This window comes from Triturus cristatus, chromosome 11 (assembly GCF_964204655.1).
Source record: "Triturus cristatus chromosome 11, aTriCri1.1, whole genome shotgun sequence".
In the NCBI taxonomy this organism is placed as follows: Eukaryota; Metazoa; Chordata; class Amphibia; order Caudata; family Salamandridae; genus Triturus; species Triturus cristatus.
The window spans coordinates 630,463,291-630,535,379 of NC_140594.1; positions in this window are offsets into that span (position 1 = coordinate 630,463,291).

Here is a 72,089-nt window from a genome sequence, read left to right on the forward strand (position 1 = left end):
AAAGATCTCATTGCTAGCCAAGTGACAGCATACCCTGGTCACTGCAATTCTATTAGCTTATGGTACACCAATAACCATTAAGTGATCTGATAGGTTTAAGGAGGAAGGTTTATGCTACAGTTAGTGGTAATGAGAAACTATGAACAACAGATTCCGACATCTTCATTCTTGCACATCCCTATCAGTTTACCTATAGAGAACCTGAGAATACTATGATCACCAACACCTTCAAACAAATGAATAAGTCTCGAATAATGCCCTCATTTGTTTAAACTCACTATCTTTGCCATCAGCTGGGAGTCTTGTCTAGTCTGCTAACCATTTCAATACCACAATAAATGTATCCTATTGCTTGCACTCATGTCAGATGACATCCTGCTGTAGCTTTATGATGTCAGGGCACCACTTGCCCAATCGGCATGGGTGACAATTACACAGAAGAATGAGGCATTAGAAATTCTGCACTAGGTAAAAATCTGTAATTATGTCTGCATGGCAAGTAGAAGGTGTAGTGGGAAAGGACTCTGCAACATTGAAGGCATTGTGCTCCCCTTTTGAAAAGGGGCTGGAGGTACAAGAACAAGGTTATCCTAAAGAGCAATCCTTCTAGAGTATAAGGGTCCCACGTTCAGAGTGAAGGGAGGAAGGTTAAATTAGCTTCCCTCCATGTGAAAGTAAGTCATTTGTTCTAACATGAGACACCTCATTGCAGCCTCAAAGACACAAACTTCCTCTGATGTTATATTGCTAGCACAATTATCTAAAGTAGGATTGTCAGCCTTGTAGACAGTCAGCATCTTTGAGAAGCTTTCATGATGCTCCTAGCGTCACCCTGATCGCTTCAGTCTTGACAAATAATATTTATGCGAAAGACCCCACTAAAAGGTGCTGAGAGCAGTCAGATGCTATGAACTTCTTTTAAGGACAAGCAAAATGATAAATTGAGAGTTTGACTCACCATGTAAATTGGTAAATCAAGCCGACGGCTGCTGAACTTTTTTTTTTTTGTTCTCTGCAACTCCGAGAAATTTTCGTCTGCAGCACTGCCCCTGCTGGTCATTGAATATAACCTGCAAATGGAAAAGTCCACTGTTAGTCTATTGCAAACTAATGCAACACAACAACAAACAGATTTTGATAAAGGGTTAATAATCAGTACTTTGACGTCTGTGATATTGTGAAAATCCACAGCTCAAAAAGAATTTAAATCTCAATTTTATTTTCAACCTTGCATACTTCTCTCAATCCGAAGCCTCCTTTGCTACCAATCTCTACACAACTCTAGCACCTATATTAGAATGTATATAAAAATATCTCATTGCTAGCCAAGTAACAGCGTACCCTGCTCACTGCAATTCTTTGAGCTTATGGTACACCAATAACCATTAAGTGATCTGATAGGTTTATGGAGGAAGGTTTATGCTACAGTTATTAGTAATGAGAAAAACTATGAAAAACAGATTCTGACATCTTCATTCTTGCACATCCCTATCAGTTAACCTATAGAGAACCTGAGAATATTATGATCACCAACACCTTTAAACAAATGAATAAGTCTCAAATAATGCCCTCGTTTCTTTTATCTCACCATCTTTGCCATTAGCTGGGAGTCTTGTCTAGCCTGCTATCCATTTCAATACCACGATAAATGTATCCTATTGCTTGCACTCATGTCAGATGACATCCTGCTGTAGCTTTATGATGTCAGGGCACCACTTGACCAATTGCCATGGGTGACAATTACACAGAAGAATGAGGCATTAGAAATTCCGCACTAGGTAACAATCTGTAATTATATCTGCATGGCAAGTAGAAGGTGTAGTGGGAAAGGACTCTGCAACATTGAAGGCATTGTGCTCCCCTTTTGAAAGGGGGCAGGAGGTACAAGAACAAGGTTATCCTAAAGAGCAATCCTTCTTGAGTATAAGAGTCCCACGTTCAGAGTGAAGGGAGGAAGGTTAAATTAGCTTCCCTCCATGTGAAAGTAAGTCATTTGCTCTAACATGAGACACCTCATTCCATCCTCAAAGACACAAACTTCCTCTGAAGACATATTGCTAACACAAGTATCTAAAGTAGGATTGTCAGCCTTGTAGACAGTCAGCATCTTTGAGAAGCTTTCATGCTGCTCATAGCGTCATCCTGATCACTTCAGTCTTGACAAATAAAATTCATGCGAAAGACCCCAATAAAAGGTGCTGAGAGCAGTCAGATGCTATTAACTTCTTTTAAGGACAAGCAAAATGATAAATTGAGAGTTTGACTCACCATGTAAATTGGTAAATCAAGCCGACGGCTGCTGAACTTTTTTTTTTTTGTTCTCAGCAACTCCGAGAAGTTTTCGTCTGCAGCACTGCCCCTGCTGGTCATTGAATATATTCTGCAAATGTAAAAGTCCACTGTTAGTCTATTCCAAACTAATGCAACACAACAACAAACAGATTTTGATAAAGGGTTAATAATCAGTACTTTGACGTCTGTGATATTGTGAAAATCCACAGCTCAAAAATAATTTAAATCTCAATTTTATTTTCAACCTTGCATACTTCTCTCAATCCGAAGCCTCCTTTGCTACCAATCTCTACACAACTCTAGCACCTATATTAGAATGTATATAAAAATATCTCATTGCTAGCCAAGTGACAGCGTACCCTGCTCACTGCAATTCTTTTAGCTTATGGTACACCAATAACCATTAAGTGATCTGATAGGTTTAAGGAGGAAGGTTTATGCTACAGTTAGTGGTAATGAGAAACTATGAACAACAGATTCCGACATCTTCATTCTTGCACATCCCTATCAGTTAACCTATAGAGAACCTGAGAATACTATGATCACCAACACCTTCAAACAAATGAATAAGTCTCGAATAATGCCCTCATTTGTTTAAACTCACTATCTTTGCCATCAGCTGGGAGTCTTGTCTAGTCTGCTAACCATTTCAATACCACAATAAATGTATCCTATTGCTTGCACTCATGTCAGATGACATCCTGCTGTAGCTTTATGATGTCAGGGCACCACTTGCCCAATCGGCATGGGTGACAATTACACAGAAGAATGAGGCATTAGAAATTCTGCACTAGGTAACAATCTGTAATTATGTCTGCATGGCAAGTAGAAGGTGTAGTGGGAAAGGACTCTGCAACATTGAAGGCATTGTGCTCCCCTTTTGAAAAGGGGCTGGAGGTACAAGAACAAGGTTATCCTAAAGAGCAATCCTTCTAGAGTATAAGGGTCCCACGTTCAGAGTGAAGGGAGGAAGGTTAAATTAGCTTCCCTCCATGTGAAAGTAAGTCATTTGCTCTAACATGAGGCACCTCATTCCAGCCTTAAAGACACAAACTTCCTCTGATGTTATATTGCTAGCACAAGTATCTAAAGTAGGATTGTCAGCCTTGTAGACAGTCAGAATCTTTGAGAAGCTTTCATGATGCTCATAGCGTCATCCTGATCGCTTCAGTCTTGACAAATAATATTCATGCGAAAGACCCCAATAAAAGGTGCAGAGAGCAGTCAGATGCTATTAACTTCTTTTAAGGACAAGCAAAATTATAAATTGAGAGTTTGACTCACCATGTAAATTGGTAAATCAAGCCGACGGCTGCTGAACTTTTTTTTTTTTGTTCTCAGCAACTCCGAGAAGTTTTCGTCTGCAGCACTGCCCCTGCTGGTCATTGAATATATTCTGCAATGGAAAAGTCCACTGTTAGTCTATTCCAAACTAATGCAACACAACAACAAACAGATTTTGATAAAGGGTTAATAATCAGTACTTTGACGTCTGTGATATTGTGAAAATCCACAGCTCAAAAAGAATTTAAATCTCAATTTTATTTTCAACCTTGCATACTTCTCTCAATCCGAAGCCTCCTTTGCTACCAATCTCTACACAGCTCTAGCACCTATATTAGTATGTATATAAAAAGATCTCATTGCTAGCCAAGTAAAAGCGTACCCTGCTCACTGCAATTCTTTGAGCTTATGGTACACCAATAACCATTAAGTGATCTGATAGGTTTATGGAGGAAGGTTTATGCTACAGTTATTAGTAATGAGAAAAACTATGAAAAACAGATTCTGACATCTTCATTCTTGCACATCCCTATCAGTTAACCTATAGAGAACCTGAGAATATTATGATCACCAACACCTTTAAACAAATGAATAAGTCTCAAATAATGCCCTCGTTTCTTTTATCTCACTATCTTTGCCATCAGCTGGGAGTCTTGTCTAGCCTGCTATCCATTTCAATACCACGATAAATGTATCCTATTGCTTGCACTCATGTCAGATGACATCCTGCTGTAGCTTTATGATGTCAGGGCACCACTTGACCAATTGCCATGGGTGACAATTACACAGAAGAATGAGGCATTAGAAATTCCGCACTAGGTAACAATCTGTAATTATATCTGCATGGCAAGTAGAAGGTGTAGTGGGAAAGGACTCTGCAACATTGAAGGCATTGTGCTCCCCTTTTGAAAGGGGGCAGGAGGTACAAGAACAAGGTTATCCTAAAGAGCAATCCTTCTTGAGTATAAGAGTCCCACGTTCAGAGTGAAGGGAGGAAGGTTAAATTAGCTTCCCTCCATGTGAAAGTAAGTCATTTGCTCTAACATGAGGCACCTCATTCCAGCCTTAAAGACACAAACTTCCTCTGATGTTATATTGCTAGCACAAGTATCTAAAGTAGGATTGTCAGCCTTGTAGACAGTCAGAATCTTTGAGAAGCTTTCATGATGCTCATAGCGTCATCCTGATCGCTTCAGTCTTGACAAATAATATTCATGCGAAAGACCCCAATAAAAGGTGCAGAGAGCAGTCAGATGCTATTAACTTCTTTTAAGGACAAGCAAAATGATAAATTGAGAGTTTGACTCACCATGTAAATTGGTAAATCAAGCCGACGGCTGCTGAACTTTTTTTTTTTTGTTCTCAGCAACTCCGAGAAGTTTTCGTCTGCAGCACTGCCCCTGCTGGTCATTGAATATATTCTGCAAATGGAAAAGTCCACTGTTAGTCTATTCCAAACTAATGCAACACAACAACAAACAGATTTTGATAAAGGGTTAATAATCAGTACTTTGACGTCTGTGATATTGTGAAAATCCACAGCTCAAAAATAATTTAAATCTCAATTTTATTTTCAACCTTGCATACTTCTCTCAATCCGAAGCCTCCTTTGCTACCAATCTCTACACAACTCTAGCACCTATATTAGAATGTATATAAAAATATCTCATTGCTAGCCAAGTGACAGCGTACCCTGCTCACTGCAATTCTTTTAGCTTATGGTAAACCAATAACCATTAAGTGATCTGATAGGTTTAAGGAGGAAGGTTTATGCTACAGTTAGTGGTAATGAGAAAAACTATGAACAACAGATTCCGACATCTTCATTCTTGCACATCCCTATCAGTTAACCTATAGAGAACCTGAGAATACTATGATCACCAACACCTTCAAACAAATGAATAAGTCTTGAATAATGCCCTCGTTTGTTTGAACTCACTATCTTTTCCATCAGCTGGGAGTCTTGTCTAGCCTGCTACCCATTTCAATACCACGATAAATGTATCCTATTGCTTGCACTCATGTCAGAAGACATCCTGCTGTAGCTTTATGATGTCAGGGCACCACTTGACCAATCGCCATAGGTGACAATTACACAGAAGAATGAGGCATTAGAAATTCCGCACTAGGTAACAATCTGTAATTATGTCTGCATGGCAAGTAGAAGGTGTAGTGGGAAAGGACTCTGCAACATTGAAGGCATTGTGCTCCCCTTTTGAAAGGGGGCAGGAGGTACAAGAACAAGGTTATCCTAAAGAGCAATCCTTCTTGAGTATAAGAGTCCCACGTTCAGAGTGAAGGGAGGAAGGTTAAACTAGCTTCCCTCCATGTGAAAGTAAGTCATTTGCTCTAACATGAGACACCTCATTCCATCCTCAAAGACACAAACTTCCTCTGATGACATATTGCTAACACAAGTATCTAAAGTAGGATTGTCAGCCTTGTAGACAGTCAGCATCTTTGAGAAGCTTTCATGCTGCTCATAGCGTCATCCTGATCGCTTCAGTCTTGACAAATAAAATTCATGCGAAAGACCCCAATAAAAGGTGCAGAGAGCAGTCAGATGCTATTAACTTCTTTTAAGGACAAGCAAAATGATAAATTGAGAGTTTGACTCACCATGTAAATTGGTAAATCAAGCCGACGGCTGCTGAACTTTTTTTTTTTTGTTCTCAGCAACTCCGAGAAGTTTTCGTCTGCAGCACTGCCCCTGCTGGTCATTGAATATATTCTGCAAATGGAAAAGTCCACTGTTAGTCTATTCCAAACTAATGCAACACAACAACAAACAGATTTTGATAAAGGGTTAATAATCAGTACTTTGACGTCTGTGATATTGTGAAAATCCACAGCTCAAAAAGAATTTAAATCTCAATTTTATTTTCAACCTTGCATACTTCTCTCAATCCGAAGCCTCCTTTGCTACCAATCTCTACACAACTCTAGCACCTATATTAGAATGTATATAAAAATATCTCATTGCTAGCCAAGTAACAGCGTACCCTGCTCACTGCAATTCTTTGAGCTTATGGTACACCAATAACCATTAAGTGATCTGATAGGTTTATGGAGGAAGGTTTATGCTACAGTTATTAGTAATGAGAAAAACTATGAAAAACAGATTCTGACATCTTCATTCTTGCACATCCCTATCAGTTAACCTATAGAGAACCTGAGAATATTATGATCACCAACACCTTTAAACAAATGAATAAGTCTCAAATAATGCCCTCGTTTCTTGTATCTCACTATCTTTGCCATCAGCTGGGAGTCTTGTCTAGCCTGCTATCCATTTCAATACCACGATAAATGTATCCTATTGCTTGCACTCATGTCAGATGACATCCTGCTGTAGCTTTATGATGTCAGGGCACCACTTGACCAATTGCCATGGGTGACAATTACACAGAAGAATGAGGCATTAGAAATTCCGCACTAGGTAACAATCTGTAATTATATCTGCATGGCAAGTAGAAGGTGTAGTGGGAAAGGACTCTGCAACATTGAAGGCATTGTGCTCCCCTTTTGAAAGGGGGCAGGAGGTACAAGAACAAGGTTATCCTAAAGAGCAATCCTTCTTGAGTATAAGAGTCCCACGTTCAGAGTGAAGGTAGGAAGGTTAAATTAGCTTCCCTCCATGTGAAAGTAAGTCATTTGCTCTAACATGAGGCACCTCATTCCAGCCTTAAAGACACAAACTTCCTCTGATGTTATATTGCTAGCACAAGTATCTAAAGTAGGATTGTCAGCCTTGTAGACAGTCAGAATCTTTGAGAAGCTTTCATGATGCTCATAGCGTCATCCTGATCGCTTCAGTCTTGACAAATAATATTCATGCGAAAGACCCCAATAAAAGGTGCAGAGAGCAGTCAGATGCTATTAACTTCTTTTAAGGACAAGCAAAATGATAAATTGAGAGTTTGACTCACCATGTAAATTGGTAAATCAAGCCGACGGCTACTGAACTTTTTTTTTTTTGTTCTCTGCAACTCCGAGAAGTTTTCGTCTGCAGCACTGCCCCTGCTGGTCATTGAATATATTCTGCAAATGGAAAAGTCCACTGTTAGTCTATTCCAAACTAATGCAACACAACAACAAACAGATTTTGATAAAGGGTTAATAATCAGTACTTTGACGTCTGTGATATTGTGAAAATCCACAGCTCAAAAAGAAATTAAATCTCAATTTTATTTTCAACCTTGCATACTTCTCTCAATCCGAAGCCTCCTTTGCTACCAATCTCTACACAGCTCTAGCACCTATATTAGTATGTATATATAAAGATCTCATTGCTAGCCAAGTGACAGCATACCCTGGTCACTGCAATTCTATTAGCTTATGGTACACCAATAACCATTAAGTGATCTGATAGGTTTAAGGAGGAAGGTTTATGCTACAGTTAGTGGTAATGAGAAACTATGAACAACAGATTCCGACATCTTCATTCTTGCACATCCCTATCAGTTAACCTATAGAGAACCTGAGAATACTATGATCACCAACACCTTCAAACAAATGAATAAGTCTTGAATAATGCCCTCGTTTGTTTGAACTCACTATCTTTTCCATCAGCTGGGAGTCTTGTCTAGTCTGCTAACCATTTCAATACCACAATAAATGTATCCTATTGCTTGCACTCATGTCAGATGACATCCTGCTGTAGCTTTATGATGTCAGGGCACCACTTGCCCAATCGGCATGGGTGACAATTACACAGAAGAATGAGGCATTAGAAATTCTGCACTAGGTAACAATCTGTAATTATGTCTGCATGGCAAGTAGAAGGTGTAGTGGGAAAGGACTCTGCAACATTGAAGGCATTGTGCTCCCCTTTTGAAAAGGGGCTGGAGGTACAAGAACAAGGTTATCCTAAAGAGCAATCCTTCTAGAGTATAAGGGTCCCACGTTCAGAGTGAAGGGAGGAAGGTTAAATTAGCTTCCCTCCATGTGAAAGTAAGTCATTTGTTCTAACATGAGACACCTCATTGCAGCCTCAAAGACACAAACTTCCTCTGATGTTATATTGCTAGCACAATTATCTAAAGTAGGATTGTCAGCCTTGTAGACAGTCAGCATCTTTGAGAAGCTTTCATGATGCTCCTAGCGTCACCCTGATCGCTTCAGTCTTGACAAATAATATTCATGCGAAAGACCCCACTAAAAGGTGCTGAGAGCAGTCAGATGCTATGAACTTCTTTTAAGGACAAGCAAAATGATAAATTGAGAGTTTGACTCACCATGTAAATTGGTAAATCAAGCCGACGGCTGCTGAACTTTTTTTTTTTTGTTCTCTGCAACTCCGAGAAATTTTCGTCTGCAGCACTGCCCCTGCTGGTCATTGAATATATTCTGAAAATGGAAAAGTCCACTGTTAGTCTAATCCAAAATAATGCAACACAACAACAAACAGATTTTGATAAAGGGTTAATAATCAGTACTTTGACGTCTGTGATATTGTGAAAATCCACACCTCAAAAATAATTTAAATCTCAATTTTATTTTCAACCTTGCATACTTCTCTCAATCCGAAGCCTCCTTTGCTACCAATCTCTACACAACTCTAGCACCTATATTAGAATTATATAAAAAGATCTCATTGCTAGCCAAGTGACAGCGTACCCTACTCACTGCAATTCTTTGAGTTTATGGTACACCAATAACCAGTAGGTGATCTGATAGGTTTATGGAGGAAGGTTTATGCTACAGTTATTAGTAATGAGAAAAACTATGAAAAACAGATTCTGACATCTTCATTCTTGCACATCCCTATCAGTTAACCTATAGAGAACCTGAGAATATTATGATCACCAACACCTTTAAACAAATGAATAAGTCTCAAATAATGCCCTCGTTTCTTTTATCTCACTATCTTTGCCATCAGCTGGGAGTCTTGTCTAGCCTGCTATCCATTTCAATACCACGATAAATGTATCCTATTGCTTGCACTCATGTCAGATGACATCCTGCTGTAGCTTTATGATGTCAGGGCACCACTTGCCCAATCGGCATGGGTGACAATTACACAGAAGAATGAGGCATTAGAAATTCTGCACTAGGTAACAATCTGTAATTATGTCTGCATGGCAAGTAGAAGGTGTAGTGGGAAAGGACTCTGCAACATTGAAGGCATTGTGCTCCCCTTTTGAAAAGGGGCTGGAGGTACAAGAACAAGGTTATCCTAAAGAGCAATCCTTCTAGAGTATAAGGGTCCCACGTTCAGAGTGAAGGGAGGAAGGTTAAATTAGCTTCCCTCCATGTGAAAGTAAGTCATTTGTTCTAACATGAGGCACCTCATTCCAGCCTTAAAGACACAAACTTCCTCTGATGTTATATTGCTAGCACAATTATCTAAAGTAGGATTGTCAGCCTTGTAGACAGTCAGCATCTTTGAGAAGCTTTCATGATGCTCCTAGCGTCACCCTGATCGCTTCAGTCTTGACAAATAATATTCATGCGAAAGACCCCACTAAAAGGTGCTGAGAGCAGTCAGATGCTATGAACTTCTTTTAAGGACAAGCAAAATGATAAATTGAGAGTTTGACTCACCATGTAAATTGGTAAATCAAGCCGACGGCTGCTGAACTTTTTTTTTTTTGTTCTCTGCAACTCCGAGAAATTTTCGTCTGCAGCACTGCCCCTGCTGGTCATTGAATATATTCTGCAAATGGAAAAGTCCACTGTTAGTCTAATCCAAAATAATGCAACACAACAACAAACAGATTTTGATAAAGGGTTAATAATCAGTACTTTGACGTCTGTGATATTGTGAAAATCCACAGCTCAAAAATAATTTAAATCTCAATTTTATTTTCAACCTTGCATACTTCTCTCAATCCGAAGCCTCCTTTGCTACCAATCTCTACACAACTCTAGCACCTATATTAGAATGTATATAAAAAGATCTCATTGCTAGCCAAGTGACAGCGTACCCTGCTCACTGCAATTCTTTGAGTTTATGGTACACCAATAACCATTAGGTGATCTGATAGGTTTATGGAGGAAGGTTTATGCTACAGTTATTAGTAATGAGAAAAACTATGAAAAACAGATTCTGACATCTTCATTCTTGCACATCCCTATCAGTTAACCTATAGAGAACCTGAGAATACTATGATCACCAACACCTTCAAACAAATGAATAAGTCTTGAATAATGCCCTCGTTTGTTTGAACTCACTATCTTTTCCATCAGCTGGGAGTCTTGTCTAGCCTGCTACCCATTTCAATACCACGATAAATGTATCCTATTGCTTGCACTCATGTCAGAAGACATCCTGCTGTAGCTTTATGATGTCAGGGCACCACTTGACCAATCGCCATAGGTGACAATTACACAGAAGAATGAGGCATTAGAAATTCCGCACTAGGTAACAATCTGTAATTATGTCTGCATGGCAAGTAGAAGGTGTAGTGGGAAAGGACTCTGCAACATTGAAGGCATTGTGCTCCCCTTTTGAAAGGGGGCAGGAGGTACAAGAACAAGGTTATCCTAAAGAGCAATCCTTCTTGAGTATAAGAGTCCCACGTTCAGAGTGAAGGGAGGAAGGTTAAATTAGCTTCCCTCCATGTGAAAGTAAGTCATTTGCTCTAACATGAGACACCTCATTCCATCCTCAAAGACACAAACTTCCTCTGATGACATATTGCTAACACAAGTATCTAAAGTAGGATTGTCAGCCTTGTAGACAGTCAGCATCTTTGAGAAGCTTTCATGCTGCTCATAGCGTCATCCTGATCGCTTCAGTCTTGACAAATAAAATTCATGCGAAAGACCCCAATAAAAGGTGCAGAGAGCAGTCAGATGCTATTAACTTCTTTTAAGGACAAGCAAAATGATAAATTGAGAGTTTGACTCACCATGTAAATTGGTAAATCAAGCCGACGGCTGCTGAACTTTTTTTTTTTTGTTCTCAGCAACTCCGAGAGGTTTTCGTCTGCAGCACTGCCCCTGCTGGTCATTGAATATATTCTGCAAATGGAAAAGTCCACTGTTAGTCTATTCCAAACTAATGCAACACAACAACAAACAGATTTTGATAAAGGGTTAATAATCAGTACTTTGACGTCTGTGATATTGTGAAAATCCACAGCTCAAAAAGAATTTAAATCTCAATTTTATTTTCAACCTTGCATACTTCTCTCAATCCGAAGCCTCCTTTGCTACCAATCTCTACACAGCTCTAGCACCTATATTAGTATGTATATAAAAAGATCTCATTGCTAGCCAAGTGACAGCATACCCTGGTCACTGCAATTCTATTAGCTTATGGTACACCAATAACCATTAAGTGATCTGATAGGTTTAAGGAGGAAGGTTTATGCTACAGTTAGTGGTAATGAGAAACTATGAACAACAGATTCCGACATCTTCATTCTTGCACATCCCTATCAGTTAACCTATAGAGAACCTGAGAATACTATGATCACCAACACCTTCAAACAAATGAATAAGTCTCGAATAATGCCCTCATTTGTTTAAACTCACTATCTTTGCCATCAGCTGGGAGTCTTGTCTAGTCTGCTAACCATTTCAATACCACAATAAATGTATCCTATTGCTTGCACTCATGTCAGATGACATCCTGCTGTAGCTTTATGATGTCAGGGCACCACTTGCCCAATCGGCATGGGTGACAATTACACAGAAGAATAAGGCATTAGAAATTCTGCACTAGGTAACAATCTGTAATTATGTCTGCATGGCAAGTAGAAGGTGTAGTGGGAAAGGACTCTGCAACATTGAAGGCATTGTGCTCCCCTTTTGAAAAGGGGCTGGAGGTACAAGAACAAGGTTATCCTAAAGAGCAATCCTTCTAGAGTATAAGGGTCCCACGTTCAGAGTGAAGGGAGGAAGGTTAAATTAGCTTCCCTCCATGTGAAAGTAAGTCATTTGTTCTAACATGAGACACCTCATTGCAGCCTCAAAGACACAAACTTCCTCTGATGTTATATTGCTAGCACAATTATCTAAAGTAGGATTGTCAGCCTTGTAGACAGTCAGCATCTTTGAGAAGCTTTCATGATGCTCCTAGCGTCACCCTGATCGCTACAGTCTTGACAAATAATATTCATGCGAAAGACCCCACTAAAAGGTGCTGAGAGCAGTCAGATGCTATGAACTTCTTTTAAGGACAAGCAAAATGATAAATTGAGAGTTTGACTCACCATGTAAATTGGTAAATCAAGCCGACGGCTGCTGAACTTTTTTTTTTTTGTTCTCTGCAACTCCGAGAAATTTTCGTCTGCAGCACTGCCCCTGCTGGTCATTGAATATATTCTGCAAATGGAAAAGTCCACTGTTAGTCTATTCCAAAATAATGCAACACAACAACAAACAGATTTTGATAAAGGGTTAATAATCAGTACTTTGACGTCTGTGATATTGTGAAAATCCACAGCTCAAAAAGAATTTAAATCTCAATTTTATTTTCAACCTTGCATACTTCTCTCAATCCGAAGCCTCCTTTGCTACCAATCTCTACACAACTCTAGCACCTATATTAGAATGTATATAAAAATATCTCATTGCTAGCCAAGTAACAGCGTACCCTGCTCACTGCAATTCTTTGAGCTTATGGTACACCAATAACCATTAAGTGATCTGATAGGTTTATGGAGGAAGGTTTATGCTACAGTTATTAGTAATGAGAAAAACTATGAAAAACAGATTCTGACATCTTCATTCTTGCACATCCCTATCAGTTAACCTATAGAGAACCTGAGAATATTATGATCACCAACACCTTTAAACAAATGAATAAGTCTCAAATAATGCCCTCGTTTCTTTTATCTCACTATCTTTGCCATCAGCTGGGAGTCTTGTCTAGCCTGCTATCCATTTCAATACCACGATAAATGTATCCTATTGCTTGCACTCATGTCAGATGACATCCTGCTGTAGCTTTATGATGTCAGGGCACCACTTGACCAATTGCCATGGGTGACAATTACACAGAAGAATGAGGCATTAGAAATTCCGCACTAGGTAACAATCTGTAATTATATCTGCATGGCAAGTAGAAGGTGTAGTGGGAAAGGACTCTGCAACATTGAAGGCATTGTGCTCCCCTTTTGAAAGGGGGCAGGAGGTACAAGAACAAGGTTATCCTAAAGAGCAATCCTTCTTGAGTATACGAGTCCCACGTTCAGAGTGAAGGGAGGAAGGTTAAATTAGCTTCCCTCCATGTGAAAGTAAGTCATTTGCTCTAACATGAGGCACCTCATTCCAGCCTTAAAGACACAAACTTCCTCTGATGTTATATTGCTAGCACAAGTATCTAAAGTAGGATTGTCAGCCTTGTAGACAGTCAGAATCTTTGAGAAGCTTTCATGATGCTCATAGCGTCATCCTGATCGCTTCAGTCTTGACAAATAATATTCATGCGAAAGACCCCAATAAAAGGTGCAGAGAGCAGTCAGATGCTATTAACTTCTTTTAAGGACAAGCAAAATGATAAATTGAGAGTTTGACTCACCATGTAAATTGGTAAATCAAGCCGACGGCTGCTGAACTTTTTTTTTTTTGTTCTCTGCAACTCCGAGAAGTTTTCGTCTGCAGCACTGCCCCTGCTGGTCATTGAATATATTCTGCAAATGGAAAAGTCCACTGTTAGTCTATTCCAAACTAATGCAACACAACAACAAACAGATTTTGATAAAGGGTTAATAATCAGTACTTTGACGTCTGTGATATTGTGAAAATCCACAGCTCAAAAAGAATTTAAATCTCAATTTTATTTTCAACCTTGCATACTTCTCTCAATCCGAAGCCTCCTTTGCTACCAATCTCTACACAGCTCTAGCACCTATATTAGTATGTATATAAAAAGATCTCATTGCTAGCCAAGTGACAGCATACCCTGGTCACTGCAATTCTATTAGCTTATGGTACACCAATAACCATTAAGTGATCTGATAGGTTTAAGGAGGAAGGTTTATGCTACAGTTAGTGGTAATGAGAAACTATGAACAACAGATTCCGACATCTTCATTCTTGCACATCCCTATCAGTTAACCTATAGAGAACCTGAGAATACTATGATCACCAACACCTTCAAACAAATGAATAAGTCTCGAATAATGCCCTCATTTGTTTAAACTCACTATCTTTGCCATCAGCTGGGAGTCTTGTCTAGTCTGCTAACCATTTCAATACCACAATAAATGTATCCTATTGCGTGCACTCATGTCAGATGACATCCTGCTGTAGCTTTATGATGTCAGGGCACCACTTGACCAATTGCCATGGGTGACAATTACACAGAAGAATGAGGCATTAGAAATTCCGCACTAGGTAACAATCTGTAATTATATCTGCATGGCAAGTAGAAGGTGTAGTGGGAAAGGACTCTGCAACATTGAAGGCATTGTGCTCCCCTTTTGAAAGGGGGCAGGAGGTACAAGAACAAGGTTATCCTAAAGAGCAATCCTTCTTGAGTATAAGAGTCCCACGTTCAGAGTGAAGGGAGGAAGGTTAAATTAGCTTCCCTCCATGTGAAAGTAAGTCATTTGCTCTAACATGAGACACCTCATTCCATCCTCAAAGACACAAACTTCCTCTGATGACATATTGCTAACACAAGTATCTAAAGTAGGATTGTCAGCCTTGTAGACAGTCAGCATCTTTGAGAAGCTTTCATGCTGCTCATAGCGTCATCCTGATCGCTTCAGTCTTGACAAATAAAATTCATGCGAAAGACCCCAATAAAAGGTGCAGAGAGCAGTCAGATGCTATTAACTTCTTTTAAAGACAAGCAAAATGATAAATTGAGAGTTTGACTCACCATGTAAATTGGTAAATCAAGCCGACGGCTGCTGAACTTTTTTTTTTTTGTTCTCAGCAACTCCGAGAAGTTTTCGTCTGCAGCACTGCCCCTGCTGGTCATTGAATATATTCTGCAAATGGAAAAGTCCACTGTTAGTCTATTCCAAACTAATGCAACACAACAACAAACAGATTTTGATAAAGGGTTAATAATCAGTACTTTGACGTCTGTGATATTGTGAAAATCCACAGCTCAAAAATAATTTAAATCTCAATTTTATTTTCAACCTTGCATACTTCTCTCAATCCGAAGCCTCCTTTGCTACCAATCTCTACACAACTCTAGCACCTATATTAGAATGTATATAAAAATATCTCATTGCTAGCCAAGTGACAGCGTACCCTGCTCACTGCAATTCTTTTAGCTTATGGTACACCAATAACCATTAAGTGATCTGATAGGTTTAAGGAGGAAGGTTTATGCTACAGTTAGTGGTAATGAGAAAAACTATGAACAACAGATTCCGACATCTTCATTCTTGCACATCCCTATCAGTTAACCTATAGAGAACCTGAGAATACTATGATCACCAACACCTTCAAACAAATGAATAAGTCTTGAATAATGCCCTCGTTTGTTTGAACTCACTATCTTTTCCATCAGCTGGGAGTCTTGTCTAGCCTGCTACCCATTTCAATACCACGATAAATGTATCCTATTGCTTGCACTCATGTCAGAAGACATCCTGCTGTAGCTTTATGATGTCAGGGCACCACTTGACCAATCGCCATAGGTGACAATTACACAGAAGAATGAGGCATTAGAAATTCCGCACTAGGTAACAATCTGTAATTATGTCTGCATGGCAAGTAGAAGGTGTAGTGGGAAAGGACTCTGCAACATTGAAGGCATTGTGCTCCCCTTTTGAAAGGGGGCAGGAGGTACAAGAACAAGGTTATCCTAAAGAGCAATCCTTCTTGAGTATAAGAGTCCCACGTTCAGAGTGAAGGGAGGAAGGTTAAATTAGCTTCCCTCCATGTGAAAGTAAGTCATTTGCTCTAACATGAGACACCTCATTCCATCATCAAAGACACAAACTTCCTCTGATGACATATTGCTAACACAAGTATCTAAAGTAGGATTGTCAGCCTTGTAGACAGTCAGCATCTTTGAGAAGCTTTCATGCTGCTCATAGCGTCATCCTGATCGCTTCAGTCTTGACAAATAAAATTCATGCGAAAGACCCCAATAAAAGGTGCAGAGAGCAGTCAGATGCTGTTAACTTCTTTTAAGGACAAGCAAAATGATAAATTGAGAGTTTGACTCACCATGTAAATTGGTAAATCAAGCCGACGGCTGCTGAACTTTTTTTTTTTTGTTCTCAGCAACTCCGAGAAGTTTTCGTCTGCAGCACTGCCCCTGCTGGTCATTGAATATATTCTGCAAATGGAAAAGTCCACTGTTAGTCTATTCCAAACTAATGCAACACAACAACAAACAGATTTTGATAAAGGGTTAATAATCAGTACTTTGACGTCTGTGATATTGTGAAAATCCACAGCTCAAAAAGAATTTAAATCTCAATTTTATTTTCAACCTTGCATACTTCTCTCAATCCGAAGCCTCCTTTGCTACCAATCTCTACACAGCTCTAGCACCTATATTAGTATGTATATAAAAAGATCTCATTGCTAGCCAAGTGACAGCATACCCTGGTCACTGCAATTCTATTAGCTTATGGTACACCAATAACCATTAAGTGATCTGATAGGTTTAAGGAGGAAGGTTTATGCTACAGTTAGTGGTAATGAGAAACTATGAACAACAGATTCCGACATCTTCATTCTTGCACATCCCTATCAGTTTACCTATAGAGAACCTGAGAATACTATGATCACCAACACCTTCAAACAAATGAATAAGTCTCGAATAATGCCCTCATTTGTTTAAACTCACTATCTTTGCCATCAGCTGGGAGTCTTGTCTAGTCTGCTAACCATTTCAATACCACAATAAATGTATCCTATTGCTTGCACTCATGTCAGATGACATCCTGCTGTAGCTTTATGATGTCAGGGCACCACTTGCCCAATCGGCATGGGTGACAATTACACAGAAGAATGAGGCATTAGAAATTCTGCACTAGGTAACAATCTGTAATTATGTCTGCATGGCAAGTAGAAGGTGTAGTGGGAAAGGACTCTGCAACATTGAAGGCATTGTGCTCCCCTTTTGAAAAGGGGCTGGAGGTACAAGAACAAGGTTATCCTAAAGAGCAATCCTTCTAGAGTATAAGGGTCCCACGTTCAGAGTGAAGGGAGGAAGGTTAAATTAGCTTCCCTCCATGTGAAAGTAAGTCATTTGTTCTAACATGAGACACCTCATTGCAGCCTCAAAGACACAAACTTCCTCTGATGTTATATTGCTAGCACAATTATCTAAAGTAGGATTGTCAGCCTTGTAGACAGTCAGCATCTTTGAGAAGCTTTCATGATGCTCCTAGCGTCACCCTGATCGCTTCAGTCTTGACAAATAATATTCATGCGAAAGACCCCACTAAAAGGTGCTGAGAGCAGTCAGATGCTATGAACTTCTTTTAAGGACAAGCAAAATGATAAATTGAGAGTTTGACTCACCATGTAAATTGGTAAATCAAGCCGACGGCTGCTGAACTTTTTTTTTTTTGTTCTCTGCAACTCCGAGAAATTTTCGTCTGCAGCACTGCCCCTGCTGGTCATTGAATATATTCTGCAAATGGAAAAGTCCACTGTTAGTCTATTCCAAAATAATGCAACACAACAACAAACAGATTTTGATAAAGGGTTAATAATCAGTACTTTGACGTCTGTGATATTGTGAAAATCCACAGCTCAAAAAGAATTTAAATCTCAATTTTATTTTCAACCTTGCATACTTCTCTCAATCCGAAGCCTCCTTTGCTACCAATCTCTACACAACTCTAGCACCTATATTAGAATGTATATAAAAATATCTCATTGCTAGCCAAGTAACAGCGTACCCTGCTCACTGCAATTCTTTGAGCTTATGGTACACCAATAACCATTAAGTGATCTGATAGGTTTATGGAGGAAGGTTTATGCTACAGTTATTAGTAATGAGAAAAACTATGAAAAACAGATTCTGACATCTTCATTCTTGCACATCCCTATCAGTTAACCTATAGAGAACCTGAGAATATTATGATCACCAACACCTTTAAACAAATGAATAAGTCTCAAATAATGCCCTCGTTTCTTTTATCTCACTATCTTTGCCATCAGCTGGGAGTCTTGTCTAGCCTGCTATCCATTTCAATACCACAATAAATGTATCCTATTGCTTGCACTCATGTCAGATGACATCCTGCTGTAGCTTTATGATGTCAGGGCACCACTTGACCAATTGCCATGGGTGACAATTACACAGAAGAATGAGGCATTAGAAATTCCGCACTAGGTAACAATCTGTAATTATATCTGCATGGCAAGTAGAAGGTGTAGTGAAAAGGACTCTGCAACATTGAAGGCATTGTGCTCCCCTTTTGAAAGGGGGCAGGAGGTACAAGAACAAGGTTATCCTAAAGAGCAATCCTTCTTGAGTATAAGAGTCCCACGTTCAGAGTGAAGGGAGGAAGGTTAAATTAGCTTCCCTCCATGTGAAAGTAAGTCATTTGCTCTAACATGAGGCACCTCATTCCAGCCTTAAAGACACAAACTTCCTCTGATGTTATATTGCTAGCACAAGTATCTAAAGTAGGATTGTCAGCCTTGTAGACAGTCAGAATCTTTGAGAAGCTTTCATGATGCTCATAGCGTCATCCTGATCGCTTCAGTCTTGACAAATAATATTCATGCGAAAGACCCCAATAAAAGGTGCAGAGAGCAGTCAGATGCTATTAACTTCTTTTAAGGACAAGCAAAATGATAAATTGAGAGTTTGACTCACCATGTAAATTGGTAAATCAAGCCGACGGCTGCTGAACTTTTTTTTTTTTGTTCTCTGCAACTCCGAGAAGTTTTCGTCTGCAGCACTGCCCCTGCTGGTCATTGAATATATTCTGCAAATGGAAAAGTCCACTGTTAGTCTATTCCAAACTAATGCAACACAACAACAAACAGATTTTGATAAAGGGTTAATAATCAGTACTTTGACGTCTGTGATATTGTGAAAATCCACAGCTCAAAAAGAATTTAAATCTCAATTTTATTTTCAACCTTGCATACTTCTCTCAATCCGAAGCCTCCTTTGCTACCAATCTGTACACAGCTCTAGCACCTATATTAGTATGTATATAAAAAGATCTCATTGCTAGCCAAGTGACAGCATACCCTGGTCACTGCAATTCTATTAGCTTATGGTACACCAATAACCATTAAGTGATCTGATAGGTTTAAGGAGGAAGGTTTATGCTACAGTTAGTGGTAATGAGAAACTATGAACAACAGATTCCGACATCTTCATTCTTGCACATCCCTATCAGTTAACCTATAGAGAACCTGAGAATACTATGATCACCAACACCTTCAAACAAATGAATAAGTCTCGAATAATGCCCTCATTTGTTTAAACTCACTATCTTTGCCATCAGCTGGGAGTCTTGTCTAGTCTGCTAACCATTTCAATACCACAATAAATGTATCCTATTGCTTGCACTCATGTCAGATGACATCCTGCTGTAGCTTTATGATGTCAGGGCACCACTTGCCCAATCGGCATGGGTGACAATTACACAGAAGAATGAGGCATTAGAAATTCTGCACTAGGTAACAATCTGTAATTATGTCTGCATGGCAAGTAGAAGGTGTAGTGGGAAAGGACTCTGCAACATTGAAGGCATTGTGCTCCCCTTTTGAAAAGGGGCTGGAGGTACAAGAACAAGGTTATCCTAAAGAGCAATCCTTCTAGAGTATAAGGGTCCCACGTTCAGAGTGAAGGGAGGAAGGTTAAATTAGCTTCCCTCCATGTGAAAGTAAGTCATTTGTTCTAACATGAGACACCTCATTGCAGCCTCAAAGACACAAACTTCCTCTGATGTTATATTGCTAGCACAATTATCTAAAGTAGGATTGTCAGCCTTGTAGACAGTCAGCATCTTTGAGAAGCTTTCATGATGCTCCTAGCGTCACCCTGATCGCTTCAGTCTTGACAAATAATATTCATGCGAAAGACCCCACTAAAAGGTGCTGAGAGCAGTCAGATGCTATGAACTTCTTTTAAGGACAAGCAAAATGATAAATTGAGAGTTTGACTCACCATGTAAATTGGTAAATCAAGCCGACGGCTGCTGAACTTTTTTTTTTTTGTTCTCAGCAACTCCGAGAAGTTTTCGTCTGCAGCACTGCCCCTGCTGGTCATTGAATATATTCTGCAAATGGAAAAGTCCACTGTTAGTCTATTCCAAACTAATGCAACACAACAACAAACAGATTTTGATAAACGGTTAATAATCAGTACTTTGACGTCTGTGATATTGTGAAAATCCACAGCTCAAAAATAATTTAAATCTCAATTTTATTTTCAACCTTGCATACTTCTCTCAATCCGAAGCCTCCTTTGCTACCAATCTCTACACAACTCTAGCACCTATATTAGAATGTATATAAAAAGATCTCATTGCTAGCCAAGTGACAGCGTACCCTGCTCACTGCAATTCTTTTAGCTTATGGTACACCAATAACCATTAAGTGATCTGATAGGTTTAAGGAGGAAGGTTTATGCTACAGTTAGTGGTAATGAGAAAAACTATGAACAACAGATTCCGACATCTTCATTCTTGCACATCCCTATCAGTTAACCTATAGAGAACCTGAGAATACTATGATCACCAACACCTTCAAACAAATGAATAAGTCTTGAATAATGCCCTCGTTTGTTTGAACTCACTATCTTTTCCATCAGCTGGGAGTCTTGTCTAGCCTGCTACCCATTTCAATACCAAGATAAATGTATCCTATTGCTTGCACTCATGTCAGAAGACATCCTGCTGTAGCTTTATGATGTCAGGGCACCACTTGACCAATCGCCATAGGTGACAATTACACAGAAGAATGAGGCATTAGAAATTCCGCACTAGGTAACAATCTGTAATTATGTCTGCATGGCAAGTAGAAGGTGTAGTGGGAAAGGACTCTGCGACATTGAAGGCATTGTGCTCCCCTTTTGAAAGGGGGCAGGAGGTACAAGAACAAGGTTATCCTAAAGAGCAATCCTTCTTGAGTATAAGAGTCCCACGTTCAGAGTGAAGGGAGGAAGGTTAAAATGGCTTCCCTCCATGTGAAAGTAAGTCATTTGCTCTAACATGAGGCACTTCATTCCAGCCTTAAAGACACAAACTTCCTCTGATGTTATATTGCTAGCACAAGTATCTAAAGTAGGATTGTCAGCCTTGTAGACAGTCAGAATCTTTGAGAAGCTTTCATGATGCTCATAGCGTCATCCTGATCGCTTCAGTCTTGACAAATAATATTCATGCGAAAGACCCCAATAAAAGGTGCAGAGAGCAGTCAGATGCTATTAACTTCTTTTAAGGACAAGCAAAATGATACATTGAGAGTTTGACTCACCATGTAAATTGGTAAATCAAGCAGACGGCTGCTGAACCTTTTTTTTTTTGTACTCAGCAACTCCGAGAAGTTTTCGTCTGCAGCACTGCCCCTGCTGGTCATTGAATATATTCTGCAAATGGAAAAGTCCACTGTTAGTCTATTCCAAACTAATGCAACACAACAACAAACAGATTTTGATAAAGGGTTAATAATCAGTACTTTGACGTCTGTGATATTGTGAAAATCCACAGCTCAAAAAGAATTTAAATCTCAATTTTATTTTCAACCTTGCATACTTCTCTCAATCCGAAGCCTCCTTTGCTACCAATCTCTACACAACTCTAGCACCTATATTAGAATGTATATAAAAATATCTCGTTGCTAGCCAAGTAACAGCGTACCCTGCTCACTGCAATTCTTTGAGCTTATGGTACACCAATAACCATTAAGTGATCTGATAGGTTTATGGAGGAAGGTTTATGCTACAGTTATTAGTAATGAGAAAAACTATGAAAAACAGATTCTGACATCTTCATTCTTGCACATCCCTATCAGTTAACCTATAGAGAACCTGAGAATATTATGATCACCAACACCTTTAAACAAATGAATAAGTCTCAAATAATGCCCTCGTTTCTTTTATCTCACTATCTTTGCCATCAGCTGGGAGTCTTGTCTAGCCTGCTATCCATTTCAATACCACGATAAATGTATCCTATTGCTTGCACTCATGTCAGATGACATCCTGCTGTAGCTTTATGATGTCAGGGCACCACTTGCTCAATCGGCATGGGTGACAATTACACAGAAGAATGAGGCATTAGAAATTCTGCACTAGGTAACAATCTGTAATTATGTCTGCATGGCAAGTAGAAGGTGTAGTGGGAAAGGACTCTGCAACATTGAAGGCATTGTGCTCCCCTTTTGAAAAGGGGCTGGAGGTACAAGAACAAGGTTATCCTAAAGAGCAATCCTTCTAGAGTATAAGGGTCCCACGTTCAGAGTGAAGGGAGGAAGGTTAAATTAGCTTCCCTCCATGTGAAAGTAAGTCATTTGTTCTAACATGAGACACCTCATTGCAGCCTCAAAGACACAAACTTCCTCTGATGTTATATTGCTAGCACAATTATCTAAAGTAGGATTGTCAGCCTTGTAGACAGTCAGCATCTTTGAGAAGCTTTCATGATGCTCCTAGCGTCACCCTGATCGCTTCAGTCTTGACAAATAATATTCATGCGAAAGACCCCACTAAAAGGTGCTGAGAGCAGTCAGATGCTATGAACTTCTTTTAAGGACAAGCAAAATGATAAATTGAGAGTTTGACTCACCATGTAAATTGGTAAATCAAGCCGACGGCTGCTGAACTTTTTTTTTTTTGTTCTCTGCAACTCCGAGAAATTTTCGTCTGCAGCACTGCCCCTGCTGGTCATTGAATATATTCTGAAAATGGAAAAGTCCACTGTTAGTCTAATCCAAAATAATGCAACACAACAACAAACAGATTTTGATAAAGGGTTAATAATCAGTACTTTGACGTCTGTGATATTGTGAAAATCCACAGCTCAAAAATAATTTAAATCTCAATTTTATTTTCAACCTTGCATACTTCTCTCAATCCGAAGCCTCCTTTGCTACCAATCTCTACACAACTCTAGCACCTATATTAGAATGTATATAAAAAGATCTCATTGCTAGCCAAGTGACAGCGTACCCTACTCACTGCAATTCTTTGAGTTTATGGTACACCAATAACCAGTAGGTGATCTGATAGGTTTATGGAGGAAGGTTTATGCTACAGTTATTAGTAATGAGAAAAACTATGAAAAACAGATTCTGACATCTTCATTCTTGCACATCCCTATCAGTTAACCTATAGAGAACCTGAGAATATTATGATCACCAACACCTTTAAACAAATGAATAAGTCTCAAATAATGCCCTCGTTTCTTTTATCTCACTATCTTTGCCATCAGCTGGGAGTCTTGTCTAGCCTGCTATCCATTTCAATACCACGATAAATGTATCCTATTGCTTGCACTCATGTCAGATGACATCCTGCTGTAGCTTTATGATGTCAGGGCACCACTTGCTCAATCGGCATGGGTGACAATTACACAGAAGAATGAGGCATTAGAAATTCTGCACTAGGTAACAATCTGTAATTATGTCTGCATGGCAAGTAGAAGGTGTAGTGGGAAAGGACTCTGCAACATTGAAGGCATTGTGCTCCCCTTTTGAAAAGGGGCTGGAGGTACAAGAACAAGGTTATCCTAAAGAGCAATCCTTCTAGAGTATAAGGGTCCCACGTTCAGAGTGAAGGGAGGAAGGTTAAATTAGCTTCCCTCCATGTGAAAGTAAGTCATTTGTTCTAACATGAGACACCTCATTGCAGCCTCAAAGACACAAACTTCCTCTGATGTTATATTGCTAGCACAATTATCTAAAGTAGGATTGTCAGCCTTGTAGACAGTCAGCATCTTTGAGAAGCTTTCATGATGCTCCTAGCGTCACCCTGATCGCTTCAGTCTTGACAAATAATATTCATGCGAAAGACCCCACTAAAAGGTGCTGAGAGCAGTCAGATGCTATGAACTTCTTTTAAGGACAAGCAAAATGATAAATTGAGAGTTTGACTCACCATGTAAATTGGTAAATCAAGCCGACGGCTGCTGAACTTTTTTTTTTTTGTTCTCTGCAACTCCGAGAAATTTTCGTCTGCAGCACTGCCCCTGCTGGTCATTGAATATATTCTGAAAATGGAAAAGTCCACTGTTAGTCTAATCCAAAATAATGCAACACAACAACAAACAGATTTTGATAAAGGGTTAATAATCAGTACTTTGACGTCTGTGATATTGTGAAAATCCACAGCTCAAAAATAATTTAAATCTCAATTTTATTTTCAACCTTGCATACTTCTCTCAATCCGAAGCCTCCTTTGCTACCAATCTCTACACAACTCTAGCACCTATATTAGAATGTATATAAAAAGATCTCATTGCTAGCCAAGTGACAGCGTACCCTACTCACTGCAATTCTTTGAGTTTATGGTACACCAATAACCAGTAGGTGATCTGATAGGTTTATGGAGGAAGGTTTATGCTACAGTTATTAGTAATGAGAAAAACTATGAAAAACAGATTCTGACATCTTCATTCTTGCACATCCCTATCAGTTAACCTATAGAGAACCTGAGAATATTATGATCACCAACACCTTTAAACAAATGAATAAGTCTCAAATAATGCCCTCGTTTCTTTTATCTCACTATCTTTGCCATCAGCTGGGAGTCTTGTCTAGCCTGCTATCCATTTCAATACCACGATAAATGTATCCTATTGCTTGCACTCATGTCAGATGACATCCTGCTGTAGCTTTATGATGTCAGGGCACCACTTGCCCAATCGGCATGGGTGACAATTACACAGAAGAATGAGGCATTAGAAATTCTGCACTAGGTAACAATCTGTAATTATGTCTGCATGGCAAGTAGAAGGTGTAGTGGGAAAGGACTCTGCAACATTGAAGGCATTGTGCTCCCCTTTTGAAAAGGGGCTGGAGGTACAAGAACAAGGTTATCCTAAAGAGCAATCCTTCTAGAGTATAAGGGTCCCACGTTCAGAGTGAAGGGAGGAAGGTTAAATTAGCTTCCCTCCATGTGAAAGTAAGTCATTTGTTCTAACATGAGACACCTCATTGCAGCCTCAAAGACACAAACTTCCTCTGATGTTATATTGCTAGCACAATTATCTAAAGTAGGATTGTCAGCCTTGTAGACAGTCAGCATCTTTGAGAAGCTTTCATGATGCTCCTAGCGTCACCCTGATCGCTTCAGTCTTGACAAATAATATTCATGCGAAAGACCCCACTAAAAGGTGCTGAGAGCAGTCAGATGCTATGAACTTCTTTTAAGGACAAGCAAAATGATAAATTGAGAGTTTGACTCACCATGTAAATTGGTAAATCAAGCCGACGGCTGCTGAACTTTTTTTTTTTTGTTCTCTGCAACTCCGAGAAATTTTCGTCTGCAGCACTGCCCCTGCTGGTCATTGAATATATTCTGAAAATGGAAAAGTCCACTGTTAGTCTAATCCAAAATAATGCAACACAACAACAAACAGATTTTGATAAAGGGTTAATAATCAGTACTTTGACGTCTGTGATATTGTGAAAATCCACAGCTCAAAAATAATTTAAATCTCAATTTTATTTTCAACCTTGCATACTTCTCTCAATCCGAAGCCTCCTTTGCTACCAATCTCTACACAACTCTAGCACCTATATTAGAATGTATATAAAAATATCTCATTGCTAGCCAAGTGACAGCGTACCCTGCTCACTGCAATTCTTTTAGCTTATGGTACACCAATAACCATTAAGTGATCTGATAGGTTTAAGGAGGAAGGTTTATGCTACAGTTAGTGGTAATGAGAAAAACTATGAACAACAGATTCCGACATCTTCATTCTTGCACATCCCTATCAGTTAACCTATAGAGAACCTGAGAATACTATGATCACCAACACCTTCAAACAAATGAATAAGTCTTGAATAATGCCCTCGTTTGTTTGAACTCACTATCTTTTCCATCAGCTGGGAGTCTTGTCTAGTCTGCTAACCATTTCAATACCACAATAAATGTATCCTATTGCTTGCACTCATGTCAGATGACATCCTGCTGTAGCTTTATGATGTCAGGGCACCACTTGCCCAATCGGCATGGGTGACAATTACACAGAAGAATGAGGCATTAGAAATTCTGCACTAGGTAACAATCTGTAATTATGTCTGCATGGCAAGTAGAAGGTGTAGTGGGAAAGGACTCTGCAACATTGAAGGCATTGTGCTCCCCTTTTGAAAAGGGGCTGGAGGTACAAGAACAAGGTTATCCTAAAGAGCAATCCTTCTAGAGTATAAGGGTCCCACGTTCAGAGTGAAGGGAGGAAGGTTAAATTAGCTTCCCTCCATGTGAAAGTAAGTCATTTGTTCTAACATGAGACACCTCATTGCAGCCTCAAAGACACAAACTTCCTCTGATGTTATATTGCTAGCACAATTATCTAAAGTAGGATTGTCAGCCTTGTAGACAGTCAGCATCTTTGAGAAGCTTTCATGATGCTCCTAGCGTCACCCTGATCGCTTCAGTCTTGACAAATAATATTCATGCGAAAGACCCCACTAAAAGGTGCTGAGAGCAGTCAGATGCTATGAACTTCTTTTAAGGACAAGCAAAATGATAAATTGAGAGTTTGACTCACCATGTAAATTGGTAAATCAAGCCGACGGCTGCTGAACTTTTTTTTTTTTGTTCTCTGCAACTCCGAGAAATTTTCGTCTGCAGCACTGCCCCTGCTGGTCATTGAATATATTCTGAAAATGGAAAAGTCCACTGTTAGTCTAATCCAAAATAATGCAACACAACAACAAACAGATTTTGATAAAGGGTTAATAATCAGTACTTTGACGTCTGTGATATTGTGAAAATCCACACCTCAAAAATAATTTAAATCTCAATTTTATTTTCAACCTTGCATACTTCTCTCAATCCGAAGCCTCCTTTGCTACCAATCTCTACACAACTCTAGCACCTATATTAGAATGTATATAAAAAGATCTCATTGCTAGCCAAGTGACAGCGTACCCTACTCACTGCAATTCTTTGAGTTTATGGTACACCAATAACCAGTAGGTGATCTGATAGGTTTATGGAGGAAGGTTTATGCTACAGTTATTAGTAATGAGAAAAACTATGAAAAACAGATTCTGACATCTTCATTCTTGCACATCCCTATCAGTTAACCTATAGAGAACCTGAGAATATTATGATCACCAACACCTTTAAACAAATGAATAAGTCTCAAATAATGCCCTCGTTTCTTTTATCTCACTATCTTTGCCATCAGCTGGGAGTCTTGTCTAGCCTGCTATCCATTTCAATACCACGATAAATGTATCCTATTGCTTGCACTCATGTCAGATGACATCCTGCTGTAGCTTTATGATGTCAGGGCACCACTTGCCCAATCGGCATGGGTGACAATTACACAGAAGAATGAGGCATTAGAAATTCTGCACTAGGTAACAATCTGTAATTATGTCTGCATGGCAAGTAGAAGGTGTAGTGGGAAAGGACTCTGCAACATTGAAGGCATTGTGCTCCCCTTTTGAAAAGGGGCTGGAGGTACAAGAACAAGGTTATCCTAAAGAGCAATCCTTCTAGAGTATAAGGGTCCCACGTTCAGAGTGAAGGGAGGAAGGTTAAATTAGCTTCCCTCCATGTGAAAGTAAGTCATTTGTTCTAACATGAGGCACCTCATTCCAGCCTTAAAGACACAAACTTCCTCTGATGTTATATTGCTAGCACAATTATCTAAAGTAGGATTGTCAGCCTTGTAGACAGTCAGCATCTTTGAGAAGCTTTCATGATGCTCCTAGCGTCACCCTGATCGCTTCAGTCTTGACAAATAATATTCATGCGAAAGACCCCACTAAAAGGTGCTGAGAGCAGTCAGATGCTATGAACTTCTTTTAAGGACAAGCAAAATGATAAATTGAGAGTTTGACTCACCATGTAAATTGGTAAATCAAGCCGACGGCTGCTGAACTTTTTTTTTTTTGTTCTCTGCAACTCCGAGAAATTTTCGTCTGCAGCACTGCCCCTGCTGGTCATTGAATATATTCTGCAAATGGAAAAGTCCACTGTTAGTCTAATCCAAAATAATGCAACACAACAACAAACAGATTTTGATAAAGGGTTAATAATCAGTACTTTGACGTCTGTGATATTGTGAAAATCCACAGCTCAAAAATAATTTAAATCTCAATTTTATTTTCAACCTTGCATACTTCTCTCAATCCGAAGCCTCCTTTGCTACCAATCTCTACACAACTCTAGCACCTATATTAGAATGTATATAAAAAGATCTCATTGCTAGCCAAGTGACAGCGTACCCTGCTCACTGCAATTCTTTGAGTTTATGGTACACCAATAACCATTAGGTGATCTGATAGGTTTATGGAGGAAGGTTTATGCTACAGTTATTAGTAATGAGAAAAACTATGAAAAACAGATTCTGACATCTTCATTCTTGCACATCCCTATCAGTTAACCTATAGAGAACCTGAGAATACTATGATCACCAACACCTTCAAACAAATGAATAAGTCTTGAATAATGCCCTCGTTTGTTTGAACTCACTATCTTTTCCATCAGCTGGGAGTCTTGTCTAGCCTGCTACCCATTTCAATACCACGATAAATGTATCCTATTGCTTGCACTCATGTCAGAAGACATCCTGCTGTAGCTTTATGATGTCAGGGCACCACTTGACCAATCGCCATAGGTGACAATTACACAGAAGAATGAGGCATTAGAAATTCCGCACTAGGTAACAATCTGTAATTATGTCTGCATGGCAAGTAGAAGGTGTAGTGGGAAAGGACTCTGCAACATTGAAGGCATTGTGCTCCCCTTTTGAAAGGGGGCAGGAGGTACAAGAACAAGGTTATCCTAAAGAGCAATCCTTCTTGAGTATAAGAGTCCCACGTTCAGAGTGAAGGGAGGAAGGTTAAATTAGCTTCCCTCCATGTGAAAGTAAGTCATTTGCTCTAACATGAGACACCTCATTCCATCCTCAAAGACACAAACTTCCTCTGATGACATATTGCTAACACAAGTATCTAAAGTAGGATTGTCAGCCTTGTAGACAGTCAGCATCTTTGAGAAGCTTTCATGCTGCTCATAGCGTCATCCTGATCGCTTCAGTCTTGACAAATAAAATTCATGCGAAAGACCCCAATAAAAGGTGCAGAGAGCAGTCAGATGCTATTAACTTCTTTTAAGGACAAGCAAAATGATAAATTGAGAGTTTGACTCACCATGTAAATTGGTAAATCAAGCCGACGGCTGCTGAACTTTTTTTTTTTTGTTCTCAGCAACTCCGAGAGGTTTTCGTCTGCAGCACTGCCCCTGCTGGTCATTGAATATATTCTGCAAATGGAAAAGTCCACTGTTAGTCTATTCCAAACTAATGCAACACAACAACAAACAGATTTTGATAAAGGGTTAATAATCAGTACTTTGACGTCTGTGATATTGTGAAAATCCACAGCTCAAAAAGAATTTAAATCTCAATTTTATTTTCAACCTTGCATACTTCTCTCAATCCGAAGCCTCCTTTGCTACCAATCTCTACACAGCTCTAGCACCTATATTAGTATGTATATAAAAAGATCTCATTGCTAGCCAAGTGACAGCATACCCTGGTCACTGCAATTCTATTAGCTTATGGTACACCAATAACCATTAAGTGATCTGATAGGTTTAAGGAGGAAGGTTTATGCTACAGTTAGTGGTAATGAGAAACTATGAACAACAGATTCCGACATCTTCATTCTTGCACATCCCTATCAGTTAACCTATAGAGAACCTGAGAATACTATGATCACCAACACCTTCAAACAAATGAATAAGTCTCGAATAATGCCCTCATTTGTTTAAACTCACTATCTTTGCCATCAGCTGGGAGTCTTGTCTAGTCTGCTAACCATTTCAATACCACAATAAATGTATCCTATTGCTTGCACTCATGTCAGATGACATCCTGCTGTAGCTTTATGATGTCAGGGCACCACTTGCCCAATCGGCATGGGTGACAATTACACAGAAGAATGAGGCATTAGAAATTCTGCACTAGGTAACAATCTGTAATTATGTCTGCATGGCAAGTAGAAGGTGTAGTGGGAAAGGACTCTGCAACATTGAAGGCATTGTGCTCCCCTTTTGAAAAGGGGCTGGAGGTACAAGAACAAGGTTATCCTAAAGAGCAATCCTTCTAGAGTATAAGGGTCCCACGTTCAGAGTGAAGGGAGGAAGGTTAAATTAGCTTCCCTCCATGTGAAAGTAAGTCATTTGTTCTAACATGAGACACCTCATTGCAGCCTCAAAGACACAAACTTCCTCTGATGTTATATTGCTAGCACAATTATCTAAAGTAGGATTGTCAGCCTTGTAGACAGTCAGCATCTTTGAGAAGCTTTCATGATGCTCCTAGCGTCACCCTGATCGCTTCAGTCTTGACAAATAATATTCATGCGAAAGACCCCACTAAAAGGTGCTGAGAGCAGTCAGATGCTATGAACTTCTTTTAAGGACAAGCAAAATGATAAATTGAGAGTTTGACTCACCATGTAAATTGGTAAATCAAGCCGACGGCTGCTGAACTTTTTTTTTTTTGTTCTCTGCAACTCCGAGAAATTTTCGTCTGCAGCACTGCCCCTGCTGGTCATTGAATATATTCTGCAAATGGAAAAGTCCACTGTTAGTCTATTCCAAAATAATGCAACACAACAACAAACAGATTTTGATAAAGGGTTAATAATCAGTACTTTGACGTCTGTGATATTGTGAAAATCCACAGCTCAAAAAGAATTTAAATCTCAATTTTATTTTCAACCTTGCATACTTCTCTCAATCCGAAGCCTCCTTTGCTACCAATCTCTACACAACTCTAGCACCTATATTAGAATGTATATAAAAATATCTCATTGCTAGCCAAGTAACAGCGTACCCTGCTCACTGCAATTCTTTGAGCTTATGGTACACCAATAACCATTAAGTGATCTGATAGGTTTATGGAGGAAGGTTTATGCTACAGTTATTAGTAATGAGAAAAACTATGAAAAACAGATTCTGACATCTTCATTCTTGCACATCCCTATCAGTTAACCTATAGAGAACCTGAGAATATTATGATCACCAACACCTTTAAACAAATGAATAAGTCTCAAATAATGCCCTCGTTTCTTTTATCTCACTATCTTTGCCATCAGCTGGGAGTCTTGTCTAGCCTGCTATCCATTTCAATACCACGATAAATGTATCCTATTGCTTGCACTCATGTCAGATGACATCCTGCTGTAGCTTTATGATGTCAGGGCACCACTTGACCAATTGCCATGGGTGACAATTACACAGAAGAATGAGGCATTAGAAATTCCGCACTAGGTAACAATCTGTAATTATATCTGCATGGCAAGTAGAAGGTGTAGTGAAAAGGACTCTGCAACATTGAAGGCATTGTGCTCCCCTTTTGAAAGGGGGCAGGAGGTACAAGAACAAGGTTATCCTAAAGAGCAATCCTTCTTGAGTATAAGAGTCCCACGTTCAGAGTGAAGGGAGGAAGGTTAAATTAGCTTCCCTCCATGTGAAAGTAAGTCATTTGCTCTAACATGAGGCACCTCATTCCAGCCTTAAAGACACAAACTTCCTCTGATGTTATATTGCTAGCACAAGTATCTAAAGTAGGATTGTCAGCCTTGTAGACAGTCAGAATCTTTGAGAAGCTTTCATGATGCTCATAGCGTCATCCTGATCGCTTCAGTCTTGACAAATAATATTCATGCGAAAGACCCCAATAAAAGGTGCAGAGAGCAGTCAGATGCTATTAACTTCTTTTAAGGACAAGCAAAATGATAAATTGAGAGTTTGACTCACCATGTAAATTGGTAAATCAAGCCGACGGCTGCTGAACTTTTTTTTTTTTGTTCTCTGCAACTCCGAGAAGTTTTCGTCTGCAGCACTGCCCCTGCTGGTCATTGAATATATTCTGCAAATGGAAAAGTCCACTGTTAGTCTATTCCAAACTAATGCAACACAACAACAAACAGATTTTGATAAAGGGTTAATAATCAGTACTTTGACGTCTGTGATATTGTGAAAATCCACAGCTCAAAAAGAATTTAAATCTCAATTTTATTTTCAACCTTGCATACTTCTCTCAATCCGAAGCCTCCTTTGCTACCAATCTCTACACAACTCTAGCACCTATATTAGAATGTATATAAAAATATCTCATTGCTAGCCAAGTAACAGCGTACCCTGCTCACTGCAATTCTTTGAGCTTATGGTACACCAATAACCATTAAGTGATCTGATAGGTTTATGGAGGAAGGTTTATGCTACAGTTATTAGTAATGAGAAAAACTATGAAAAACAGATTCTGACATCTTCATTCTTGCACATCCCTATCAGTTAACCTATAGAGAACCTGAGAATATTATGATCACCAACACCTTTAAACAAATGAATAAGTCTCAAATAATGCCCTCGTTTCTTTTATCTCACTATCTTTGCCATCAGCTGGGAGTCTTGTCTAGCCTGCTATCCATTTCAATACCACGATAAATGTATCCTATTGCTTGCACTCATGTCAGATGACATCCTGCTGTAGCTTTATGATGTCAGGGCACCACTTGACCAATTGCCATGGGTGACAATTACACAGAAGAATGAGGCATTAGAAATTCCGCACTAGGTAACAATCTGTAATTATATCTGCATGGCAAGTAGAAGGTGTAGTGAAAAGGACTCTGCAACATTGAAGGCATTGTGCTCCCCTTTTGAAAGGGGGCAGGAGGTACAAGAACAAGGTTATCCTAAAGAGCAATCCTTCTTGAGTATAAGAGTCCCACGTTCAGAGTGAAGGGAGGAAGGTTAAATTAGCTTCCCTCCATGTGAAAGTAAGTCATTTGCTCTAACATGAGGCACCTCATTCCAGCCTTAAAGACACAAACTTCCTCTGATGTTATATTGCTAGCACAAGTATCTAAAGTAGGATTGTCAGCCTTGTAGACAGTCAGAATCTTTGAGAAGCTTTCATGATGCTCATAGCGTCATCCTGATCGCTTCAGTCTTGACAAATAATATTCATGCGAAAGACCCCAATAAAAGGTGCAGAGAGCAGTCAGATGCTATTAACTTCTTTTAAGGACAAGCAAAATGATAAATTGAGAGTTTGACTCACCATGTAAATTGGTAAATCAAGCCGACGGCTGCTGAACTTTTTTTTTTTTGTTCTCTGCAACTCCGAGAAGTTTTCGTCTGCAGCACTGCCCCTGCTGGTCATTGAATATATTCTGCAAATGGAAAAGTCCACTGTTAGTCTATTCCAAACTAATGCAACACAACAACAAACAGATTTTGATAAAGGGTTAATAATCAGTACTTTGACGTCTGTGATATTGTGAAAATCCACAGCTCAAAAAGAATTTAAATCTCAATTTTATTTTCAACCTTGCATACTTCTCTCAATCCGAAGCCTCCTTTGCTACCAATCTCTACACAGCTCTAGCACCTATATTAGTATGTATATAAAAAGATCTCATTGCTAGCCAAGTGACAGCATACCCTGGTCACTGCAATTCTATTAGCTTATGGTACACCAATAACCATTAAGTGATCTGATAGGTTTAAGGAGGAAGGTTTATGCTACAGTTAGTGGTAATGAGAAACTATGAACAACAGATTCCGACATCTTCATTCTTGCACATCCCTATCAGTTAACCTATAGAGAACCTGAGAATACTATGATCACCAACACCTTCAAACAAATGAATAAGTCTCGAATAATGCCCTCATTTGTTAAAACTCACTATCTTTGCCATCAGCTGGGAGTCTTGTCTAGTCTGCTAACCATTTCAATACCACAATAAATGTATCCTATTGCGTGCACTCATGTCAGATGACATCCTGCTGTAGCTTTATGATGTCAGGGCACCACTTGACCAATTGCCATGGGTGACAATTACACAGAAGAATGAGGCATTAGAAATTCCGCACTAGGTAACAATCTGTAATTATATCTGCATGGCAAGTAGAAGGTGTAGTGGGAAAGGACTCTGCAACATTGAAGGCATTGTGCTCCCCTTTTGAAAGGGGGCAGGAGGTACAAGAACAAGGTTATCCTAAAGAGCAATCCTTCTTGAGTATAAGAGTCCCACGTTCAGAGTGAAGGGAGGAAGGTTAAATTAGCTTCCCTCCATGTGAAAGTAAGTCATTTGCTCTAACATGAGACACCTCATTCCATCCTCAAAGACACAAACTTCCTCTGATGACATATTGCTAACACAAGTATCTAAAGTAGGATTGTCAGCCTTGTAGACAGTCAGCATCTTTGAGAAGCTTTCATGCTGCTCATAGCGTCATCCTGATCGCTTCAGTCTTGACAAATAAAATTCATGCGAAAGACCCCAATAAAAGGTGCAGAGAGCAGTCAGATGCTATTAACTTCTTTTAAAGACAAGCAAAATGATAAATTGAGAGTTTGACTCACCATGTAAATTGGTAAATCAAGCCGACGGCTGCTGAACTTTTTTTTTTTTGTTCTCAGCAACTCCGAGAAGTTTTCGTCTGCAGCACTGCCCCTGCTGGTCATTGAATATATTCTGCAAATGGAAAAGTCCACTGTTAGTCTATTCCAAACTAATGCAACACAACAACAAACAGATTTTGATAAAGGGTTAATAATCAGTACTTTGACGTCTGTGATATTGTGAAAATCCACAGCTCAAAAATAATTTAAATCTCAATTTTATTTTCAACCTTGCATACTTCTCTCAATCCGAAGCCTCCTTTGCTACCAATCTCTACACAACTCTAGCACCTATATTAGAATGTATATAAAAATATCTCATTGCTAGCCAAGTGACAGCGTACCCTGCTCACTGCAATTCTTTTAGCTTATGGTACACCAATAACCATTAAGTGATCTGATAGGTTTAAGGAGGAAGGTTTATGCTACAGTTAGTGGTAATGAGAAAAACTATGAACAACAGATTCCGACATCTTCATTCTTGCACATCCCTATCAGTTAACCTATAGAGAACCTGAGAATACTATGATCACCAACACCTTCAAACAAATGAATAAGTCTTGAATAATGCCCTCGTTTGTTTGAACTCACTATCTTTTCCATCAGCTGGGAGTCTTGTCTAGCCTGCTACCCATTTCAATACCACGATAAATGTATCCTATTGCTTGCACTCATGTCAGAAGACATCCTGCTGTAGCTTTATGATGTCAGGGCACCACTTGACCAATCGCCATAGGTGACAATTACACAGAAGAATGAGGCATTAGAAATTCCGCACTAGGTAACAATCTGTAATTATGTCTGCATGGCAAGTAGAAGGTGTAGTGGGAAAGGACTCTGCAACATTGAAGGCATTGTGCTCCCCTTTTGAAAGGGGGCAGGAGGTACAAGAACAAGGTTATCCTAAAGAGCAATCCTTCTTGAGTATAAGAGTCCCACGTTCAGAGTGAAGGGAGGAAGGTTAAATTAGCTTCCCTCCATGTGAAAGTAAGTCATTTGCTCTAACATGAGGCACCTCATTCCAGCCTTAAAGACACAAACTTCCTCTGATGTTATATTGCTAGCACAAGTATCTAAAGTAGGATTGTCAGCCTTGTAGACAGTCAGAATCTTTGAGAAGCTTTCATGATGCTCATAGCGTCATCCTGATCGCTTCAGTCTTGACAAATAATATTCATGCGAAAGACCCCAATAAAAGGTGCAGAGAGCAGTCAGATGCTATTAACTTCTTTTAAGGACAAGCAAAATGATAAATTGAGAGTTTGACTCACCATGTAAATTGGTAAATCAAGCCGACGGCTGCTGAACTTTTTTTTTTTTGTTCTCTGCAACTCCGAGAAGTTTTCGTCTGCAGCACTGCCCCTGCTGGTCATTGAATATATTCTGCAAATGGAAAAGTCCACTGTTAGTCTATTCCAAACTAATGCAACACAACAACAAACAGATTTTGATAAAGGGTTAATAATCAGTACTTTGACGTCTGTGATATTGTGAAAATCCACAGCTCAAAAAGAATTTAAATCTCAATTTTATTTTCAACCTTGCATACTTCTCTCAATCCGAAGCCTCCTTTGCTACCAATCTCTACACAGCTCTAGCACCTATATTAGTATGTATATAAAAAGATCTCATTGCTAGCCAAGTGACAGCATACCCTGGTCACTGCAATTCTATTAGCTTATGGTACACCAATAACCATTAAGTGATCTGATAGGTTTAAGGAGGAAGGTTTATGCTACAGTTAGTGGTAATGAGAAACTATGAACAACAGATTCCGACATCTTCATTCTTGCACATCCCTATCAGTTAACCTATAGAGAACCTGAGAATACTATGATCACCAACACCTTCAAACAAATGAATAAGTCTCGAATAATGCCCTCATTTGTTTAAACTCACTATCTTTGCCATCAGCTGGGAGTCTTGTCTAGTCTGCTAACCATTTCAATACCACAATAAATGTATCCTATTGCTTGCACTCATGTCAGATGACATCCTGCTGTAGCTTTATGATGTCAGGGCACCACTTGCCCAATCGGCATGGGTGACAATTACACAGAAGAATGAGGCATTAGAAATTCTGCACTAGGTAACAATCTGTAATTATGTCTGCATGGCAAGTAGAAGGTGTAGTGGGAAAGGACTCTGCAACATTGAAGGCATTGTGCTCCCCTTTTGAAAAGGGGCTGGAGGTACAAGAACAAGGTTATCCTAAAGAGCAATCCTTCTAGAGTATAAGGGTCCCACGTTCAGAGTGAAGGGAGGAAGGTTAAATTAGCTTCCCTCCATGTGAAAGTAAGTCATTTGTTCTAACATGAGACACCTCATTGCAGCCTCAAAGACACAAACTTCCTCTGATGTTATATTGCTAGCACAATTATCTAAAGTAGGATTGTCAGCCTTGTAGACAGTCAGCATCTTTGAGAAGCTTTCATGATGCTCCTAGCGTCACCCTGATCGCTTCAGTCTTGACAAATAATATTCATGCGAAAGACCCCACTAAAAGGTGCTGAGAGCAGTCAGATGCTATGAACTTCTTTTAAGGACAAGCAAAATGATAAATTGAGAGTTTGACTCACCATGTAAATTGGTAAATCAAGCCGACGGCTGCTGAACTTTTTTTTTTTTGTTCTCTGCAACTCCGAGAAATTTTCGTCTGCAGCACTGCCCCTGCTGGTCATTGAATATATTCTGCAAATGGAAAAGTCCACTGTTAGTCTATTCCAAAATAATGCAACACAACAACAAACAGATTTTGATAAAGGGTTAATAATCAGTACTTTGACGTCTGTGATATTGTGAAAATCCACAGCTCAAAAAGAATTTAAATCTCAATTTTATTTTCAACCTTGCATACTTCTCTCAATCCGAAGCCTCCTTTGCTACCAATCTCTACACAACTCTAGCACCTATATTAGAATGTATATAAAAATATCTCATTGCTAGCCAAGTAACAGCGTACCCTGCTCACTGCAATTCTTTGAGCTTATGGTACACCAATAACCATTAAGTGATCTGATAGGTTTATGGAGGAAGGTTTATGCTACAGTTATTAGTAATGAGAAAAACTATGAAAAACAGATTCTGACATCTTCATTCTTGCACATCCCTATCAGTTAACCTATAGAGAACCTGAGAATATTATGATCACCAACACCTTTAAACAAATGAATAAGTCTCAAATAATGCCCTCGTTTCTTTTATCTCACTATCTTTGCCATCAGCTGGGAGTCTTGTCTAGCCTGCTATCCATTTCAATACCACGATAAATGTATCCTATTGCTTGCACTCATGTCAGATGACATCCTGCTGTAGCTTTATGATGTCAGGGCACCACTTGACCAATTGCCATGGGTGACAATTACACAGAAGAATGAGGCATTAGAAATTCCGCACTAGGTAACAATCTGTAATTATATCTGCATGGCAAGTAGAAGGTGTAGTGAAAAGGACTCTGCAACATTGAAGGCATTGTGCTCCCCTTTTGAAAGGGGGCAGGAGGTACAAGAACAAGGTTATCCTAAAGAGCAATCCTTCTTGAGTATAAGAGTCCCACGTTCAGAGTGAAGGGAGGAAGGTTAAATTAGCTTCCCTCCATGTGAAAGTAAGTCATTTGCTCTAACATGAGGCACCTCATTCCAGCCTTAAAGACACAAACTTCCTCTGATGTTATATTGCTAGCACAAGTATCTAAAGTAGGATTGTCAGCCTTGTAGACAGTCAGAATCTTTGAGAAGCTTTCATGATGCTCATAGCGTCATCCTGATCGCTTCAGTCTTGACAAATAATATTCATGCGAAAGACCCCAATAAAAGGTGCAGAGAGCAGTCAGATGCTATTAACTTCTTTTAAGGACAAGCAAAATGATAAATTGAGAGTTTGACTCACCATGTAAATTGGTAAATCAAGCCGACGGCTGCTGAACTTTTTTTTTTTTGTTCTCTGCAACTCCGAGAAGTTTTCGTCTGCAGCACTGCCCCTGCTGGTCATTGAATATATTCTGCAAATGGAAAAGTCCACTGTTAGTCTATTCCAAACTAATGCAACACAACAACAAACAGATTTTGATAAAGGGTTAATAATCAGTACTTTGACGTCTGTGATATTGTGAAAATCCACAGCTCAAAAAGAATTTAAATCTCAATTTTATTTTCAACCTTGCATACTTCTCTCAATCCGAAGCCTCCTTTGCTACCAATCTGTACACAGCTCTAGCACCTATATTAGTATGTATATAAAAAGATCTCATTGCTAGCCAAGTGACAGCATACCCTGGTCACTGCAATTCTATTAGCTTATGGTACACCAATAACCATTAAGTGATCTGATAGGTTTAAGGAGGAAGGTTTATGCTACAGTTAGTGGTAATGAGAAACTATGAACAACAGATTCCGACATCTTCATTCTTGCACATCCCTATCAGTTAACCTATAGAGAACCTGAGAATACTATGATCACCAACACCTTCAAACAAATGAATAAGTCTCGAATAATGCCCTCATTTGTTTAAACTCACTATCTTTGCCATCAGCTGGGAGTCTTGTCTAGTCTGCTAACCATTTCAATACCACAATAAATGTATCCTATTGCTTGCACTCATGTCAGATGACATCCTGCTGTAGCTTTATGATGTCAGGGCACCACTTGCCCAATCGGCATGGGTGACAATTACACAGAAGAATGAGGCATTAGAAATTCTGCACTAGGTAACAATCTGTAATTATGTCTGCATGGCAAGTAGAAGGTGTAGTGGGAAAGGACTCTGCAACATTGAAGGCATTGTGCTCCCCTTTTGAAAAGGGGCTGGAGGTACAAGAACAAGGTTATCCTAAAGAGCAATCCTTCTAGAGTATAAGGGTCCCACGTTCAGAGTGAAGGGAGGAAGGTTAAATTAGCTTCCCTCCATGTGAAAGTAAGTCATTTGTTCTAACATGAGACACCTCATTGCAGCCTCAAAGACACAAACTTCCTCTGATGTTATATTGCTAGCACAATTATCTAAAGTAGGATTGTCAGCCTTGTAGACAGTCAGCATCTTTGAGAAGCTTTCATGATGCTCCTAGCGTCACCCTGATCGCTTCAGTCTTGACAAATAATATTCATGCGAAAGACCCCACTAAAAGGTGCTGAGAGCAGTCAGATGCTATGAACTTCTTTTAAGGACAAGCAAAATGATAAATTGAGAGTTTGACTCACCATGTAAATTGGTAAATCAAGCCGACGGCTGCTGAACTTTTTTTTTTTTGTTCTCAGCAACTCCGAGAAGTTTTCGTCTGCAGCACTGCCCCTGCTGGTCATTGAATATATTCTGCAAATGGAAAAGTCCACTGTTAGTCTATTCCAAACTAATGCAACACAACAACAAACAGATTTTGATAAAGGGTTAATAATCAGTACTTTGACGTCTGTGATATTGTGAAAATCCACAGCTCAAAAATAATTTAAATCTCAATTTTATTTTCAACCTTGCATACTTCTCTCAATCCGAAGCCTCCTTTGCTACCAATCTCTACACAACTCTAGCACCTATATTAGAATGTATATAAAAATATCTCATTGCTAGCCAAGTGACAGCGTACCCTGCTCACTGCAATTCTTTTAGCTTATGGTACACCAATAACCATTAAGTGATCTGATAGGTTTAAGGAGGAAGGTTTATGCTACAGTTAGTGGTAATGAGAAAAACTATGAACAACAGATTCCGACATCTTCATTCTTGCACATCCCTATCAGTTAACCTATAGAGAACCTGAGAATACTATGATCACCAACACCTTCAAACAAATGAATAAGTCTTGAATAATGCCCTCGTTTGTTTGAACTCACTATCTTTTCCATCAGCTGGGAGTCTTGTCTAGCCTGCTACCCATTTCAATACCACGATAAATGTATCCTATTGCTTGCACTCATGTCAGAAGACATCCTGCTGTAGCTTTATGATGTCAGGGCACCACTTGACCAATCGCCATAGGTGACAATTACACAGAAGAATGAGGCATTAGAAATTCCGCACTAGGTAACAATCTGTAATTATGTCTGCATGGCAAGTAGAAGGTGTAGTGGGAAAGGACTCTGCAACATTGAAGGCATTGTGCTCCCCTTTTGAAAGGGGGCAGGAGGTACAAGAACAAGGTTATCCTAAAGAGCAATCCTTCTTGAGTATAAGAGTCCCACGTTCAGAGTGAAGGGAGGAAGGTTAAATTAGCTTCCCTCCATGTGAAAGTAAGTCATTTGCTCTAACATGAGACACCTCATTCCATCCTCAAAGACACAAACTTCCTCTGATGACATATTGCTAACACAAGTATCTAAAGTAGGATTGTCAGCCTTGTAGACAGTCAGCATCTTTGAGAAGCTTTCATGCTGCTCATAGCGTCATCCTGATCGCTTCAGTCTTGACAAATAAAATTCATGCGAAAGACCCCAATAAAAGGTGCAGAGAGCAGTCAGATGCTATTAACTTCTTTTAAGGACAAGCAAAATGATAAATTGAGAGTTTGACTCACCATGTAAATTGGTAAATCAAGCCGACGGCTGCTGAACTTTTTTTTTTTTGTTCTCAGCAACTCCGAGAGGTTTTCGTCTGCAGCACTGCCCCTGCTGGTCATTGAATATATTCTGCAAATGGAAAAGTCCACTGTTAGTCTATTCCAAACTAATGCAACACAACAACAAACAGATTTTGATAAAGGGTTAATAATCAGTACTTTGACGTCTGTGATATTGTGAAAATCCACAGCTCAAAAAGAATTTAAATCTCAATTTTATTTTCAACCTTGCATACTTCTCTCAATCCGAAGCCTCCTTTGCTACCAATCTCTACACAGCTCTAGCACCTATATTAGTATGTATATAAAAAGATCTCATTGCTAGCCAAGTGACAGCATACCCTGGTCACTGCAATTCTATTAGCTTATGGTACACCAATAACCATTAAGTGATCTGATAGGTTTAAGGAGGAAGGTTTATGCTACAGTTAGTGGTAATGAGAAACTATGAACAACAGATTCCGACATCTTCATTCTTGCACATCCCTATCAGTTAACCTATAGAGAACCTGAGAATACTATGATCACCAACACCTTCAAACAAATGAATAAGTCTCGAATAATGCCCTCATTTGTTTAAACTCACTATCTTTGCCATCAGCTGGGAGTCTTGTCTAGTCTGCTAACCATTTCAATACCACAATAAATGTATCCTATTGCTTGCACTCATGTCAGATGACATCCTGCTGTAGCTTTATGATGTCAGGGCACCACTTGCCCAATCGGCATGGGTTACAATTACACAGAAGAATGAGGCATTAGAAATTCTGCACTAGGTAACAATCTGTAATTATGTCTGCATGGCAAGTAGAAGGTGTAGTGGGAAAGGACTCTGCAACATTGAAGGCATTGTGCTCCCCTTTTGAAAAGGGGCTGGAGGTACAAGAACAAGGTTATCCTAAAGAGCAATCCTTCTAGAGTATAAGGGTCCCACGTTCAGAGTGAAGGGAGGAAGGTTAAATTAGCTTCCCTCCATGTGAAAGTAAGTCATTTGTTCTAACATGAGACACCTCATTGCAGCCTCAAAGACACAAACTTCCTCTGATGTTATATTGCTAGCACAATTATCTAAAGTAGGATTGTCAGCCTTGTAGACAGTCAGCATCTTTGAGAAGCTTTCATGATGCTCCTAGCGTCACCCTGATCGCTTCAGTCTTGACAAATAATATTCATGCGAAAGACCCCACTAAAAGGTGCTGAGAGCAGTCAGATGCTATGAACTTCTTTTAAGGACAAGCAAAATGATAAATTGAGAGTTTGACTCACCATGTAAATTGGTAAATCAAGCCGACGGCTGCTGAACTTTTTTTTTTTGTTCTCTGCAACTCCGAGAAATTTTCGTCTGCAGCACTGCCCCTGCTGGTCATTGAATATATTCTGCAAATGGAAAAGTCCACTGTTAGTCTATTCCAAAATAATGCAACACAACAACAAACAGATTTTGATAAAGGGTTAATAATCAGTACTTTGACGTCTGTGATATTGTGAAAATCCACAGCTCAAAAAGAATTTAAATCTCAATTTTATTTTCAACCTTGCATACTTCTCTCAATCCGAAGCCTCCTTTGCTACCAATCTCTACACAACTCTAGCACCTATATTAGAATGTATATAAAAATATCTCATTGCTAGCCAAGTAACAGCGTACCCTGCTCACTGCAATTCTTTGAGCTTATGGTACACCAATAACCATTAAGTGATCTGATAGGTTTATGGAGGAAGGTTTATGCTACAGTTATTAGTAATGAGAAAAACTATGAAAAACAGATTCTGACATCTTCATTCTTGCACATCCCTATCATTTAACCTATAGAGAACCTGAGAATATTATGATCACCAACACCTTTAAACAAATGAATAAGTCTCAAATAATGCCCTCGTTTCTTTTATCTCACTATCTTTGCCATCAGCTGGGAGTCTTGTCTAGCCTGCTATCCATTTCAATACCACGATAAATGTATCCTATTGCTTGCACTCATGTCAGATGACATCCTGCTGTAGCTTTATGATGTCAGGGCACCACTTGACCAATTGCCATGGGTGACAATTACACAGAAGAATGAGGCATTAGAAATTCCGCACTAGGTAACAATCTGTAATTATATCTGCATGGCAAGTAGAAGGTGTAGTGAAAAGGACTCTGCAACATTGAAGGCATTGTGCTCCCCTTTTGAAAGGGGGCAGGAGGTACAAGAACAAGGTTATCCTAAAGAGCAATCCTTCTTGAGTATAAGAGTCCCACGTTCAGAGTGAAGGGAGGAAGGTTAAATTAGCTTCCCTCCATGTGAAAGTAAGTCATTTGCTCTAACATGAGGCACCTCATTCCAGCCTTAAAGACACAAACTTCCTCTGATGTTATATTGCTAGCACAAGTATCTAAAGTAGGATTGTCAGCCTTGTAGACAGTCAGAATCTTTGAGAAGCTTTCATGATGCTCATAGCGTCATCCTGATCGCTTCAGTCTTGACAAATAATATTCATGCGAAAGACCCCAATAAAAGGTGCAGAGAGCAGTCAGATGCTATTAACTTCTTTTAAGGACAAGCAAAATGATAAATTGAGAGTTTGACTCACCATGTAAATTGGTAAATCAAGCCGACGGCTGCTGAACTTTTTTTTTTTTGTTCTCTGCAACTCCGAGAAGTTTTCGTCTGCAGCACTGCCCCTGCTGGTCATTGAATATATTCTGCAAATGGAAAAGTCCACTGTTAGTCTATTCCAAACTAATGCAACACAACAACAAACAGATTTTGATAAAGGGTTAATAATCAGTACTTTGACGTCTGTGATATTGTGAAAATCCACAGCTCAAAAAGAATTTAAATCTCAATTTTATTTTCAACCTTGCATACTTCTCTCAATCCGAAGCCTCCTTTGCTACCAATCTCTACACAGCTCTAGCACCTATATTAGTATGTATATAAAAAGATCTCATTGCTAGCCAAGTGACAGCATACCCTGGTCACTGCAATTCTATTAGCTTATGGTACACCAATAACCATTAAGTGATCTGATAGGTTTAAGGAGGAAGGTTTATGCTACAGTTAGTGGTAATGAGAAACTATGAACAACAGATTCCGACATCTTCATTCTTGCACATCCCTATCAGTTAACCTATAGAGAACCTGAGAATACTATGATCACCAACACCTTCAAACAAATGAATAAGTCTCGAATAATGCCCTCATTTGTTTAAACTCACTATCTTTGCCATCAGCTGGGAGTCTTGTCTAGTCTGCTAACCATTTCAATACCACAATAAATGTATCCTATTGCTTGCACTCATGTCAGATGACATCCTGCTGTAGCTTTATGATGTCAGGGCACCACTTGCCCAATCGGCATGGGTGACAATTACACAGAAGAATGAGGCATTAGAAATTCTGCACTAGGTAACAATCTGTAATTATGTCTGCATGGCAAGTAGAAGGTGTAGTGGGAAAGGACTCTGCAACATTGAAGGCATTGTGCTCCCCTTTTGAAAAGGGGCTGGAGGTACAAGAACAAGGTTATCCTAAAGAGCAATCCTTCTAGAGTATAAGGGTCCCACGTTCAGAGTGAAGGGAGGAAGGTTAAATTAGCTTCCCTCCATGTGAAAGTAAGTCATTTGTTCTAACATGAGACACCTCATTGCAGCCTCAAAGACACAAACTTCCTCTGATGTTATATTGCTAGCACAATTATCTAAAGTAGGATTGTCAGCCTTGTAGACAGTCAGCATCTTTGAGAAGCTTTCATGATGCTCCTAGCGTCACCCTGATCGCTTCAGTCTTGACAAATAATATTCATGCGAAAGACCCCACTAAAAGGTGCTGAGAGCAGTCAGATGCTATGAACTTCTTTTAAGGACAAGCAAAATGATAAATTGAGAGTTTGACTCACCATGTAAATTGGTAAATCAAGCCGACGGCTGCTGAACTTTTTTTTTTTTGTTCTCTGCAACTCCGAGAAATTTTCGTCTGCAGCACTGCCCCTGCTGGTCTTTGAATATATTCTGCAAATGGAAAAGTCCACTGTTAGTCTATTCCAAAATAATGCAACACAACAACAAACAGATTTTGATAAAGGGTTAATAATCAGTACTTTGACGTCTGTGATATTGTGAAAATCCACAGCTCAAAAATAATTTAAATCTCAATTTTATTTTCAACCTTGCATACTTCTCTCAATCCGAAGCCTCCTTTGCTACCAATCTCTACACAACTCTAGCACCTATATTAGAATGTATATAAAAAGATCTCATTGCTAGCCAAGTGACAGCGTACCCTGCTCACTGCAATTCTTTGAGCTTATGGTACACCAATAACCATTAGGTGATCTGATAGGTTTATGGAGGAAGGTTTATGCTACAGTTATTAGTAATGAGAAAAACAATGAAAAACAGATTCTGACATCTTCATTCTTGCACATCCCTATCAGTTAACCTATAGAGAACCTGAGAATATTATGATCACCAACACCTTTAAACAAATGAATAAGTCTCAAATAATGCCCTCGTTTCTTTTATCTCACTATCTTTTCCATCAGCTGGGAGTCTTGTCTAGCCTGCTATCCATTTCAATACCACGATAAATGTATCCTATTGCTTGCACTCATGTCAGAAGACATCCTGCTGTAGCTTTATGATGTCAGGGCACCACTTGACCAATCGCCATAGGTGACAATTACACAGAAGAATGAGGCATTAGAAATTCCGCACTAGGTAACAATCTGTAATTATGTCTGCATGGCAAGTAGAAGGTGTAGTGGGAATGGACACTGCAACATTGAAGGCATTGTGCTCCCCTTTTGAAAGGGGGCAGGAGGTACAAGAACAAGGTTATCCTAAAGAGCAATCCTTCTTGAGTATAAGAGTCCCACGTTCAGAGTGAAGGGAGGAAGGTTAAATTAGCTTCCCTCCATGTGAAAGTAAGTCATTTGCTCTAACATGAGACACCTCATTCCATCCTCAAAGACACAAACTTCCTCTGATGACATATTGCTAACACAAGTATCTAAAGTAGGATTGTCAGCCTTGTAGACAGTCAGCATCTTTGAGAAGCTTTCATGCTGCTCATAGCGTCATCCTGATCGCTTCAGTCTTGACAAATAAAATTCATGCGAAAGACCCCAATAAAAGGTGCAGAGAGCAGTCAGATGCTATTAACTTCTTTTAAGGACAAGCAAAATGATAAATTGAGAGTTTGACTCACCATGTAAATTGGTAAATCAAGCCGACGGCTGCTGAACTTTTTTTTTTTTTGTTCTCAGCAACTCCGAGAGGTTTTCGTCTGCAGCACTGCCCCTGCTGGTCATTGAATATAACCTGCAAATGGAAAAGTCCACTGTTAGTCTATTCCAAACTAATGCAACACAACAACAAACAGATTTTGATAAAGGGTTAATAATCAGTACTTTGACGTCTGTGATATTGTGAAAATCCACAGCTCAAAAAGAATTTAAATCTCAATTTTATTTTCAACCTTGCATACTTCTCTCAATCCGAAGCCTCCTTTGCTACCAATCTCTACACAGCTCTAGCACCTATATTAGTATGTATATAAAAAGATCTCATTGCTAGCCAAGTGACAGCATACCCTGGTCACTGCAATTCTATTAGCTTATGGTACACCAATAACCATTAAGTGATCTGATAGGTTTAAGGAGGAAGGTTTATGCTACAGTTAGTGGTAATGAGAAACTATGAACAACAGATTCCGACATCTTCATTCTTGCACATCCCTATCAGTTAACCTATAGAGAACCTGAGAATACTATGATCACCAACACCTTCAAACAAATGAATAAGTCTCGAATAATGCCCTCATTTGTTTAAACTCACTATCTTTGCCATCAGCTGGGAGTCTTGTCTAGTCTGCTAACCATTTCAATACCACAATAAATGTATCCTATTGCTTGCACTCATGTCAGATGACATCCTGCTGTAGCTTTATGATGTCAGGGCACCACTTGCCCAATCGGCATGGGTTACAATTACACAGAAGAATGAGGCATTAGAAATTCTGCACTAGGTAACAATCTGTAATTATGTCTGCATGGCAAGTAGAAGGTGTAGTGGGAAAGGACTCTGCAACATTGAAGGCATTGTGCTCCCCTTTTGAAAGGGGGCAGGAGGTACAAGAACAAGGTTATCCTAAAGAGCAATCCTTCTAGAGTATAAGGGTCCCACGTTCAGAGTGAAGGGAGGAAGGTTAAATTAGCTTCCCTCCATGTGAAAGTAAGTCATTTGTTCTAACATGAGACACCTCATTGCAGCCTCAAAGACACAAACTTCCTCTGATGTTATATTGCTAGCACAATTATCTAAAGTAGGATTGTCAGCCTTGTAGACAGTCAGCATCTTTGAGAAGCTTTCATGATGCTCCTAGCGTCACCCTGATCGCTTCAGTCTTGACAAATAATATTCATGCGAAAGACCCCACTAAAAGGTGCTGAGAGCAGTCAGATGCTATGAACTTCTTTTAAGGACAAGCAAAATGATAAATTGAGAGTTTGACTCACCATGTAAATTGGTAAATCAAGCCGACGGCTGCTGAACTTTTTTTTTTTTGTTCTCTGCAACTCCGAGAAATTTTCGTCTGCAGCACTGCCCCTGCTGGTCATTGAATATATTCTGCAAATGGAAAAGTCCACTGTTAGTCTATTCCAAAATAATGCAACACAACAACAAACAGATTTTGATAAAGGGTTAATAATCAGTACTTTGACGTCTGTGATATTGTGAAAATCCACAGCTCAAAAAGAATTTAAATCTCAATTTTATTTTCAACCTTGCATACTTCTCTCAATCCGAAGCCTCCTTTGCTACCAATCTCTACACAACTCTAGCACCTATATTAGAATGTATATAAAAAGATCTCATTGCTAGCCAAGTGACAGCGTACCCTGCTCACTGCAATTCTTTGAGCTTATGGTACACCAATAACCATTAAGTGATCTGATAGGTTTATGGAGGAAGGTTTATGCTACAGTTATTAGTAATGAGAAAAACTATGAAAAACAGATTCTGACATCTTCATTCTTGCACATCCCTATCAGTTAACCTATAGAGAACCTGAGAATATTATGATCACCAACACCTTTAAACAAATGAATAAGTCTCAAATAATGCCCTCGTTTCTTTTATCTCACTATCTTTGCCATCAGCTGGGAGTCTTGTCTAGCCTGCTATCCATTTCAATACCACGATAAATGTATCCTATTGCGTGCACTCATGTCAGATGACATCCTGCTGTAGCTTTATGATGTCAGGGCACCACTTGACCAATCGCCATAGGTGACAATTACACAGAAGAATGAGGCATTAGAAATTCCGCACTAGGTAACAATCTGTAATTATATCTGCATGGCAAGTAGAGGGTGTAGTGGGAAAGGACTCTGCAACATTGAAGGCATTGTGCTCCCCTTTTGAAAGGGGGCAGGAGGTACAAGAACAAGGTTATCCTAAAGAGCAATCCTTCTTGAGTATAAGAGTCCCACGTTCAGAGTGAAGGGAGGAAGGTTAAATTAGCTTCCCTCCATGTGAAAGTAAGTCATTTGCTCTAACATGAGACACCTCATTCCATCCTCAAAGACACAAACTTCCTCTAATGACATATTGCTAACACAAGTATCTAAAGTAGGATTGTCAGCCTTGTAGACAGTCAGCATCTTTGAGAAGCTTTCATGCTGCTCATAGCGTCATCCTGATCGCTTCAGTCTTGACAAATAAAATTCATGCGAAAGACCCCAATAAAAGGTGCAGAGAGCAGTCAGATGCTATTAACTTCTTTTAAGGACAAGCAAAATGATAAATTGAGAGTTTGACTCACCATGTAAATTGGTAAATCAAGCCGACGGCTGCTGAACTTTTTTTTTTTTGTTCTCAGCAACTCCGAGAAGTTTTCGTCTGCAGCACTGCCCCTGCTGGTCATTGAATATATTCTGCAAATGGAAAAGTCCACTGTTAGTCTATTGCAAACTAATGCAACACAACAACAAACAGATTTTGATAAAGGGTTAATAATCAGTACTTTGACGTCTGTGATATTGTGAAAATCCACAGCTCAAAAAGAATTTAAATCTCAATTTTATTTTCAACCTTGCATACTTCTCTCAATCCGAAGCCTCCTTTGCTACCAATCTCTACACAACTCTAGCACCTATATTAGAATGTATATAAAAATATCTCATTGCTAGCCAAGTAACAGCGTACCCTGCTCACTGCAATTCTTTGAGCTTATGGTACACCAATAACCATTAAGTGATCTGATAGGTTTATGGAGGAAGGTTTATGCTACAGTTATTAGTAATGAGAAAAACTATGAAAAACAGATTCTGACATCTTCATTCTTGCACATCCCTATCAGTTAACCTATAGAGAACCTGAGAATATTATGATCACCAACACCTTTAAACAAATGAATAAGTCTCAAATAATGCCCTCGTTTCTTTTATCTCACTATCTTTGCCATCAGCTGGGAGTCTTGTCTAGCCTGCTATCCATTTCAATACCACGATAAATGTATCCTATTGCTTGCACTCATGTCAGATGACATCCTGCTGTAGCTTTATGATGTCAGGGCACCACTTGACCAATTGCCATGGGTGACAATTACACAGAAGAATGAGGCATTAGAAATTCCGCACTAGGTAACAATCTGTAATTATATCTGCATGGCAAGTAGAAGGTGTAGTGGGAAAGGACTCTGCAACATTGAAGGCATTGTGCTCCCCTTTTGAAAGGGGGCAGGAGGTACAAGAACAAGGTTATCCTAAAGAGCAATCCTTCTTGAGTATAAGAGTCCCACGTTCAGAGTGAAGGGAGGAAGGTTAAATTAGCTTCCCTCCATGTGAAAGTAAGTCATTTGCTCTAACATGAGGCACCTCATTCCAGCCTTAAAGACACAAACTTCCTCTGATGTTATATTGCTAGCACAAGAATCTAAAGTAGGATTGTCAGCCTTGTAGACAGTCAGAATCTTTGAGAAGCTTTCATGATGCCCATAGCGTCATCCTGATCGCTTCAGTCTTGACAAATAATATTCATGCGAAAGACCCCAATAAAAGGTGCAGAGAGCAGTCAGATGCTGTTAACTTCTTTTAAGGACAAGCAAAATGATAAATTGAGAGTTTGACTCACCATGTAAATTGGTAAACAAGCCGACGGCTGCTGAAATTTTTTTTTTTTGTTCTCAGCAACTCCGAGAAGTTTTTGTCTGCAGCACTGCCCCTGCTGGTCATTGAATATATTCTGCAAATGGAAAAGTCCACTGTTAGTCTATTCCAAACTAATGCAACACAACAACAAACAGATTTTGATAAAGGGTTAATAATCAGTACTTTGACGTCTGTGATATTGTGAAAATCCACAGCTCAAAAAGAATTTAAATCTCAATTTTATTTTCAACCTTGCATACTTCTCTCAATCCGAAGCCTCCTTTGCTACCAATCTCTACACAGCTCTAGCACCTATATTAGTATGTATATAAAAAGATCTCATTGCTAGCCAAGTGACAGCATACCCTGGTCACTGCAATTCTATTAGCTTATGGTACACCAATAACCATTAAGTGATCTGATAGGTTTAAGGAGGAAGGTTTATGCTACAGTTAGTGGTAATGAGAAACTATGAACAACAGATTCCGACATCTTCATTCTTGCACATCCCTATCAGTTAACCTATAGAGAACCTGAGAATACTATGATCACCAACACCTTCAAACAAATGAATAAGTCTCGAATAATGCCCTCATTTGTTTAAACTCACTATCTTTTCCATCAGCTGGGAGTCTTGTCTAGCCTGCTACCCATTTCAATACCACGATAAATGTATCCTATTGCTTGCACTCATGTCAGAAGACATCCTGCTGTAGCTTTATGATGTCAGGGCACCACTTGACCAATCGCCATAGGTGACAATTACACAGAAGAATGAGGCATTAGAAATTCCGCACTAGGTAACAATCTGTAATTATGTCTGCATGGCAAGTAGAAGGTGTAGTGGGAAAGGACTCTGCAACATTGAAGGCATTGTGCTCCCCTTTTGAAAGGGGGCAGGAGGTACAAGAACAAGGTTATCCTAAAGAGCAATCCTTCTTGAGTATAAGAGTCCCACGTTCAGAGTGAAGGGAGGAAGGTTAAATTAGCTTCCCTCCATGTGAAAGTAAGTCATTTGCTCTAACATGAGGCACTTCATTCCAGCCTTAAAGACACAAACTTCCTCTGATGTTATATTGCTAGCACAAGTATCTAAAGTAGGATTGTCAGCCTTGTAGACAGTCAGAATCTTTGAGAAGCTTTCATGATGCTCATAGCGTCATCCTGATCGCTTCAGTCTTGACAAATAATATTCATGCGAAAGACCCCAATAAAAGGTGCAGAGAGCAGTCAGATGCTATTAACTTCTTTTAAGGACAAGCAAAATGATACATTGAGAGTTTGACTCACCATGTAAATTGGTAAATCAAGCCGACGGCTGCTGAACCTTTTTTTTTTTGTTCTCAGCAACTCCGAGAAGTTTTCGTCTGCAGCACTGCCCCTGCTGGTCATTGAATATATTCTGCAAATGGACAAGTCCACTGTTAGTCTATTCCAAACTAATGCAACACAACAACAAACAGATTTTGATAAAGGGTTAATAATCAGTACTTTGACGTCTGTGATATTGTGAAAATCCACAGCTCAAAAAGAATTTAAATCTCAATTTTATTTTCAACCTTGCATACTTCTCTCAATCCGAAGCCTCCTTTGCTACCAATCTCTACACAGCTCTAGCACCTATATTAGTATGTATATAAAAAGATCTCATTGCTAGCCAAGTGACAGCATACCCTGGTCACTGCAATTCTATTAGCTTATGGTACACCAATAACCATTAAGTGATCTGATAGGTTTAAGGAGGAAGGTTTATGCTACAGTTAGTGGTAATGAGAAACTATGAACAACAGATTCCGACATCTTCATTCTTGCACATCCCTATCAGTTAACCTATAGAGAACCTGAGAATACTATGATCACCAACACCTTCAAACAAATGAATAAGTCTCGAATAATGCCCTCATTTGTTTAAACTCACTATCTTTGCCATCAGCTGGGAGTCTTGTCTAGTCTGCTAACCATTTCAATACCACAATAAATGTATCCTATTGCTTGCACTCATGTCAGATGACATCCTGCTGTAGCTTTATGATGTCAGGGCACCACTTGCCCAATCGGCATGGGTGACAATTACACAGAAGAATGAGGCATTAGAAATTCTGCACTAGGTAACAATCTGTAATTATGTCTGCATGGCAAGTAGAAGGTGTAGTGGGAAAGGACTCTGCAACATTGAAGGCATTGTGCTCCCCTTTTGAAAAGGGGCTGGAGGTACAAGAACAAGGTTATCCTAAAGAGCAATCCTTCTAGAGTATAAGGGTCCCACGTTCAGAGTGAAGGGAGGAAGGTTAAATTAGCTTCCCTCCATGTGAAAGTAAGTCATTTGTTCTAACATGAGACACCTCATTGCAGCCTCAAAGACACAAACTTCCTCTGATGTTATATTGCTAGCACAATTATCTAAAGTAGGATTGTCAGCCTTGTAGACAGTCAGCATCTTTGAGAAGCTTTCATGATGCTCCTAGCGTCACCCTGATCGCTTCAGTCTTGACAAATAATATTCATGCGAAAGACCCCACTAAAAGGTGCTGAGAGCAGTCAGATGCTATGAACTTCTTTTAAGGACAAGCAAAATGATAAATTGAGAGTTTGACTCACCATGTAAATTGGTAAATCAAGCCGACGGCTGCTGAACTTTTTTTTTTTTGTTCTCTGCAACTCCGAGAAATTTTCGTCTGCAGCACTGCCCCTGCTGGTCATTGAATATATTCTGCAAATGGAAAAGTCCACTGTTAGTCTATTCCAAAATAATGCAACACAACAACAAACAGATTTTGATAAAGGGTTAATAATCAGTACTTTGACGTCTGTGATATTGTGAAAATCCACAGCTCAAAAATAATTTAAATCTCAATTTTATTTTCAACCTTGCATACTTCTCTCAATCCGAAGCCTCCTTTGCTACCAATCTCTACACAACTCTAGCACCTATATTAGAATGTATATAAAAAGATCTCATTGCTAGCCAAGTGACAGCGTACCCTGCTCACTGCAATTCTTTGAGCTTATGGTACACCAATAACCATTAGGTGATCTGATAGGTTTATGGAGGAAGGTTTATGCTACAGTTATTAGTAATGAGAAAAACTATGAAAAACAGATTCTGACATCTTCATTCTTGCACATCCCTATCAGTTAACCTATAGAGAACCTGAGAATATTATGATCACCAACACCTTTAAACAAATGAATAAGTCTCAAATAATGCCCTCGTTTCTTTTATCTCACTATCTTTGCCATCAGCTGGGAGTCTTGTCTAGCCTGCTATCCATTTCAATACCACGATAAATGTATCCTATTGCGTGCACTCATGTCAGATGACATCCTGCTGTAGCTTTATGATGTCAGGGCACCACTTGACCAATTGCCATGGGTGACAATTACACAGAAGAATGAGGCATTAGAAATTCCGCACTAGGTAACAATCTGTAATTATATCTGCATGGCAAGTAGAAGGTGTAGTGGGAAAGGACTCTGCAACATTGAAGGCATTGTGCTCCCCTTTTGAAAGGGGGCAGGAGGTACAAGAACAAGGTTATCCTAAAGAGCAATCCTTCTTGAGTATAAGAGTCCCACGTTCAGAGTGAAGGGAGGAAGGTTAAATTAGCTTCCCTCCATGTGAAAGTAAGTCATTTGCTCTAACATGAGACACCTCATTCCATCCTCAAAGACACAAACTTCCTCTGATGACATATTGCTAACACAAGTATCTAAAGTAGGATTGTCAGCCTTGTAGACAGTCAGCATCTTTGAGAAGCTTTCATGCTGCTCATAGCGTCATCCTGATCGCTTCAGTCTTGACAAATAAAATTCATGCGAAAGACCCCAATAAAAGGTGCAGAGAGCAGTCAGATGCTATTAACTTCTTTTAAGGACAAGCAAAATGATAAATTGAGAGTTTGACTCACCATGTAAATTGGTAAATCAAGCCGACGGCTGCTGAACTTTTTTTTTTTTGTTCTCAGCAACTCCGAGAAGTTTTCGTCTGCAGCACTGCCCCTGCTGGTCATTGAATATATTCTGCAAATGGAAAAGTCCACTGTTAGTCTATTCCAAACTAATGCAACACAACAACAAACAGATTTTGATAAAGGGTTAATAATCAGTACTTTGACGTCTGTGATATTGTGAAAATCCACAGCTCAAAAATAATTTAAATCTCAATTTTATTTTCAACCTTGCATACTTCTCTCAATCCGAAGCCTCCTTTGCTACCAATCTCTACACAACTCTAGCACCTATATTAGAATGTATATAAAAATATCTCATTGCTAGCCAAGTGACAGCGTACCCTGCTCACTGCAATTCTTTTAGCTTATGGTACACCAATAACCATTAAGTGATCTGATAGGTTTAAGGAGGAAGGTTTATGCTACAGTTAGTGGTAATGAGAAAAACTATGAACAACAGATTCCGACATCTTCATTCTTGCACATCCCTATCAGTTAACCTATAGAGAACCTGAGAATACTATGATCACCAACACCTTCAAACAAATGAATAAGTCTTGAATAATGCCCTCGTTTGTTTGAACTCACTATCTTTTCCATCAGCTGGGAGTCTTGTCTAGCCTGCTACCCATTTCAATACCACGATAAATGTATCCTATTGCTTGCACTCATGTCAGAAGACATCCTGCTGTAGCTTTATGATGTCAGGGCACCACTTGACCAATCGCCATAGGTGACAATTACACAGAAGAATGAGGCATTAGAAATTCCGCACTAGGTAACAATCTGTAATTATGTCTGCATGGCAAGTAGAAGGTGTAGTGGGAAAGGACTCTGCAACATTGAAGGCATTGTGCTCCCCTTTTGAAAGGGGGCAGGAGGTACAAGAACAAGGTTATCCTAAAGAGCAATCCTTCTTGAGTATAAGAGTCCCACGTTCAGAGTGAAGGGAGGAAGGTTAAATTAGCTTCCCTCCATGTGAAAGTAAGTCATTTGCTCTAACATGAGACACCTCATTCCATCCTCAAAGACACAAACTTCCTCTGATGACATATTGCTAACACAAGTATCTAAAGTAGGATTGTCAGCCTTGTAGACAGTCAGCATCTTTGAGAAGCTTTCATGCTGCTCATAGCGTCATCCTGATCGCTTCAGTCTTGACAAATAAAATTCATGCGAAAGACCCCAATAAAAGGTGCAGAGAGCAGTCAGATGCTATTAACTTCTTTTAAGGACAAGCAAAATGATAAATTGAGAGTTTGACTCACCATGTAAATTGGTAAATCAAGCCGACGGCTGCTGAACTTTTTTTTTTTTGTTCTCAGCAACTCCGAGAAGTTTTCGTCTGCAGCACTGCCCCTGCTGGTCATTGAATATATTCTGCAAATGGAAAAGTCCACTGTTACTCTATTCCAAACTAATGCAACACAACAACAAACAGATTTTGATAAAGGGTTAATAATCAGTACTTTGACGTCTGTGATATTGTGAAAATCCACAGCTCAAAAAGAATTTAAATCTCAATTTTATTTTCAACCTTGCATACTTCTCTCAATCCGAAGCCTCCTTTGCTACCAATCTCTACACAGCTCTAGCACCTATATTAGTATGTATATAAAAAGATCTCATTGCTAGCCAAGTGACAGCATACCCTGGTCACTGCAATTCTATTAGCTTATGGTACACCAATAACCATTAAGTGATCTGATAGGTTTAAGGAGGAAGGTTTATGCTACAGTTAGTGGTAATGAGAAACTATGAACAACAGATTCCGACATCTTCATTCTTGCACATCCCTATCAGTTAACCTATAGAGAACCTGAGAATACTATGATCACCAACACCTTCAAACAAATGAATAAGTCTCGAATAATGCCCTCATTTGTTTAAACTCACTATCTTTGCCATCAGCTGGGAGTCTTGTCTAGTCTGCTAACCATTTCAATACCACAATAAATGTATCCTATTGCTTGCACTCATGTCAGATGACATCCTGCTGTAGCTTTATGATGTCAGGGCACCACTTGCCCAATCGGCATGGGTGACAATTACACAGAAGAATGAGGCATTAGAAATTCTGCACTAGGTAACAATCTGTAATTATGTCTGCATGGCAAGTAGAAGGTGTAGTGGGAAAGGACTCTGCAACATTGAAGGCATTGTGCTCCCCTTTTGAAAAGGGGCTGGAGGTACAAGAACAAGGTTATCCTAAAGAGCAATCCTTCTAGAGTATAAGGGTCCCACGTTCAGAGTGAAGGGAGGAAGGTTAAATTAGCTTCCCTCCATGTGAAAGTAAGTCATTTGTTCTAACATGAGACACCTCATTGCAGCCTCAAAAAGACAAACTTCCTCTGATGTTATATTGCTAGCACAATTATCTAAAGTAGGATTGTCAGCCTTGTAGACAGTCAGCATCTTTGAGAAGCTTTCATGATGCTCCTAGCGTCACCCTGATCGCTTCAGTCTTGACAAATAATATTCATGCGAAAGACCCCACTAAAAGGTGCTGAGAGCAGTCAGATGCTATGAACTTCTTTTAAGGACAAGCAAAATGATAAATTGAGAGTTTGACTCACCATGTAAATTGGTAAATCAAGCCGACGGCTGCTGAACTTTTTTTTTTTTGTTCTCTGCAACTCCGAGAAATTTTCGTCTGCAGCACTGCCCCTGCTGGTCATTGAATATATTCTGCAAATGGAAAAGTCCACTGTTAGTCTATTCCAAACTAATGCAACACAACAACAAACAGATTTTGATAAAGGGTTAATAATCAGTACTTTGACGTCTGTGATATTGTGAAAATCCACAGCTCAAAAAGAATTTAAATCTCAATTTTATTTTCAACCTTGCATACTTCTCTCAATCCGAAGCCTCCTTTGCTACCAATCTCTACACAACTCTAGCACCTTGTAACGGAGACCCCCTACCTCGGATCTGGCCCCCCTTCCTTACCCTGTCCAGGGAATCCTTTCCGCTCAATCCTCCCTGTTCGGACAGTCCATCCAAGCTTTCATCCACAGCCTCGGTGACCCCAGGAACCCCGCCCCTCTTTCTCTTACAGGAGCCAATCCCGAACAGCGACCCACCGGAAGGACAACCCCTGATTCCCGGAAGTCCCGCCTACCCGTCCCCCGCCGGGGACAGAAAAGCCGGAAGACAGGAAGCAGAGGTCGTCGAAGGATCGTGGAAGGAGAGTCCGGCAGGAGATACGACGAAAGGAGAGGACGAGAGCGGCGAACCAGAAGAGTGGTCGGAAGACTGGTGGAGTCCCCCGGAGGAGGCTGAAGAGCGGCCGTAACTCGGATGAGAGTTACGGCGGAGCCCGTGAGTACCAGTTTTCTTCCAGTATAGCACTCTAAAGCACCCGTGTGTACCTTGGGTTCTTTGTACATAGATGTATATAGTCTCTCTCCTGTTAGCACCCCTGCACACTAGTAGGATCTCTCAGTATCCATTGTACAGCACCTCACGCTTTGTACATAGTATCCCACTCAACCCCCTTTCCGAACACCCATCTTTCCTCGACTTGTCCTTCTTTCTCCTTGTCCCTTCTCCTCACACCCCCTCCTCTTTATCACTCCCCGGTGAAGGTTATGGCAGCGACATAGACTGTCCGCAGGTCTAACGGCTCCCTCTGTGTTTTTGTCTCATTGCCCTCCGAGGTGTCCGTCCTTCCCCCTTCCTGGGACCAACGTCGGCGACTTGGACAGCAGAAGACCTTCGGTGACGACGACCGCAACCGACGGGATCCCACATCGCTTCCACCCCCTCCTACAGAAGGCCCGCATTCTATCCTGTTGCACACCGTACCTTGGACTCAATAAAGTAGACTATTGCACACTATATACGGCCTCCTTGCCTGCTTTTCCAGCCCGCCAAATCCCAAAGATCACAGGTGGTGTCAGAAGTGGGATCAGCTGGAAGCATGGAGGCCGTAATAAAGAAAATGGCGGAGAATCAGGAGCAGATGGGGATAATGATGGAGCGGTTCTTGAAGACGGCCGAGGACGATCGCGGCCAACTACACGATGTGTTAAAGGGTCAGGGGACCACCCATGAACAGGCTATGGGAAAACTGACCACTGTATTGGAGCACCAGAGACCAACCACCTCCCTACCCTCAGTGGTGCTGCAAAAATACGTGCCCGGGGAGGATCCCGATTTTTTCTTTACCAATTTTGAGAGATTGGCACAGGCTGCAGCATGGCCTGCCGACCGCTGGGGTCATTACCTGGGGCCCTTATTGACCGGCGAATTACAGGCGGCGTACCAACAGGCGAACGTACAGGGTACCACACCGTATGGGGACATAAAGAAATGCATCCTTGAACGGTTGGGTATCGACGATGAAACATATCGCAGGAAACTACGGCAAATCAAGGAAGGACCCCAGGAAACCCCGAGAGCTCTATCCTTTAGGATTAAGGACCTGGCCAATAGGTGGTTGAGACCAGAATCCTCCACCATGGACGACGTGTTACAAAAAATCTACCTGGAACAATTTCTGATGTCCTTGTTGCCCGGCACCCAAAGGTGGGTACGACAACATGCCCACCTTACCCTAGACACTGCGGTGGAAATTGTGAGTGCCTACAGTCGGGCACAAGAGATCCAACGAAGTAAGGAAGATCCGCCCCCCAAACCACATCCCTCCACAAACCTCCGACCTCCCCGTCCGTCTTTCCAAAGGCGACCGGAACCAATCCCCCTGCTCCCATACCCCGTACCTCCCCGACCTAATAATCCCGGACCCCAGTGTTACCATTGCGGGGGTTTTGGTCATATTGCTCGGTTGTGCCCCCAGAAGGAGGAACCCATGGAGGTGGGACTCGCCAGGAATTATGTGTGTTCGATCCCAGGCATGTCACCTCCGTCGTTCCGCTGCCCGGTAAGCTTTGATGGGCAACCACTTATGGCCTTGGCTGACTCGGGGTGTCATCAGAGCGTTCTCCGGCCCCAGCTCTTGCCTCAACCTGTGGGGCCGACGTCAGGTACGGTCGCCATTCAATGTGTCCATGGAGACACAAAACAGTACCCCACTACTCAAGTTCGGGTCCAACACCCCAAAGATCCTGGAACCACCCTCTCTGTTGGTCTTGTCCCCACTCTACCGGAACAGGCTATTCTGGGAAGCGACTATATGGGACTACCAGGACTTCTGCAAGAAACAACTGATTCCCTGACCCGTTGGTGGGGAGAAGCCCCGTTCCCTCAAGGACCTGTTTCCCCTAGGACTGATCCCAAACCACCGAAACCCAAAGCCCAGAAAAAGAAAGAGAGACGTGAATACACCGGTGTCTTCCCAGTGACCCTCGAAGAACACCCGTGGCAGACCGACAGAGAATTCAGGGCAGCCCAGCGAGAGGATCCGGTGCTGCAGGAAGCATGGGCCAAGGCAGTAGACCACGAGGATCCTCTTATAGTAGGTCCCTACTTCTTTAAGAAACATGGGTTGCTATATCGGAAGGGAGGGACCCACCAAAAACCACAATTACTCATACCCGGTCCCTTCCGGGAGAAGGTACTCTTTCTGGCCCACAGCCACCTTCTGGGGGGACATTTCGGAGACGAGAAAACCAGCCAAGCGATCTTAGACAGGTTCTATTAGCCAGGGGTACACCAAGCCATCAAAACATACTGCAGAGAGTGTCCGGTCTGTCAGAAACACAGTAGATACCAACCTCCAAGGGTACCCCTACAACCCCTTCCCCTCATTGACGTCCCTTTCAGCAGGGTAGGTATGGACATCATAGGGCCCTTGCTACCTTCCCGAAGTGGTTGCCGATACGCCCTAGTTATCGTGGATTACGCCACCCGCTTTCCCGAAGCCCTTCCCCTACGACAACCCACCACCCAAAACGTTGCGAAAGCTCTCATCACTGTGTTCTCAAGGGTAGGATTTCCCCGGGAGATCCTGACGGATCAAGGCACCCCCTTCGTCTCCTCCCTTATGAAACAGGTCTGCTCCCAACTAGGGATTAAACAGATACGCACCTCGGCGTATCATCCACAAACCGATGGGTTAGTGGAACGATACAATGCCACCATAAAACAAACCCTAAAGAAACTATTAGGGCTGGAGGCGAGGAGGTGGGAGGAGATGTTACCCCTTGCCTTATTCGCGATACGTTGCAAGACGCAGAGCAGCACAGGATATTCGCCCTACGAACTGTTGTATGGCCGACCCCCTCGTTCTCTATTAGACATGGCTCAGGAAGCCTGGGAGGCAGAACCAGATCGCACCCGCCCCCTCCCGGAATATATGGAGAACCTCAAAAACCACTTGTCTCTAATAAGGGACATAGTACATCAGAATCTTACACAGGCACAAGAGAAACAGAAGGGTCAGTACGACAGAGGCACAAAACACCGGGTCTTCTCAGTGGGAGACCTAGTTCTCTTAATGATGCCCTCTTCCGATCAAAAGCTCCTTGGACAATGGCAAGGTCCCTACACCATACTCCGACAAATAACCCCTGTCACCTACGAAATACAACTAGACCCCACACGGGGTACCACCCAGATTTACCACGTCAACCTACTAAAAAAATGGGAAGGTCCTCGTCCCGTCCTGACCGGCTCTGTGGGTCTGGAACCCCTTTCTTTCTCCCCTTGCATAGACCCCGCCCTACCTCCGTCCCTGAGTGTAGCCCTCCAACATCGTCTCTCCCCTTTACAACAGGTGTTTTCCTCTTTGCCTGGTCACACCTCCATTACTGAGCACGCCATACAGACGAGTCCGGGGAAAGTGGTCCGACAAAGGCCTTATAGAGTCCCTGAAGCCCGTAGAGCGATCATACACCAGGAAGTCGAACAAATGTTAAAACTGGGCATTATAGAACCCTCTGTAAGTGACTGGAATTCCCCAATAGTGCTTGTACCCAAACCTGATGGGTCTGTTAGATTTTGTATTGACTTCCGGGAGGTCAATAAGATATCAACCTTTGACACATACCCGTTACCCCGGGTAGACGAGATGGTAGAGCGTATAGGGAAAGCCCAGTACATATCCACTCTGGACCTTTGTAAGGGGTACTGGCAGATACCCCTCAGAAAAGAAGACCGAAAGAAAACGGCATTTTCGACCCCTGAAGGTTTATATCAGTTCCTCGTCCTCCCCTTTGGCCTCCATGGCGCGCCCGCCACATTCCAACGGGCCATGAATCATATCTTACGTCCCCACACTCAGTATGCAGGGGCCTACCTCGATGATATAGTTATCTACAGCGACACCTGGTCACAACACTTGGAGCATCTCCATAAAGTCATTTCCTCTTTGGGCTCCTATGGGTTCACGATTAATCCCGCCAAAACCACCCTGGCAGCCCAAACCGTTAAATATCTGGGATACCTCCTGGGTGAGGGCCTCATACGGCCCCAGAGCAGCAAAACAGAAGCCATCCATTCCCTCCCCTTCCCCCAGACCAGAAAAGACTTGAGGGCCTTTCTGGGCCTCCTTGGTTACTATCGCAGGTTTGTGCCCAATTTTTCCCAAAGGGCCGCCCCGCTCACTGACCTATTGAAGAAAGCCACGAAAACAGAGGCCATTCTGAAAAACCCGACTCCCCTATTGTGGCATGCATTTAACGATCTGAAGAATGCCTTGACCTCCGATCCCGTACTAGTTAGTCCGGATTACACACAACCCTTCCTCCTTCAGACAGATGCTTCAGAACAGGGTTTAGGGGCAGTACTGTCACAGAGGGACCACGAGGGGAACGAAAGACCCATCCTGTACCTCAGCAGGAAACTGTTTCCTCGAGAACGGAATTATGCCGTCGTGGAGAAAGAAGCTTTGGCGATTAAATGGGCAGTGGACAGTCTCCGTTACTACCTAGAAGGACGTGACTTTACCATCTTCACCGACCACGCCCCCCTTGAGTGGATGGCCCGGAACAAGGGCCACAATGACCGTGTCCTGCGGTGGTTCCTGGCCCTCCAACCATACCGCTTCAAAACAGTACACCGAAAAGGCACAGAACAGGGTAATGCGGACTTCCTCTCTCGCTATCCCCTATCCCCACCGGATACAAGAAAGACAGCTAGGGAAAGGGAATGTAACGGAGACCCCCTACCTCGGATCGGGCCCCCCTTCCTTACCCTGTCCAGGGAATCCTTTCCGCTCAATCCTCCCTGTTCGGACAGTCCATCCAAGCTTTCATCCACAGCCTCGGTGACCCCAGGAACCCCTCCCCTCTTTCTCTTACAGGAGCCAATCCCGAACAGCGACCCACCGGAAGGACAACCCCTGATTCCCGGAAGTCCCGCCTACCCGTCCCCCGCCGGGGACAGAAAAGCTGGAAGACAGGAAGCAGAGGTCGTCGAAGGATCGTGGAAGGAGAGTCCGGCAGGAGATACGACGAAAGGAGAGGACGAGAGCGGCGAACCAGAAGAGTGGTCGGAAGACTGGTGGAGTCCCCCGGAGGAGGCTGAAGAGCGGCCGTAACTCGGATGAGAGTTACGGCGGAGCCCGTGAGTACCAGTTTTCTTCCAGTATAGCACTGTAAAGCACCCGTGTGTACCTTGGGTTCTTTGTACATAGATGTATATAGTCTCTCTCCTGTTAGCACCCCTGCACACTAGTAGGATCTCTCAGTATCCATTGTACAGCACCTCACGCTTTGTACATAGTATCCCACTCAACCCCCTTTCCGAACACCCATCTTTCCTCGACTTGTCCTTCTTTCTCCTTGTCCCTTCTCCTCACACCCCTCCTCTTTTTCACTCCCCGGTGAAGGTTATGGCAGCGACAGACTGTCCGCAGGTCTAACGGCTCCCTCTGTGTTTTTGTCTCATTGCCCTCCGAGGTGTCCGTCCTTCCCCCTTCCTGGGACCAACGTCGGCGACTTGGACAGCAGAAGACCTTCGGTGACGACGACCGCAACCGACGGGATCCCACATCGCTTCCACCCCCTCCTACAGAAGGCCCGCATTCTATCCTGTTGCACACCGTACCTTGGACTCAATAAAGTAGACTATTGCACACTATATACGGCCTCCTTGCCTGCTTTTCCAGCCCGCCAAATCCCAAAGATCACACACCTATATTAGAATGTATATAAAAATATCTCATTGCTAGCCAAGTAACAGCGTACCCTGCTCACTGCAATTCTTTGAGCTTATGGTACACCAATAACCATTAAGTGATCTGATAGGTTTATGGAGGAAGGTTTATGCTACAGTTATTAGTAATGAGAAAAACTATGAAAAACAGATTCTGACATCTTCATTCTTGCACATCCCTATCAGTTAACCTATAGAGAACCTGAGAATATTATGATCACCAACACCTTTAAACAAATGACTAAGTCTCAAATAATGCCCTCGTTTCTTTTATCTCACTATCTTTGCCATCAGCTGGGAGTCTTGTCTAGCCTGCTATCCATTTCAATACCACGATAAATGTATCCTATTGCTTGCACTCATGTCAGATGACATCCTGCTGTAGCTTTATGATGTCAGGGCACCTCTTGACCAATTGCCATGGGTGACAATTACACAGAAGAATGAGGCATTAGAAATTCCGCACTAGGTAACAATCTGTAATTATATCTGCATGGCAAGTAGAAGGTGTAGTGAAAAGGACTCTGCAACATTGAAGGCATTGTGCTCCCCTTTTGAAAGGGGGCAGGAGGTACAAGAACAAGGTTATCCTAAAGAGCAATCCTTCTTGAGTATAAGAGTCCCACGTTCAGAGTGAAGGTAGGAAGGTTAAATTAGCTTCCCTCCATGTGAAAGTAAGTCATTTGCTCTAACATGAGGCACCTCATTCCAGCCTTAAAGACACAAACTTCCTCTGATGTTATATTGCTAGCACAAGTATCTAAAGTAGGATTGTCAGCCTTGTAGACAGTCAGAATCTTTGAGAAGCTTTCATGATGCTCATAGCGTCATCCTGATCGCTTCAGTCTTGACAAATAATATTCATGCGAAAGACCCCAATAAAAGGTGCAGAGAGCAGTCAGATGCTATTAACTTCTTTTAAGGACAAGCAAAATGATAAATTGAGAGTTTGACTCACCATGTAAATTGGTAAATCAAGCCGACGGCTGCTGAACTTTTTTTTTTTTTGTTCTCTGCAACTCCGAGAAGTTTTCGTCTGCAGCACTGCCCCTGCTGGTCATTGAATATATTCTGCAAATGGAAAAGTCCACTGTTAGTCTATTCCAAACTAATGCAACACAACAACAAACAGATTTTGATAAAGGGTTAATAATCAGTACTTTGACGTCTGTGATATTGTGAAAATCCACAGCTCAAAAAGAATTTAAATCTCAATTTTATTTTCAACCTTGCATACTTCTCTCAATCCGAAGCCTCCTTTGCTACCAATCTCTACACAGCTCTAGCACCTATATTAGTATGTATATAAAAAGATCTCATTGCTAGCCAAGTGACAGCATACCCTGGTCACTGCAATTCTATTAGCTTATGGTACACCAATAACCATTAAGTGATCTGATAGGTTTAAGGAGGAAGGTTTATGCTACAGTTAGTGGTAATGAGAAACTATGAACAACAGATTCCGACATCTTCATTCTTGCACATCCCTATCAGTTAACCTATAGAGAACCTGAGAATACTATGATCACCAACACCTTCAAACAAATGAATAAGTCTCGAATAATGCCCTCATTTGTTTAAACTCACTATCTTTGCCATCAGCTGGGAGTCTTGTCTAGTCTGCTAACCATTTCAATACCACAATAAATGTATCCTATTGCTTGCACTCATGTCAGATGACATCCTGCTGTAGCTTTATGATGTCAGGGCACCACTTGCCCAATCGGCATGGGTGACAATTACACAGAAGAATGAGGCATTAGAAATTCTGCACTAGGTAACAATCTGTAATTATGTCTGCATGGCAAGTAGAAGGTGTAGTGGGAAAGGACTCTGCAACATTGAAGGCATTGTGCTCCCCTTTTGAAAAGGGGCTGGAGGTACAAGAACAAGGTTATCCTAAAGAGCAATCCTTCTAGAGTATAAGGGTCCCACGTTCAGAGTGAAGGGAGGAAGGTTAAATTAGCTTCCCTCCATGTGAAAGTAAGTCATTTGTTCTAACATGAGACACCTCATTGCAGCCTCAAAGACACAAAATTCCTCTGATGTTATATTGCTAGCACAATTATCTAAAGTAGGATTGTCAGCCTTGTAGACAGTCAGCATCTTTGAGAAGCTTTCATGATGCTCCTAGCGTCATCCTGATCGCTTCAGTCTTGACAAATAATATTCATGCGAAAGACCCCACTAAAAGGTGCTGAGAGCAGTCAGATGCTATTAACTTCTTTTAAGGACAAGCAAAATGATAAATTGAGAGTTTGACTCACCATGTAAATTGGTAAATCAAGCCGACTGCTGCTGAAATTTCTTTTTTTTTTTTGTTCTCAGCAACTCCGAGAGATATTCGTCTGCAGCAGTGCCCCTGCTGGTCATTGAATATATTCTGCAAATGGAAAAGTCCACTGTTAGTCTATTGCAAACTAATGCAACACAACAACAAACAGATTTTGATAAAGGGTTAATAATTAGTACTTTGACGTCTGTGATATTGTGAAAATCCACAGCTCAAAAAGAATTTAAATCTCAATTTTATTTTCAACCTTGCATACTTCTCTCAATCCGAAGCCTCCTTTGCTACCAATCTCTACACAACTCTAGCACCTATATTAGAATGTATATAAAAATATCTCGTTGCTAGCCAAGTAACAGCGTACCCTGCTCACTGCAATTCTTTGAGCTTATGGTACACCAATAACCATTAAGTGATCTGATAGGTTTATGGAGGAAGGTTTATGCTACAGTTATTAGTAATGAGAAAAACTATGAAAAACAGATTCTGACATCTTCATTCTTGCACATCCCTATCAGTTAACCTATAGAGAACCTGAGAACATTATGATCACCAACACCTTTAAACAAATGAATAAGTCTCAAATAATGCCCTCGTTTCTTTTATCTCACTATCTTTGCCATCAGCTGGGAGTCTTGTCTAGCCTGCTATCCATTTCAATACCACGATAAATGTATCCTATTGCTTGCACTCATGTCAGATGACATCCTGCTGTAGCTTTATGATGTCAGGGCACCACTTGACCAATTGCCATGGGTGACAATTACACAGAAGAATGAGGCATTAGAAATTCCGCACTAGGTAACAATCTGTAATTATATCTGCATGGCAAGTAGAAGGTGTAGTGGGAAAGGACTCTGCAACATTGAAGGCATTGTGCTCCCCTTTTGAAAGGGGGCAGGAGGTACAAGAACAAGGTTATCCTAAAGAGCAATCCTTCTTGAGTATAAGAGTCCCACGTTCAGAGTGAAGGGAGGAAGGTTAAATTAGCTTCCCTCCATGTGAAAGTAAGTCATTTGCTCTAACATGAGGCACCTCATTCCAGCCTTAAAGACACAAACTTCCTCTGATGTTATATTGCTAGCACAAGTATCTAAAGTAGGATTGTCAGCCTTGTAGACAGTCAGAATCTTTGAGAAGCTTTCATGATGCTCATAGCGTCATCCTGATCGCTTCAGTCTTGACAAATAATATTCATGCGAAAGACCCCAATAAAAGGTGCAGAGAGCAGTCAGATGCTATTAACTTCTTTTAAGGACAAGCAAAATGATAAATTGAGAGTTTGACTCACCATGTAAATTGGTAAATCAAGCCGACGGCTGCTGAACTTTTTTTTTTTTGTTCTCTGCAACTCCGAGAAGTTTTCGTCTGCAGCACTGCCCCTGCTGGTCATTGAATATATTCTGCAAATGGAAAAGTCCACTGTTAGTCTATTCCAAACTAATGCAACACAACAACAAACAGATTTTGATAAAGGGTTAATAATCAGTACTTTGACGTCTGTGATATTGTGAAAATCCACAGCTCAAAAAGAATTTAAATCTCAATTTTATTTTCAACCTTGCATACTTCTCTCAATCCGAAGCCTCCTTTGCTACCAATCTCTACACAGCTCTAGCACCTATATTAGTATGTATATAAAAAGATCTCATTGCTAGCCAAGTGACAGCATACCCTGGTCACTGCAATTCTATTAGCTTATGGTACACCAATAACCATTAAGTGATCTGATAGGTTTAAGGAGGAAGGTTTATGCTACAGTTAGTGGTAATGAGAAACTATGAACAACAGATTCCGACATCTTCATTCTTGCACATCCCTATCAGTTAACCTATAGAGAACCTGAGAATACTATGATCACCAACACCTTCAAACAAATGAATAAGTCTCGAATAATGCCCTCATTTGTTTAAACTCACTATCTTTGCCATCAGCTGGGAGTCTTGTCTAGTCTGCTAACCATTTCAATACCACAATAAATGTATCCTATTGCTTGCACTCATGTCAGATGACATCCTGCTGTAGCTTTATGATGTCAGGGCACCACTTGCCCAATCGGCATGGGTGACAATTACACAGAAGAATGAGGCATTAGAAATTCTGCACTAGGTAACAATCTGTAATTATGTCTGCATGGCAAGTAGAAGGTGTAGTGGGAAAGGACTCTGCAACATTGAAGGCATTGTGCTCCCCTTTTGAAAAGGGGCTGGAGGTACAAGAACAAGGTTATCCTAAAGAGCAATCCTTCTAGAGTATAAGGGTCCCACGTTCAGAGTGAAGGGAGGAAGGTTAAATTAGCTTCCCTCCATGTGAAAGTAAGTCATTTGTTCTAACATGAGACACCTCATTGCAGCCTCAAAGACATAAACTTCCTCTGATGTTATATTGCTAGCACAATTATCTAAAGTAGGATTGTCAGCCTTGTAGACAGTCAGCATCTTTGAGAAGCTTTCATGATGCTCCTAGCGTCACCCTGATCGCTTCAGTCTTGACAAATAATATTCATGCGAAAGACCCCACTAAAAGGTGCTGAGAGCAGTCAGATGCTATTAACTTCGTTTATGGACAAGCAAAATGATAAATTGAGAGTTTGACTCACCATGTAAATTGGTAAATCAAGCCGACGGCTGCTGAATTTTTTTTTTTTTTTGTTCTCAGCAACTCCGAGAAATTTTCGTCTGCAGCACTGCCCCTGCTGGTCATTGAATATATTCTGCAAATGGAAAAGTCCACTGTTAGTCTATTCCAAACTAATGCAACACAACAACAAACAGATTTTGATAAAGGGTTAATAATCAGTACTTTGACGTCTGTGATATTGTGAAAATCCACAGCTCAAAAAGAATTTAAATCTCAATTTTATTTTCAACCTTGCATACTTCTCTCAATCCGAAGCCTCCTTTGCTACCAATCTCTACACAACTCTAGCACCTATATTAGAATGTATATAAAAAGATCTCATTGCTAGCCAAGTAACAGCGTACCCTGCTCACTGCAATTCTTTGAGCTTATGGTACACCAATAACCATTAAGTGATCTGATAGGTTTATGGAGGAAGGTTTATGCTACAGTTATTAGTAATGAGAAAAACTATGAAAAACAGATTCTGACATCTTCATTCTTGCACATCCCTATCAGTTAACCTATAGAGAACCTGAGAATATTATGATCACCAACACCTTTAAACAAATGAATAAGTCTCAAATAATGCCCTCGTTTCTTTTATCTCACTATCTTTGCCATCAGCTGGGAGTCTTGTCTAGCCTGCTACCCATTTCAATACCACGATAAATGTATCCTATTGCTTGCACTCATGTCAGATGACATCCTGCTGTAGCTTTATGATGTCAGGGCACCACTTGACCAATTGCCATGGGTGACAATTACACAGAAGAATGAGGCATTAGAAATTCCGCACTAGGTAACAATCTGTAATTATATCTGCATGGCAAGTAGAAGGTGTAGTGGGAAAGGACTCTGCAACATTGAAGGCATTGTGCTCCCCTTTTGAAAGGGGGCAGGTGGTACAAGAACAAGGTTATCCTAAAGAGCAATCCTTCTTGACTATAAGAGTCCCACGTTCAGAGTGAAGGGAGGAAGGTTAAATTAGCTTCCCTCCATGTGAAAGTAAGTCATTTGCTCTAACATGAGGCACCTCATTCCAGCCTTAAAGACACAAACTTCCTCTGATGTTATATTGCTAGCACAAGTATCTAAAGTAGGATTGTCAGCCTTGTAGACAGTCAGAATCTTTGAGAAGCTTTCATGATGCTCATAGCGTCATCCTGATCGCTTCAGTCTTGACAAATAATATTCATGCGAAAGACCCCAATAAAAGATGCAGAGAGCAGTCAGATGCTATTAACTTCTTTTAAGGACAAGCAAAATGATAAATTGAGAGTTTGACTCACCATGTAAATTGGTAAATCAAGCAGACGGCTGCTGAACCTTTTTTTTTTTGTTCTCAGCAACTCCGAGAAGTTTTCGTCTGCAGCACTGCCCCTGCTGGTCATTGAATATATTCTGCAAATGGAAAAGTCCACTGTTAGTCTATTCCAAACTAATGCAACACAACAACAAACAGATTTTGATAAAGGGTTAATAATCAGTACTTTGACGTCTGTGATATTGTGAAAATCCACAGCTCAAAAAGAATTTAAATCTCAATTTTATTTTCAACCTTGCATACTTCTCTCAATCCGAAGCCTCCTTTGCTACCAATCTCTACACAACTCTAGCACCTATATTAGAATGTATATAAAAAGATCTCATTGCTAGCCAAGTAACAGCATACCCTGCTCACTCCAATTCTTTTAGCTTATGGTACACCAATAACCATTAAGTGATCTGATAGGTTTATGGAGGAAGGTTTATGCTACAGTTATTGGTAATGAGAAAAACTATGAACAACAGATTCTGACATCTTCATTCTTGCACATCCCTATCAGTTAACCTATAGAGAACATGAGAATATTATGATCACCAACACCTTTAAACAAATGAATAAGTCTCAAATAATGCCCTCGTTTCTTTTATCTCACTATATTTGCCATCAGCTGGGAGTCTTGTCTAGCCTGCTATCCATTTCAATACCACAATAAATGTATCCTATTGCTTGCACTCATGTCAGATGACATCCTGCTGTAGCTTTATGATGTCAGGGCACCACTTGACCAATTGCCATGGGTGACAATTACACAGAAGAATGAGGCATTAGAAATTCCGCACTAGGTAACAATCTGTAATTATATCTGCATGGCAAGTAGAAGGTGTAGTGGGAAAGGACTCTGCAACATTGAAGGCATTGTGCTCCCCTTTTGAAAGGGGGCAGGAGGTACAAGAACAAGGTTATCCTAAAGAGCAATCCTTCTTGAGTATAAGAGTCCCACGTTCAGAGTGAAGGGAGAAAGGTTAAATTAGCTTCCCTCCATGTGAAAGTAAGTCATTTGCTCTAACATGAGGCACCTCATTCCAGCCTTAAAGACACAAACTTCCTCTGATGTTATATTGCTAGCACAAGTATCTAAAGTAGGATTGTCAGCCTTGTAGACAGTCAGAATCTTTGAGAAGCTTTCATGATGCTCATAGCGTCATCCTGATCGCTTCAGTCTTGACAAATAATATTCATGCGAAAGACCCCAATAAAAGGTGCAGAGAGCAGTCAGATGCTATTAACTTCTTTTAAGGACAAGCAAAATGATAAATTGAGAGTTTGACTCACCATGTAAATTGGTAAATCAAGCCGACGGCTGCTGAACTTTTTTTTTTTTGTTCTCAGCAACTCCGAGAAGTTTTCGTCTGCAGCACTGCCCCTGCTGGTCATTGAATATATTCTGCAAATGGAAAAGTCCACTGTTAGTCTATTCCAAACTAATGCAACACAACAACAAACAGATTTTGATAATGGGTTAATAACCAGTACTTTGACGTCTGTGATATTGTGAAAATCCACAGCTCAAAAAGAATTTAAATCTCAATTTTATTTTCAACCTTGCATACCTCTCTCAATCCGAAGCCTCCTTTGCTACCAATCTCTACACAACTCTAGCACCTATATTAGAATGTATATAAAAAGATCTCATTGCTAGCCAAGTAACAGCGTACCCTGCTCACTGCAATTCTTTGAGCTTATAGTACACCAATAACCATTAAGTGATCTGATAGGTTTATGGAGGAAGGTTTATGCTACAGTTATTGGTAATGAGAAAATCTATGAACAACAGATTCTGACATCTTCATTCTTGCACATCCCTATCAGTTAACCTATAGAGAACCTGGGATTATTATGATCACCAACACCTTTAAACAAATGAATAAGTCTCAAATAATGCCCTCGTTTCTTTTATCTCACTATCTTTGCCATCAGCTGGGAGTCTTGTCTAGCCTGCTACCCATTTCAATACCACGATAAATGTATCCTATTGCTTGCACTCATGTCAGATGACATCCTGCTGTAGCTTTATGATGTCAGGGCACCACTTGACCAATTGCCATGGGTGACAATTACACAGAAGAATGAGGCATTAGAAATTCCGCACTAGGTAACAATCTGTAATTATATCTG